Below are 59,416 nucleotides of genomic sequence, written 5' to 3' on the forward strand. Positions count from 1 at the left end.
ATTTTTAGGGAAGAAGTTCCAATATGTCTCAGATGATATGTGATATGTGGGAGTTAAAATAAATCTAATGTTAATGTCTTTTTTCTTAATTTATTTTGCAGTACCTTGATGAGAACAAATAGTTGATTCTGGCAATATTGGATAATCAAAAACTTGGAAAACTTGCTGAGTGTGCCTAGTAAGTCCTCTCTCTCTTTTATGTGTTTGTATTGTTTCTAATCTTGATTATGAGTCATCTTACGTGGACACTGAAATCTGCCTTTATGAGTATTTTTGTCTTGGATATAAGAGGCAATGATTTTGTAAATTTGTAAATCTGTCTACTTTGGTGTTCTTAGACCTTATTAAGTATCCAATGCTCCTAACTCTTCATACTTGTTGTGTTTGTAACAACCTTTCATTGGTGATGAATTTACTTTTCCATTTTTGGTATAATATTTTGTATAAGTTTCATCTTGATGTTCTTTTAATTTTATGACTATCAGTGTAATGGTTCATTTCTATGTTTTCTGTTTTGGACTTCAGAAAACAATACTCTTGATTTTGACTCCTAAAAGCATTGTGAACTTTAAACTTGGACTATGGTGGCTTTTGCTGTCTGAATTGGCCTTATGCTTGCCATGTGTTTATTGTGATGTCCGTCTTTTTACTTTGTTTTAGTACATAGTAGAGAGATGTCAAACAAGGACCTTGAAAATGATTTTGATGATAAAGCTTATTGGCCAAAGCCCATTGAAGACCATTTTATTCATCTACTGTATGAAGAGGCAAAAAAAGGCTTGCAAACCAATAATTTAGATAAGACTGAGTGGGCTAGTATAGAAAAGCAGTTGTTTGACAAGTTTGGGAAGAGATACAATCGTGACAAATTGAGGCAGAAATATAACCGATTGCGCAAGATTCACCGGGAGTTTACAAAGCTCATATCTCATACCGGGATGGGTTGGGACCCAAACACGAACACCGTTCAAGCATCTGAAGAAGTTTGGGCATCCTATCTCAAGGTATGCATCTTCTTGCATAATTTGTCTTGTTTTGGTATCTTACAATAAATGTGCATTTTTTAATTTGTCTTGTATTAATTTTACAGAAAAACAAGTTTGCAAGCCGTTTCCGTAGCAAAGGATGTCCTCACTATGATTTGCTTGGTTTGATTTTCAACTACACCACTGCCACTGGACATATGCAATGCGCATCTACTCATTCTCCTCTAGATTCTGATGATGAAAGAGAGCTAGAAAATGATTTTCCTACCAATGGTCCACGCGTAGGTCTTAATACAGAAAGTGGTTCAAGAGGTTTTAGTGAGGGAGATGAAGGAACTAGCAACAAGAACAAGCGTGCTGCTCTATTCCCCCAGAGTGATCTTCCCTCAAGGTTAAAGTCATCTAAATCAACCAAAATTGATGAAACCATTGAAGCTTGGGCAAAGTCTCTTAATAGCAAGATTGAAATTTCATTGGCAAAGCTTACGCGTAAGAGTGAAAAGGAACTGGCCTTTCCATATAAAGAATTGGGCTCCATTGAGGATTGTATGGAAATATTGGAGGCCATGGAGGGAGTGAATGATGATGCTTATGTGAAAGCTTTGGATAAGTTTACTAGTTCGGATTGGAGGAGGATGTTTGTGAAGATGTCAGATTCAAGGAGAAGTGTGTGGCTCAAAAGCTTAAAGTGAATGAGATTGTGAATAATTAGTTTTAGAATTTATTTAGTTTAGAATATTTTAATTTAGTATGTATTATTTAGGACCTGAACATCAATTGAGCTTGGCGATGATTTATTTTTGGTATTAAAACATGGATGTTAAAATAGTATGTTTAATATAAGTTTAATAATTTTGATTAGTATCTTAATTTTAAAAAACATTATTGTCAAGAATTCAACCAAACAAGTTCTCAAATTTTTAATATTTTGAAACAATTTTCAAGTTGTGATGTTTTTGAATCTTAAAAAAATGATTTGAGAATTCTTTGTTTTTAAGAAAGTCAAAAGTTTTGAGTTCCCATTTGAATAGAATACCAAATGCCCGTTAGCTATCAGTTACCTCTTGTTTCAGCAACTTCAATATTTTTAAGTTAGTATTTCGTTTGATAAAGAGACATTCTAACAATAATCCAAATGTGCGAATTGCGAGAATTTGAATCAATCTACAAGTCCAACTTGGATTATTGAATACACAATTCTGCCTTTCATATATTCATGATCAAAAAGAGATGGATGAATACATCTTTTGGGAGGGCATCTTCAATCAGTAATGAATGGTAAAATATAAACCTACAGAAAAAGAAACCAAAAAATAAAAATAAAAATGGAAAAAAGATGCCCTCCCTCAAAAAAGGAAAAAAGAAGAAGAAAAAGAGAGTTCTGTATGACAGTTAACAAAGTGTTACAACGTTTCCTTCTTACTCCCCCTTGGTATTTTCAGTATCAAAAGATAGAAATTTACCTTCAAACTAACTCCATTAAGAGAGGATCACCTTCTGCCATTGTTCTTATTAGTTTTATGAAATCTTGTTCGCTTGACACATTCCACGGATGAACAGCAGGTACTTTGGCCGAATAAAGGGATGAAGAATTAGTAGAAGGTGGTTGTTCTTCATAGATCATTGTACTGAACACTGAGTCAAAATTCTGAGGTGAATCTATTGCTAGAAAGAACATTGGAATGGCAACCTTGTGATGAATTTCTAGATTTCCAACTAGATTAAAAAGGTCGGTGAAGTCAGCTACAAACCGACGAGGGATGTAGAATACCTCAGAACTACATACCGTGATGCTCTTGCCACTAGTTACAGAGTTCTTGTAACTGACTTGGAAGTGAACTGGCATCATGCTAACAACCTTCCTTACCATGCCTGCTTGCTTTGAAAACCAATCCGAGTTGTCTTTTGTGGAAACAGTAGTCCAAGACTTGGATACCTGAATCAGATTGAAATTGTAAGAGAGAAAGAGACATTACAATAATTTAAATGTCAACCAACCAGCTCTTGAAAAAGAAGGCACTACTATATTATCAATTTTGTATTTTGCTTTCCTTCTAGGTAAAGTCATTCGGAAGGTATCTATGTGTGTTTTAGCAACAATGATAACTAGTTTTAAAATGCCATAGAAACGTTAATGTTAAAGAAATGGGGTATTAGAAGTCATACCTCATTTGTAATCCACAATTTAGTTTTGTCTGCTTGTAGAAGATTCCAGTAATTAAGAATAGTATTGTCCTGAAGGAATAAAAATCCATCTGCACCGGAATATCGATCAAATATTTTGGGCAGGTACCTGCAAAGAAACATTGAAAAGCGCAATTAGAAAACTACTGATGGCCCATCTTAACTAATTCCAACATAGGCTTTCAATCAAAATGCAAGTAAAGCAGTTAGGATTTCACAAACAACCATTGTCTGCCATAATTATGAGCGATAACAATGAATGCCCAAGAAAAATTAAAATTGACAACGCAACTGCCGAAACTTGCTTTTGAAAGAAGCAATCAACAATATTCATATTCCTAGGGCTATGCATAGATTCTGTAGTCTAAAACAGACTTGGGGATTACAGGGCCTGCTTCTGAAGCTGTTCAGTTCACTCATCTCATTTAACATAAATTTCATAAACCTAACTGGCACATAATACATACCACAAGGCACCAACTCACGAAACCGAGAAAAGAAGGAAAACAACAATGCTCTTCTAAAATTAAAATCTTTTCTGACAGTCGCAGGGTATTTTGTATAACCAATACTAAACTTTAAATGCTGTGAGGAACACAATCAGGAAGATGCATGATTAAATTCTTAATTTCTAGAAACAAGCTAGCGAATATTCTAAGGGATCACTAATTGCATATATTTGCCCAGGAAAATAAATAATTGAGGCCTGAGCCTTCAAGAAAGGAACAGAGCTTGGAATGACATCTGCTCCTTGGAGACAAAAACCTCTCCTGCTAGGACTTGAATATGAGAACAGTAGCCCCAAACTTGTATCAAACCTAACTCCTCGATTAATGTTTTTAAATAAAGAAACAAGGTTTCAATTGAATATTATAGCACATCATTCCCTATCTTCTTAACCCTCCACTCAGAAGGATATAGGAAGTAGAACTAAACAATTTAACAAGATGGCAGAGCCAACAAAGTAATTGAATAAAAGAGGTACAGATTCATGAGAAAAGCGACTTACTTGTATACATAATCCAATTTGCCTTCTTCAACAGCAAGGTCAGGGTTCTTTAGCTCTGACAAAATGATCACAGTCTTAAATATCCGCCCGTAGAGCAATCTCCATTCCAGAGCAGTACGTTCCACCGGTCCACTGCAAAACAGGATAAGCACAACATTCCCAAAATTCTTCCTCCATCTAATCAAATTTCCAATTTCATAGTTCACTGTCCCTGTTTCCTCAACTCCAAGATGAACAGATGGAAACTTTTGCGGGATAAACTCTTTTGTATCCCCATGACCAATATTTGCCCGTGGCCGATCCAATTCCAATGACATTAACCTAGGCTGCTGGTACCCAACCGCAATCAAGTCCTGAAGCCAGGCAGCCGTAAACTTCAGATCCTTCTCAGTCCAAAACCCCTCTTCTGTCATAGCGAAACTTAACTCCAAAATCTTTTCAAATAGCCTATGCTTACTTGATCTCCATGAAACCAAAAATTTGATCAAACGTCCCACATTGACATGAAGATCTTTCTCTTCAGAAAATGGGTACGCCTGAATTCTATCATACCGATGAACAGTTGGGGGATAAACTACAACAAATCCACCTATTTCCCATAAAAGCCTCTGCCCCCAATATCCCCTCAATACGTCAGAAGCCATTGTGCTAACTGAAACAGGAAGCATCAAACCCCAAAACGCCGATGCATGGTAAATTGTATTGAAAGAATTAACAGGAACCATCGTACCCTGCGGCAACGCCACTTTCGGGGCATGGTCATCAAACCTTATATCAAAGGCTTCCAAACCCGATTTTCGTGTAAAATAAAACACAGAATCGACATCAGGAAGTCCATTCGATATGCCCTGTTGTACAAACTGCTTTCCACCAAAAATCTCAGTGTAGAACTCTTCATGGCCAAGTTCACCAACATTTTCCAATGGCAAACCTCTCGGCCAAACTGAGCGTTGCCCAAAATGAATATATGGGTTCACAATGGTTCTATTAGGATTCTCATGGCTATATTGCAATATAATCTCTTGCCTAGCACCCTCTCCCGTCAATTCTAAATCAAAATGTTTTCCCAAGTCATCATCAATCACCTCTCCGCGATCATCAGCGTCGAAGATCTTCTTCGCGCCATGTTGGATCGCAAACAAGTAACCCACACTCTTCCTAACATACGAATCATATGGCAAATAATCCAAAACTCTAAAACCCAATTGAGCTTGTTGTTCAAGGGACAGAAAGATAGCACCTTTGAGGCTCCAATCCGACGGCGTTTTCGAGTTCCCAATTGCCAAGACCTGCCACCCTTTGAGCTTCACAAGCTTTCTGAGCGAGTCAGTTGGGTAATTAGAGACTGAAACGACTATCCACTTCTCAGATCGGAAACTCGCGTAGGGAGACGACGTGTCGGAGATGGGCTTGATGTTCGATTCGAGCTGCGGCAATCGAATTTTCTCGAGAGCCTGGGCTTGGGTTTCGAAGCAGAGCAAAGCAGCGGTGTCTCCGATGTTTCGAAGCACGAAGAGGACGGCGACTGTGGCTATGAGAAGCACGACGGTGACGATCTTGTACAGATTCTCGGAGACCCATGTGGAGAAATCGAGATTTGGAGCGAAAGAGAGTGAGGCTCTTATCTGAGAAGAGTGAGAGTGCTTCGGTGATTTGGGTCCTGGACGGTCTTGGACCAACATTGAAGAAAATTTCAAAACCCAAATTCCCAAAATCCCAAATTTTTCTGTCTCAGTCTGAAATGCCTTGACTCAGAGTCAGAGCTGATTGTGAGTGATCAGAGGAGCTTCACTGTTGAGCTCCTTCGACAAACGAACATTCGCAGTACTTTTGCACCGTACAAGAAGAAGAAGAAGAAGTTTTGTTATGTGAGCTGCCGACTGCGTGTGATTTGAGCAAGTTGTGAGCTGCTTTGCTTTCTCTCTCAAGTGGTTGCGCTGCCGACAGTTATGGTAAAGAGAGAGTTTTGAACTTGTGATGGTTGGTGTTTCTTTCTTAGATTTCAAGTCTTGAATTATATAACTTGCTGCTGCTCTCTTGTTGCAGTCTGGTGGGGTCTCTGTCTTCTTCTTCTATTTTATTCTTCTTTTTTTTATTTCTTTATATGAAATCGATTATGTTCTGTATTCTGTACTTGTTAGTTGGTTCTTCTCGATTTGCCAGTCTGCAATTTTATGGTAAAATTGGACTGATTGAGTCTTTATTACTCTGCCTATTTCATTATTATATGATAATGACGATTTGTGCCACTTGACAGTATCATTTGAAGGCAATAATTGTAAGCTCAAAATTTCCATCTATTTATGACAACCTTGTCTCTTCAGAATACCAAAATGAACCTAATTTTTAAATCATGCTTTCGAATAAAGGTCGGAATATTGTACACGGTCCATTAATACGAAACAAATTCGTAAAAAAAATTCAATATTTAGGTCGGTTTTATTGGGTCGTATTGAAAATGGATGGACTCATTAGCTACGGGTTAAACAAATCATTTAAGTTAAAACGGGTCATGTTGTGTGATTCCTTTTTTTAAAGGGTTGTGTTCGTGTGTGATAGTTTCCATCGTTAACTTAACGGATCGTGTATGTGTCGGCTGAACACAAACACCACAAAACACAACTCATTTGTCAGGTATACTTTCGAATCTCCCATCTTTTGTTAATAAAATAACATTTACTTAACATGAATGGCTCTAGGCCTAGAACAACCCAAGAGATCATCTAAGATCGAATACATAATTGTTGGGGAGAGCAAAATCAAACCAATTACACCATAGATCTAAAGTAAAGCTAATATTCGCCTAGACTTCAAAATTGGGTCGGCTCAGCCCTAAAATTTGAGCTTAGAACAAACACAATGCAAAAGAATGAACATAGTTTTTTTTCCTCCTCAAATCTTCATGGACAACAATTTGATGCTCCATTGATCAAGAAAAACACAATGCATATTAGTTAGGGTTTGGATAATGAGAGAAGGTAATGAGTGTTGGTTTGTAGTGATTTAGAGGTTTGGGAGTAGGCTTGATTTTCGGACGAAACGGATTGGAATCAAGGGATTCCAATTCCAACAGGAAATTATTGGTCATTAAAGAATCACTTCTTCTTTTTTTGTCAGAACAAGAACAATTTTAAAGAACAACTTGTCTAAGTGTATTTGGTCATTAAATCATGTTTAGTTCAATATGAACTTGGTCATTGCGTGTAGTCTTACCACGAAACCCCAATATATTTTGAAATGCGGAATTTTCGGAATCTTGAGATACATTCTAATTTCAATCCAACTCTTTTTTGGAATTTTCGAATTTCGGAACTTTCGAATGTCAGAATTGATTTGAACTTGCCAAAATTAGAAATTTCTGAATTATAATTTTCAATCCAACTTTAACTCGTATTTGAGAGTGAGAGAAGATGATGAGTCTAAGGTAGAAATGTAAAGAGAGAACTTTTCAATGTCTATAGTACCACCCATTTTCTTGGCCCCAAAATCCACTTTTGATCTGCTCTTGAATATCTCAAACCTCCTATTGGTATGCAACAAACTTGTAGCTCAAGATGTTAAGAAAATTCACCTCTCCCCCCGAAGTGATACATTCGATTCCTCCCAAGTTTCGCTTCTATAACTGTCTATGAGGGCCTCATGCATTAGCAGTGCAAAAGTCCACAGCCCAGTTTACATTTATATGAGCCCAATGAATCGATAGCCCAATAAACAGTGGAATTAGCCAGCTGGCCCACTACCCAACGCAGCACCCGCCATTCCACGTGACCACAGCGGGTTTAAAGAAGCTATAACTAAAAATTAAAAAAGTAATAAGAATATAAAAATGAAAACGGTTTAGAGAGAGAGATTTTCAAATAATAGCCAAGGAACCGCCAGTTTTCGAAAACTGAGAGAGAGAGAGAGAGAGAGAGAGAGAGAGTAATGGCTCCGTTTCCATCTCCACTCGAACGCTTTGTTGCTTCGGCTTTGCTCGTCCTGGCCACCACACCTCCGAAGTAAACCAAAACTTCAATTTCAATTTGCATTTGCGTTTCAATAGCTTCGATCGTTCTTCAATCTTCTGACGCTTTTTTGCTTGCAGGCTCTGTTTGGACGACGATCGCGAGTTGGTGAGGGAGCAAAGCAAGATCGAGAATTGCAGAGAGAGCTCGGTTTCTGGGGATTCCAATAAGTCGTTCTCGTCGTTGATCACCACATGCGAGGTTTCTACGGAGGAGATTCGAGCTCGTAAGATCAGAATCATGGCGCTTGCTGCTCTTCGTCGTGGGATGAAGCTCAAGGTGATCGAGCTTCTCTCTCTCTCTGTTTTTCATCTATTTTTAAATGTTGCTTGCTGTTTGGTTGATTTTTACAACTCTGAATTCGAACTGTGAATTTTGAGTTCGCTTCGTCCCTTTAATCGTTTTCCAAACGGAAGATCGAGCGATGATTTTTCTCTTATTATTTTGCTTTAATCTGTTCGCTTATTAGTGAAATATTTGCTTTTCTTCAGTTTTTCTCTTCGTCATGTGATGAAGATGAAGCTCAATCGGAGCTTCTCCCTCTGTTTTTCTTCCTTTTTCTCTTTGTATTTAAGCTCTGTTTGGCTGAAATTTCTGCATAATCCGATTGAATCTTTTACAAGCTCAGAAGCAATTTGCTTGATTAATCTGGTCTGGTTCTTAACTTTTCTGTTTGGCTGAATTTATATCTTATATATCTGAATCCGAACTGTGCTTTTAATTTCCTTTTGTTACTTTAATCCTTTCCCGAAACAAAGTTCAAGCTGATATGTAATTAAGCTGAATCTGAGCTTCTCTCTCTCTGTTTCTTTTCGATTTTTGGCATTCTCACTTGCTGTTTGGCTGAGTTTGTACGATTTTCATGGAAGTTTCGGTTCATTTTTGTTGCTTTAATGTGCTTTCCAATATTAATCTAAACTAAAGCTTATAAGATCCTTCTTTCTACAATTTTTGCTTTCCAAATCGGTGGTTAAGCGATTCGATTTCATCGATCCGATTCAATTATGAGCATTTTCTTATTCTTCAAGTAATAATTTGAATTTTCTCTGAATTAGAGTGTGCGGAGAAGTCGCTCCAAGACGCAAACAAGCTGGAAGACCGTCTCTGGATCGTCGGCGACGGCGTCGTTCCGATCTGAGACCACCGCGGAGTCTTCGTGCGTGTCCACCAGCTCCAGTGCGGCTTCAAGCGCGCGAAGCCAAAGCCGAAGCCGACACGTGTCATGGGCCTGGAATTATCGTGGTGCCAGTAAGCTTTCAATGGTGAGGGAGGAGCCGAGGAAGAGGAAGCGGCTGAGCTTCTCGACTCACATGCGCCGCAAAGCCGAAGCAATTCTGAAGCTCTTGTCCGGTGGCTGCTGCTTCTCTGAAGTTAAGATTCGTCAGACCATCGGTGACAGTCCTGACACTAGCAAAGCACTCAGAATGTTAGCGCTCTCTCTCTCTCTCTCTCTTGATTTGACACGTGGCCCTTGGTTGTGTGTTATGCACGAGAAATTAGTGTGATAAGAACGTCTTAACCGTCGGATCTGAACTGTGGAAGATCATAGATGAGGATCCGACGGTTGAAATGCATCCAACCATAATGTTCTGTTATGTTTTAGTTAATTTTTAGAACAAACCCCTTTGCCTTACGTGGCAAGAATGTTCTGACGTGGCGAGATGTAAATGGCTATTGTGTGTTTCTGTGCGTGCAGGTTGTTGAAGCTTGAGAAGGTCAAAAGGTCAGGCATTGGAGGCCGTTACAACCCTTATATTTACACGGTACTATATAATATAAATATATATTTATACATTAAAGTTGCTTATAAATATATATTAAAAATGCAAAAATAACTATCTATGCTTGTGTGATCATATTCTTATTAATACTTGTTTTTCTTTAAACTCCTTATTAATCTTTTGCTTCTTCTTGACTCGCAGATAGCGTGAGAAGAGGTAAGCTAAAGGGAACCCGATTAAGCATGGCATGGGTCATCTTTACGACCCGTTTTAGCTATCTTAGATCCACTCCCTTGGTTGGGTTGGGGAAATTTTGTTATGATGGGTAGCTAAAAATTGGGATATATATACCAAAATATATATAAATATATATATATGGTCTATATAATATAGAATTAATATGGAATGATATGATATTGTAAGTGTGAATTGTATGGCATGCAGTTAATAATTACACGTATTCTTCAGTACTTTTTAGCTGCATGCAGCACTTAACTAGAAGACTAGAGGGAAAGGCGGCTTCTTTGACCTAAAATTACCGCAGAGTTTTACTTTTACTAAAGGTTAATTTGTTAGTCATAGCAATTACCAATGGAATGTTCTTTTAGGAAAGTATAAAACCCTGGCAATTTGGCATTTGTCCATTGTGATTTGTGAATGGCCAACCTCAACTTTGGCTTTTAACAAAACCTAATACGTAAGCAAAGAATCAAAGGGCGATTTAAGCAACAGTTTTTTTTTTTCTTCTTATATATAGAATAAGTTTTTAACCAACCCATTTTCTTCAAAGAACCCATCTACATAATATTAATATTCTTATGAAAATGCTATTCTTTTGGGTCCATTTGGACGAAGGTACACGTTTCATATATAAGGATTTAGATGACATAATAAAATTTCTTTCTTTTAAATATTTCCATGCAAACGAAACCTTGTTTTATTTTACTTCACAAATTGCGATTAATTATGAACATATATAAATATGGTACAAATAACATTACTACGTATATATATATTTTTCTGAACTTAAATCGTCTACAATTGGGAATAGAGACGGCCGTACATATGGTTAATCTGGGCTATAGTCCAGGTGACTTTTTCTTTTTCAACCTAACATAACATTTCCAGCCCACCACATGCTCTGTAAAGTGCTCCACTCCCAGTGAAGGTTTGTAGAGGTGTAATGTAGGAAAAAGATGAGAACACACGGCACCTATTTGACTTCTAAATTAGAAGTTTTGTTTGTTTGTTTTTTTCTCAATGAAACAGTAAGTTTAGTAAGAGGAATATTTAATACACACGGTATCATTTTGATTAAATTTATGAAATCCGACGGCATGTTTGTTGTCCAGTTGCTACGCTCTTATGTGACAAGTGGGTAATTGTGTGTGTGATTAACCACATCTACGTAGAGAAAAATAGAGTGGCTGACTGTTTAGTGAAGATGAGCTATAATTTTGATTTTGAGGTTTGTTGTGCTTGATGAGATTCCTAACTGGATTGAGGCTACCTTTAATGATGATTTATTAAGAGTTCCTAGAACTCGTACTGTCTCTGTCATTTAATTTTTATGTGTTTAAGAGTTAATCCCCCCATTTCAACAACAAAAAAATTATGAATCCCAACCCAACCAATCCTTTCGTTCTTATTAATTAATTTCCTTCTCACTACAAAGCCAAGTTCCATAAAGCAATAGCTACACACCTTTACCAAGCTTCTAGCTTGTAATAAGCTCCCTATTCTAAAATCCTGAATCTGTTGACTGGGAATAAATAAGTTCCAGGACCTTTCGCTTGGCTTAAGCGACAATTGACATTAGCATAAAGTGGCTCTGGCATTAAGGCCGGTCCTAAATTCGAGTCTTCTTGTTAAATAAAAAAAAAAAATACCATAACGACTAGAATGCGAATATTCAACGCGTAGCTGCAAAGACTGACGCAGTACTCCTTGGACTACATTGCAGCCACAAAAAAAAAAAAAAAAAAAAAAAAAACATTACAATAGGAATGAGTCAAATCATGGCCTAGAAAAGAATGCTTGCTGTACAGGGCTTGTATTATGGTATATTTTCATTTCAGTCATTCAATTCCCCTTGTATTTGAATTTGGCCTAAACTACTGAACCATACTCTTCTTATTTCTTGTCATCACATACAAATTAATTACAATAAAAAAAGACCTCAATTATTTAATGTCTAAAAACTTGCATGTGGAGCTTGTGAGTCTGAGCCCATATTAATAAAAAATAAACAAAATAAACAAAATAAACAAAAAAAAGAGAGCTTTCTAACCGGTGAATGTTGATGACAACTTTTTATTTTATTTTATTATTAAACCAAGGTTCATGGTGAAGGGTACATCTAAACTAGGTTCAATTACCTCTTAATACGTACCAAAGACCAGAAACTAAAATAAGCCAAAATCCTCAAACTAAATACACTCGGAATATGAGCTCACCAACAATATTATCAACAGATACACAAAAAATGAAATCTAAAAAGAACGCTACATGTGTCTTATGTGTCTTTTCCATCTTAGGGAAAAGGAATACAAAGAAAGTTACAAAGGTAGGAGTATTGGATTGGGGTGCTATCAATAGGACCATTAGTGAGGATCATACTCATAATAATAGTTCATTACGAAGAAATGCTTCCATGCAAAAAAAAAAACAGAAAACAAAAACATACTGTTTATTTTAAAATTTTGTGAAAATAGTAGAATTTGATTTCCTACCCCACAATTGTTGGTTGTTGAATGAGTTTGTTTTAAATTTTTTAAATATAGCACTCACTTGACCACTTGTCTTAAAGAATGAGTAAAATGTGCAATAAAAAAAGAATGAGTAAAACGATCCTTGAAGCTTTGGGTATAAAGAGAAAAAAATGAAAAACAAAAGGGTACAACAATAATTGCATAGAAAAGATAGGCCCTTAGATGTAAAAACCATAATAAATAGCAAGGCTATAAAAAGGACCGAGTGTCCCTTCCTTCCTCACAAGAAGCAAAATTCAATTTCTCAGCTTTGTATTGGGCTCTCTGATCTCTCTCCTTCCCTCCCTCTCTCTCTCTCTCTTGGGAAGAACAGAAAGCAACAGAGAGCAACATAAAGATTGAGAGAGAAATACAAAAATATATATAAAATGGGAAAGTGGGTGGAATTACTAGATACAGGGGTGAGAATAGCAGCAAGATTTCATTCTCACTGCCCACAAACTGGACGCTTGTATTACCATCCTCCATCTGGTTCTGAAGATCAACATCATCATCACTACTTTGACCAAGCCCAGAAGCCCACCAATGGCAGCCATGCTCAATTTGATGGCATCTTCACCAGTTGTGGTGTCAAGGCAGCAGCTATGGAGGGCAACACCAATGAGGCTTTTTTGTATTCTGTTTTGTGAGAAAGGAAGGAAATTACCTTAATTTGTGTTCCACATATAATGGAGATTTTTTTTTTTTTTTTTCCAATTGATTCTTAATATTTTATTTTAGGTGTGGATATCATTCCACAAATTTATAATCTTCTCATAGAATTTAGACTTGAATTGAATCCATCTAGGATTTGTGTTGAAAAGAATTCTTTTAATGGTAATTGGCTTCTCATCATCACTTGATTCTTGGTTATTTATAAAAGGATTTTTTTTTCTTCTATGACTTAGGTTTTATTTCTTTAAAAGGAGGGGATGATATGAGTTGAATTCTTGCTTGGAGAATAAAATGCTCTACCTCTAGAGCTTAAAATATAATCTATGCCTTAACGTCATTTTGACAAAATAAATACGCTGGGATTTCCAACATTTGCAACGATAAAGAACTAGTTAATACAGATATCACTCAACGTTTATGTTTACACCTTGTATTTGTTTCTATTTCTAACAAATGGAAAACTAGTTTCTGTATTAAGAAAAAGAAATGTAAACTTATATATAATCACAAAATTTAGAATAAAAAGAAAATTCATTTACAACTTAATTGTTCTACCCAAATATCAAGGGCAAGAACATCACTTGACTAATCTTAATATATGATCAGTCTGTTGCCAAAAATTTTAAACAAAAAACCCATGCCATGTTATTTATTTCAGCCTCTTCTTTCAATTGATTTATTTGGAACCATTTTTCTTTATATAGGCTATACCTTCACGATGGATTTATAAATTGTTTTAATTTTAAAATGCTTCGTAGTTAATTACATAGATTACAATGTATAGTATATGACAAACAAGTTGAACCAAATGCCTCAGAGCTGAAACCAAACCCAAAGGCTCTAAATCTCTTATTAAAATTATTTCATCAATAGACAGAATACAAAAGAGAAGTTCTCAATTCGACTACTTGCAATAGAATTATTGATAATTCATTGGTAGCTCGAAATAGAATACACAAATAAAACATTGTTTTGACAAGGACAATATATTGCACAGATAGAATTCAAGATAGCGCCCTGTGAAAAATAACATTTGATCTCATAGACTTGCTTTGCCAATGAACTTTCTTGGTGCCATTTGTTGCCGAATCTGCTATCTGCAACCTTTGGTATTCTTCTACAGAGTTGTCCAAGTTGAAATCAAGAAATTCCATTTGCAATCCAGATATCATACTCTGAATTCTCTACAACTTCACATGATTTCCCTTGAATGAACCATAAAGAGGTTGTGACCTTCTGAAGCTGAATATATCGTCGATTTTGACGGAGGAAGCTTGCGCCGGTGAACTTTTGTCAATTTTATACTCAGATGAATGTGAGTTCCCATACACTCGCACACTTAATGTCCGCTTATGAGGTGCCCCAACTTTTATATGCTCATTGAAAAAATCTATCAGCTCTTGTTGTGTAAGCTGCCTCAGTGCTGCAATCTGTTTCAACCCCATCATTAATAGAGCACGCATTTTCTTTTAAGTATATTCCAACAGTTCTTTTGTATTTTTACAATTATCAGCTTTAACATTACCTTTTTCTGCTAACAAGTTTGTAATATAACTTTACGAAATATTTTCATCTACATAGAACTATTGGACTTAAGATGACATGCCCTGATAAGGACATTTTTCTTCAGGTTCTTTCCGAATTCATTTGTACTCAAAAAGATAAAAAGTATTGAACACTTTGCATTGCAGACATGCAAATAAAGTTAAAGTGATGTTCATACCTCAGATTCTATCCTGTCAAACTTGAGGGTCCCATCAGAAATCTCCCTCCAATAAAATGATGCTTCTTCCCTTAAGTTCTTGTGCTTCTCAAGCTTCATGTCGATCAACGCATTAACATTGCTCTATGTAACAATCAGTTCAAAAGTTATTATTGGGAAAAAGAGTGATCCTTTCAAGACTCGTAAACACTCATCGAAGTTTTACGACTATTCTCAAAATCATATATGACATGTCACATTGCAGATCGTACAATCTCCCCTTATATATATATATATATATATAGGTTAACATATAACTTTATCTAGAAGTGAAGAACACTGACATTGAAACACATCTACCATCCATACACGAGGATACAAAACATCACAAGAAAGACCAATGGAAGGCGAAAGAAGATACTGGTGGATATTTTGAGGATGCGCAATGTTTTCTTTGCAGGAAAAATCAATGAAAAGGGGTTTCATGCAAACAATCTAAAACATCAGGGGGTGTTCGTGTAATTTCCCAAACCTGAGGGGGTGAAAAAGCTAAAACCTGAGGGGGTGTTAGTGTAAATAACTCCAATAAAATTTATATAGAAGTGATTGAACATTAGCACTGAAAGACTACCATCTATATGTGAGGATGATAAACAAGAAAGACTAATGCAAGGTCACTGAAAGTTTTAACTCTGATGATTTTCCATACAAAAGAGATTATAGAAGCATAAAAGACGTAGTCAACCCTAGCAAGCTGGAATTAAGGATAGAGCCTAGTTGATCTCACCTTGAATTCTTCATTTGTCATCTCATAAAGTTTACTCTCGAACACCTTGAGGAATTCCTCTGCTCTCAAATCAATATTTGCTGGATCCTGTAGATCAACATAACATAATTAGAATATGTAGATAATGCAACAAGGCAACAGTAGAAGCATGTAATATACCTTCACTGTGGATTGTATAATAAACTGTGCCCCACGGATACCACAATCATTCCTGCATCAGAAAATAATGGGAAGGTAATTGAGAAAAAAAATCACAACATGAGGCATGAAATTGAGGGATAAGTCATTTGAATTTGTTTCATGCCTCTGCAAGAGGGCGGTGATGTAACCAAGCTGCTCAACCGTTCTAAGCTGGTGGAAGGCAGGTTGCTTTGCAATAAGAGCAAACAGCTGAAGTTTCACATTCAGCATAAAATCATCCCGATGTACCTAAACATATTAACACAACTACGTTTAAAACAAACACAGAAACCTCTGCTGCAAATAAATGAGTGGGAGATTGGTGTGAGGTGATTTTATGCTGTTCAACAGGAAGGCCAAATATAAGTCTTATAACCAAGAGAAACATGGCCTATAAGAAGGGGATTCAGTTAACCAAAGGATCGTGGATAATCTTTGTTGTCAGAATGTCCCATTTGCAGGTAACCTGATAGAATAAAACCCTGAAAGTTCATTTCAGTGATCATACTACAGATCTGTCAAAGGTAAATACAGCTCCAATACCTTTTCAAATTTCAAGAAAGACATTTTCTGCAATTTTTTGATGAGTTAACAGAGAAGAAATTATTGGTTCGAAACACTTCAGGGGGGGATCTGACAAGGTTTGGTGAATTTTGAACTAGACCATACAGAATGAAAACTAGAAGCAATAATTATTGATTCCAGCAAGGTCATACAGACACTAAACTATCCCAATAGAATCTAGTTGATTAATACTGTAAACAAATTTAAAAACCTGGATATAGTGGATAAGGGCAGAATTTTCGTCACTTGGATTGAGACCCTCCACAGGGTAGAAATAGCTCTTGCCCTTTTCAAGCTTCAAAACTCTATTCGTCAAATGCTGGGATGGGAACAAAGGTTGGCAAATAGGGTTTGAGCCCCTAAAGAGAGCATCTTCAATATGCTGGATCATGGACTCAGCTTCATTCCTTTCAAGGTTTCCTGCAAAAGCATATAACTAGGAATGAATACGAATAGAAAAGGAAAATTAAAATGAAAATAACAGTGGGTATAACCTAAGTTGTTTGAGGTAAGAAAATATGGTAACCTGCTGTGTAACACTCTAAAAAGGCCCTTGAGAGCATCATGGGAACAAACTTAGCAAGATCTTCAACTTCAAGATGAGGAAGAACATCAAGTTCTTCCATCCATGGCCAAGTATGATCCTGTAGAATTAATGAGCAGTAGTACATAGCCTGCTCATAAGGCTGCTGAAATTTGTAATTTTGGTACTCCTTTGTGACCATTTCCTGATATGGCCAAAAGGGCAGATAACACAAGTAAGATATCATTCAAGATATACACCACTCTAGATATAAGATTGACTTCCCAAATTTCATAAGCTAAAATACATTGACCCTTTTTCCTTCCCAAAAATAAGATACTTTAAAAATTACCATAAGGATAAAGGTGTTCAGCAAAGGGGCAACAAAATAAAGAAGCTATAAAAATAAAGTCCCAGAGTAACAGAAACAGGTTGAAAGGAAGAAGAAAATGCTCGTGACGAAGACAGATAATTGATAAAATAAAAAATTAGGTATTTCTTTGGAGAAAATTAATGATAAAAAATGATGATGACAATGAAATCTAGGAAAGTCCTTTGATTCTAAAGATGGTTAGCATCTTTAACTGGGGCATGGACCAGTCAGAACTTTCACAATATGTGTGTAATTGAATACTTTTTATGTTGAGCCAGCATCAAATTGAATATTTCGTATAGAAGAAGAAACAAGATTACTTGATCACCAACCCAAAACCAAATGGCCAAGGGTGCATAGGCCTAGAACATTATATATTGTAAAGCAAGGCTTTACATTCCCCATGTGGGATATACTCTGAACACGACCCCTCATGTGTAGCATGACTTGAGCAAAGACATGGACAACTTATATTGGGTGACGTGAAAGCACGTATGACCGTTGGGCCTAACACGTTGGTTGCCTTCTTCGATAACATGATAGAATTAAAGCATCCGGTCAAAACCAATTGGCCATTAATGGAGAGGACCAGGATATTAGGGCCCATCTGGTAACGTTTTCGGAGAATGTTTTCTGAGAATATTTTCAGAGAATGAAAACAAGAAAACGAATTTGCATTTTCAGGAAATGAAAATGCATCTGGTAGATTAATTAGAAAACATCTTCAGAAAACAAAAACAATGAAAATGTGTCTGGTAGTACAATTTGAAATAATAATATGTGAGTTATTTTTATGAAAACGTTTTCCACGAGAATGAAAACAACTTTTTTCTGTTTTCTACAAGTACACATGAACTTGTTTTCATTTTATGAAAACATTCTCAGTGTTTTCTGTTGTGGGGCCACCACACGTGTTTTTGCCTCATTTTTGTTCTCTGAAAATGAAAACAACCTCTTAAAACGTTACCGAACGGGCCCTTATACGTCGTAAGACAAGACTTCATATTCTATTTTTTTTAACAGGACAAGACTTTATATTCTTGATGTGAGACCAACAAAGAATGTCTGTTATGCCAAAACTAGAAAATCCCATGCATGGAAAAATCTAATCCCAGTTTGAGAGAGCACAAGAAGAATCGTGGAGATCCTAAAATACTTAAATAAGGAGAATGTCCCAAAATGTTACGTTTATTTAAAAGAAACGAAAGAAATGTAACAGAATATAGGCAGATATGATTCAGTATCTTTTCAAAATTCTTATTAGCGCTGCATAACATAAGATATGCAAAATTATTAATCCAGTTACTGTACCACTAGTGATAGAGCTTATCAAAATCCTCATCCATAAAAATGACTAGGAGCATTTAAAGTCAATATTTTTATGCAGGAGCCTTGAAGTTTACCTTTATAACAGAGAACCTGTCAGCTTTCACTTCAAAGCTTGTGATCTTTTCAACTATAGTCTCCAGTAAAATCCTTAATTTGTGATTATAGCCAACCAGAATCACCTGCACAGGAAAACATAAGGTAAAATCCATGGATAGTTATGATCAATAAAAGGTACAACCAAATTTGGAATAATGCCACGCCTCAAGATCTTCTAACTAAACATAGTTAAGTTCACTGTTTCTAACCCCCTTAAAAACATTATAATACCAACTGGATGAGTTACAGACACTTCCTAATCAAGACCATATCCCCAGGACAATAACAATCAAGAATTTCTTGATTTGGAATTCAAAGGTCCACAATGGGTGTCCAAAAAGTGATCCAAGGACCATTACTACATTCAGTATTCAAAGCCTTCATGTTTCATATTTCACGCTATACTGAAATACCATTTACCCTATGTAGACCACCTTTATTATTATTATTTTTGAGTTTGCTACATAAGGTATTATGAAATGAAAATGCAACTTTGAGAGAATAAATCGATTCAAGGAGTAGCTGAGACAACACAGACTAAAATTTTACAGAAACACAACAAAAATTAAAAAAGAACCATCTAGCAAGTTTCATATTGATACCTGAAATCCACACTCTGTGGCGCTTATTCCATAATTCAGTCCAGCAACCTCAGCATAGTAAGCTGACAAAGAAAGAATTAAATATTTGAATAAGCTATTCAAGAAAATAACATGTTGTGTATGCAACACCACCAATGAAACCAAGTAATTAACTGTAACTACATATCTTACCAAATTCATTCAAGTAATCCATCAACAACTGAGTAAAGATATTAGTTAAGACTTCTGCTTCAGGGGAGTCACTTGCGTGGGGACAAGTGAAAACAATCTTAACATAAGCTTTAGGAGTAAAGAACATTGTATCAGGCTTGTGCCATAGTGTTGAATATGGCGACTTTCTTAAAAGAACTGGATATTTGGCCTGATAAAAAGTCAATCATATCAGAAGAAATTAAGTGCCGTGTTAACTTCCAGTTAAATTTTATCATTCATCACACCTTCTCATGATCGTTCTTAAGTGACAAGTCGGTGGGGATGAATACGTTAGGTGCTGGTAGGTGCAGATTCTCATTTGGCGAAGATACTATCCATTCCTGCACTCAATTGAAAAACTTTCAGGATCAAAAGTGTTTTCCTCTCCTCCCCTTAAAATATTCCTAATACCTCTAAACTGATGCAAACAAAAAAGCAGCAAACAAAAAAGCAGCATATTACTATCACTCTAAAAAAGACAAAATTAGAGGAAAAAAGAAAAGAAAACTGGCTAATGCTATTGTGTTCATCAATATATAAAACTCGATATACATATAGAACCTGTAACCAACCTGTATCATGGAGGCCGTAATTCTCTCGATGGAATAAGCAGTTCCATACCATGGCTCAACCATGTTAGTTTGACCTTCAAATTTCTTTGATTCCCAGAAAATTCTGTAGAGCAAAGGACCTATTAGGAAACTTATTACTATGTACTGTCATTATGTTTCTTATATCGCTTAGAAAAGAAAAAGTAGACAATAGGAGAATTATGAGAAACACTAAAAACGTTCTTAATTGCTGAGATCAAACTTTTAGACAGCATCAAGAAGTACTATGCCATGGATAGAAAGATCAAATTCCCACATAATTAATACACTATTTCGCTACTTAAAGGGGACAGCCTCAGGAAATGAGGATAAGTGATTAATGAGTTATAGTGCTGTGAATCACTATGAGAAACCAAGACTAAATAAGTTTCAATCAACACAAGTACATTCAAAAAATTGCAATCAGAACTTGATTGTGATACTGCAGTCTTTCGGTCACTTCTTTAGAAGTGAATGCAGGTGGGCCAAACATTCCTGAACATAACAGATAACGGGGTTCTTCTATTATAATATCACTAAGTTTTGCTTATACGTAGGCAAACCAAGTGATAGGCCTTCTTTCGATAAAAAAACAAAACTTTTATTACAATTAAATAAAGGTACCAAGAAATAAAGGGAGGGTCAGTAGTCCAAATTTTCTGATTGTATTGACATATTCCATTTCCAAAACACTCAAGGTTGCAATGAGTTGACATCATTTGCTTGACAATGCAAGTAGATATGAGTTAACAGTCCAAGGCAAGAACTACATTAACCAAACTTTTATAAAAACATGCTTTGAATCTCTCCTCTTAGGATGGTAAGTGGATTTACAGGCCTTAGGACAAATTTACCCAAAAAGAAGCAAACACAGTACGATTCCATGAAATTGTTGTCTTCCTTCCACCACCAAAAGACACAATATTTTTCACAAAGAATGTTTGAATGTGACTGAGGAATAACCCAATAAACCCCTGCCTCCCTGACTAACCGCCACCACAGCCTCAATGCATGACAATAACCCAAGCAACCCAAAAGATCCATTAATCCTTACCTTTCTCCCTTCCACCAGAAACACAATATTTTCCTGAATTGTGATGAAATGCTACCTTTCCGTCATTCAGATTTCAGAAAAAATGAAAACCCCAAGTAGTTAAGACAGTTTCTGGAGAAAGACACTAAAAGGTCATGGAGACAACCCTTCTACTATTATAGAAATGATAAAGCATAAAAATTTCAAGCATTAAATGAACATAACTTCTTTAATAAGAAAAAGGAGCATCACTCCAGGACAGATCTTCCCAAAATCTAATGTTTAAACCAATAAAAAGAACCAAGCTAAACAAAGTCATGATATCCTTGGAAGATAGCCTGCTACCTTACCAACCCGTAAAGAACCCAAACTAAGTGATAGACTTACCTGACATTGTTTGGAGACAACTTGTTCAGCACCATTTGGATAATATCTGTACTGAAGTTAGAAGGCAAGGATGATCTCACTAGCCAATCTTTTGGGGGATATTTCTGTGTAAAGACACAAACATGTCATGTGAGTAAGAAGCAAGTCAAACAACTGAATAGAAGCACGGTTAAAAAAAAAAAGCCAGAATACCTGCATATTTGGCGAAATGCTGACCACATAATTAATTGGCTGAATTTTGTCCTGATAATGAAACTTTGTCTCGCAAACAGCAGAAAGCTACAGTAAACCGATGGTATATCAGAGTCTCTAAGAAAGATCTGAAAGACAATTTCCATACCAAATTTTGAATATGAAAATTAACATAACTCAAAAATTTATTCCTCAATTCAAACCACAGTGTGATTAAAACTGTTTAGATACAAAGAAAATCAAGAGAAAATGGTGATGAATCATATGTAAAGTCAGCCTCACAATTGTCATATTCATATATAAAGTCAGCATTGCATTCACATTCATCTTTCTATTTTTTGGTGATTAGTATTACATTATTTTTTTCAGGGACAATTTTTATTTAAATGTAAAAGAACAGGAAATAAAAAATATGAAGCTTTTTCCTCCAACTTTCCCCAGAAAATAGGTAAGGCTTGGCGAGAAAGTTGACTCATAGAAACAAAAACTAACAGAGTTATAATTTCCCTCTGTATTTTCCTGCCAATTGTTCAATGTAGTAAAACTCAAGAAAATAGCATAACTTTCTTTTCTTTTCTCATCTTTTGTTGTTCATTGTCTAAAGTGAGATAAATATAGGGTAATTTTTGACATATTAGAGACATATTACTGCATGCTTCAAATGCATATTAAATCAAATTTATATTAAATGATTGATATAAGATCATACAAATACCTTTCATTGTCAGGGGTGTTTAGATGTTCCAAAAAAAGTGCATCTCATGGCATTATTCAAGAAATATAAGCATTCAACCTCTCTAATTGGAAGGATCGAAACCATCTGAAACTATCACTACTTTGAATGCCATAGGTCCGATATAGGAAATTGGCATGACAATATGTGGTCGAGCCATATAGGCTGTGTCAATGCATGATATACAAGAAAGACAGGCATGATGTTAGCAGCTGGACTCCTATTGAGGGGTTCACACGGTTTTCCTTGTGGTAAGAGAACCAGAAAAAGTGGGCTAAGTTTTCCACTTAATCAGTTCTTAAGATTGGGTGTGGATGGAGAAGTTAGTAGTGCATGAAACACGACATGGAATTTATTCCTCTGGAAACGCTTTCTATTAATCCCTTAGGGTTAGCCCCAAGTGATAAAGGTGGGTGGGGAAATGGGTTATGATTAGGTTAGGTCCAGGGTACAATTCCCTCCATTATAACCATGAAATAAAAGGCTATCTATCACTGTCTAATATAGCAGCAGTAGAAGAATACAAAATATTTATACCTCATCGAAAATCCATTTGCAGATGCCCGACTGCTGTAAGAGGGAAATGTATTTGAAAAGCAAGCCTATGATGTCTTGCATGTGCTCTGCAATATAGTCAAAAGGTTTAACATATTCTAGAAAACTAAAATCCCAGTAAAAGAATGCCACCCTACAAAAAGAATATGTTAGATAAGTATTTCAAGCTGTCTTAGGACTTGTGAAAAATGTTCATCCAAAATGAAATGAAGCCTAAATGGGGGCAGGGGTTGGGAGAAATAAGAATACCTAAAAATGAAAAAAACAGAAGATAAACTAACCATGACCCGCGTCAGTGAGAACAATATCTACTCTAAAGAAAGAAAAGTCCAAACTCGAATCTCCTTCACCAGCAGACAAACCTGTTGCCCATCCTGCAATTTATTTTAGAACGAACAAAAAAGTGAAGTTAGCTTTTACCCAAGTAAATTAACTTCATGCATCCTATAATCAGGACAGAAGGTAACCATATCAACGAATTTTCATCTTTACGTGTCAATCTCTAAGTTCAAAATTTGGCCATATTCTTAGTGATGTCTTCCAGACCAAATCAGACATCAGACTCACATCTTCCTTAAAATGATGTCCTTTTTCCAGTACATGTTGAACCACAAGTACATCAACTAGCTGGGGCAACATTAAGTTTCTGCCAAAATTGCTAGAACCTAATTCATCTCTCCTGTAAGTTTACTACACTATAATGTAATCTGAGGTACACAAATATTACATTCAAATTTGTACTAGATCCGATCATCTACTATAATAAGTATTCTTATGCACAAACATTTCTAGTATAGCTTATCAACTCTAACTTTCCTGGTAATCAGACTCCTCAATCTCTCTGTTTTAATGAGAACAGAGCCAGATTTAAAGATTTGAAGCATAACATTCTTGAGCTTTGTTCACTTTGAAGTTACATTTCACTTATTATGACAATTAATAAAATATAAATTCAAAAAAAAAAAAATCGAAGAAGGATGACCACGTATACAAGAAAACAGGACGTCTATGGAGAACCTAAATCTTCAGTGCTAAGATCATGAAATGACTGATTAAATACTTCTGCATCCCATGCTTCTGTAGCCCATTGCATAACATGATGCTCCTTAACAAATTTCTGAGGAGATTAGTCCTTCGAGGAGTTCTGTATGTAGCAAAATCATATATGACAAGATAACATGGCACAATGAAATGAAACATTAAGGGCCCGTTTGATAACCATTTCAATTTTAGTTTTTAGTTTTCATTTTTTGTGCTAGAGTACAAAGGAAAACGAGGGAGAATGGAAGTGAGAATAAGAGTGAAGATGGGATTGAGAGGAGGGAGGAAGGAGTAACAAAAGTGAAAACAAAAACTAAAAACTGAAATCAATTTGAAATTGTTTTCACTTTCAAGTTTTTGTTTTCACTTTTGTTATTCTTCCCTCCCATCCTCTCCTCTCATCCTCTCTCTCAATCTCATCCTCACTCTCATTCTCACTCTCATTTTCCTCTATGCTCTACTATAAAAAATGAAAAATGAAAACTAAAAACTAAAATTGAAATGGTTATCAAACATGCCCTAAGTGTTTCGATCTAGCATTATCTGATTGGGTCAGTAATAGGTTGACATGATAATGACACATTTATTAACTGGTCAGGTGAGCGTCCATTCGTTTAACACGATAGTGCCATGTTATCTTTAGGAAACATACTTTTTTTTTTTCTTCTGAAAAATATTTTAACCTATAAATTCGATATTATTTATAACTTTTTACATTTTTTTGACCCAAAAGAAAAGGATAACAGAGAAAATGGATAAACACAACACATCATGCTAAATTTGCGAATGGGTTTGAGTTTGTTAATTTGGACGCAATAAGTTAACTACTCGGACTTGGGTTTAGGATCACTTCACACAAAATGAACATGGTAAAACACAATAAGTTGCCAGGGCTAACTATATGTATCATCTAAACAATATTAGGGGGTAGAGAGAGAGACAGAGAGAGACAGAGAGAGACAGACAGACAGACAGACAGACAGACAGACAGACAGACAGACAGACAGACAGACAGACAGACAGACAGAGCCCAGACCACTTAAAAGAATCTGAGAAACAGATTAAGGAGAGGTTTTGAAGGACATGAGTGAACAAAAAGAAAAAAGGAACACTCAGTACAAACGAGTCAAATTCTGTGTGCATGCACACATATTCACCAAATGATGCAAAAATGAGGTCAAAGGACAAGTAAAATTCTGTAGAAACCAACTAAGCGCGTGCCATGAAACTTATTTTCTTTATAAGTTCAGGTCAATTCTACAGATAAAGTTTGAGTTACAAGGGGATCTGCATCTTAATAACTAATAGATCCTTTTATATATGTAAATCAAGATGCAAGCTGTTTATGTAGGATAAGAAGGAAACATTCTACGTGCACATAAATTGCATGATAATTATACATTATAGATAAGGCTCGAGTACAATGTCAATCTTCACATTTGAAATAAAAACAAGTTATAGGGCAATGCTAATTCCACTCCCAGTTTGTCATACTGTACTCTTTCTGCGAGGGTTATAAAAAAAAAAAAAAACATTGAGTTTGAAATGTAGGATGGCAAACTGGGGGTGTGAAAAGCAACTGCCAGCCTGCCAAAGTGCAAATCATCTAAACACAAAGAGGAAGTCTATGGAGGCATTGAAATGAAAATTATGAGAACACTGGCTTCAAAGTTCCAATACAAATAACATCTGCTGGAAAACTCATTATGTGAAGCAGGAAACAGATAGTGCAAATCTCACCCAAAGTTTTCAAGATGGAATACAAAGATCCTTCTCCTTCATGGCCAATGAGATGACTAAGATACCTACATGGCCCTTCCTTGTAGTGGTGAATTTCTGGAGTTATTGGCCACACAACTCTCAGTGCATGACCCTCTTTGATTGGGACAGCTCTGACAAGAATCTGACAAAAACACAGAAGGGAAAGGCAGCAAGAATTATCCATCTAAATATACGACCTTCTGTATGTTTTTTTTCCTAATCAGCAAAATCTGCAAGTCCGAAAGAAAGTAACTCGGCATAAAAATTTCATCAGAACCATGTGTACCTGTAAATGTTCTGATGTGCAAGGCTCACCAGCAAAACGAAGGCAGTTGCGGTCAATGTTTCTAATTTCCTTAAACTTGTCCTCTACAAGGCCTTGAATTTTATCAAGGTTTTCTGAAAACATCCATAGTGATAATTATTTAATTTACCACAAGGCCATTGAACCTGATTGTTAAATATAAATGTAGCTACAAACCTTTTCCGTATATGACAAGATGCATGACGTTAGCGGAATAATATTCTTCATAGAATTTAATAAGCTCACTTCTGGTATCCAGTCCTTTCGCTTTCGGTCGAACCTCCAAAGTATCCCAATTCCCTGCAAGAGTGAACAAAGTAGGCACAATGGAAAAACATGGTAGACATTCTGAACACCAACCAGAGTATAGACAGTGGCATTCTTGTAAGAATAGTCTGTATAAAATTTCCATCCCAAAAAGCAGGAAAAGAAATTGAAAATCAGCAGCTGCCATTTAAAAGAAACAAATCACAAAGAGATAGGTCACTTATTTCTTCCTATTTTAACTCATAGAGTAGCTCTCCAGGGAGCCTAAATAGCTCAAACTGTCCTAAATATGAGTGATTGGAGGCAGTTTATAATAAGAGGACTGTTTGGGCACATGAACCTCATAATTTTTTCACTTATCAGGATAATTAAATTTGTGATATGAAATTTGCAATAATTTTTTACCATCCCATATTCATTATAGGATTTTCCAAGTTGTTAATCTATGATTATACTATTACAACTGAGTTACTAAGGTGAAGCTTGATATTAAACTCAACATCAACATTGGATATGACTGAAATACCATGAAATAAGTAATATACTAAAAAAAACGAGTGATAGTCTCCACATCATCACTAGGAAGCAAGGGCAATGGATCACTTCTTGTTGCACTGTCCAGTGGCTTATTTTTTGCGGTTTCAGTTACGAGAGAGGTTTATGCTGGTACATCCCAGTGTCGCATAATGCGGTATTATGTGAGAAGTTTAACTATTTTGGTGGAAAGAAAGGGGGTGTAGTTCTGGGGAGAAGTTCTAGTGCCAATTTTCTGGGTTCTATGGGTTGAAAGGAACATAAGGTTTTTGACAGTGAAGAGGTGCAGTGATTATGGGATAGGATGCATTTTTGGACGTCTTTTGGGGCATCTGTAGCTTCAGAGTTGAGTCCATAGGAAGCACTGCATATTCACATCGTCCCAATATTCCTCTCCCCCAAATACTCCACTCCAAACAACAAGGGACTAATCCCCAAGCCACAACAATCCTCTCAACCAGAAACCATACGCCCAACATACCATCAGTTACAGAGAAATATTTGCAGGACCTAAAAACACCTTATAGTAGTTGCTTTTAAACAAAAGAACAGGCTTAATTTCTGATGCAATACATAATGCAAAGCACTGAAATAAGGAACCATTGCTCCCTTGTTGAAGAATAAATTTTTCAAGGTAACTACTGGCACCAAGAACCCTTCATATAATTAAAGAAAATATACCCAATACAAACCTCAAAGTACATGTTACCAGTGAAATTCTAAACCTCTCAACTCTCAACACACTGACCAACTAAGCATTTAAAACGTTAGTCAAACTTCAGCCTCCCCTCCGTTCTTCATACATCAGATAGACCATCCTGTCTTAAAACAGTTTCTCAATAGTGCAAATCTACAACCACTGGCATAAGAGAGTCCTTTTTAGAGACATCAACTCATCCCCATCAAACCTTGTTTCCCAAGTTAATGAATAAACACCGTTTCATTTAGCCATATGAGACTTAACTCCACCCATCCAACCGGATAAAGTTTGAATGCAAACAAAAACCAAGCATACAATTGCCTCCTATCAATACTTCATATTTATAAGGAAAAGATAACTAACGCCATAGCATAAGCAATTTTCCACCACACTAAATTAATTTCAATTCAGAAGGAGTGAAACAAGAAGAACCATTATGATTTACACATGGGTTACCATAACCAAAGACTAAATCCGATTAGCAACATAAAGCTCAGATGTAAAAATAGCCTGCTTCCTCTTTTTTATGAACATTGAGTCAAAGAATTTTTATTATAATCAAGAGTCAATTCCTGACCTGTACTAAATTTATGGTACGGATGGTCCGCCGCACTTAGATGTTTCTGAAGCTGTACATAGACATTCATGCATAAAAAAGGTTAGACACCAGTTGGAGACATAAATAAAAACACTGCTACAATATGTGAAAAGCAGCATGCTCTAATTCACTTCAAGAACATATCATATGCTTACAAGGAAATTACTAAGGAATCTATAAGAATAAGATAATTATCAGACTTTAGTTAAAAGAAACTTAAGGGTACTTGGTTAGCTACTTTGTTTCACAAACTCACTAAGACGCCCATGTCTACTATTTATGGGGAGAGAGAGAGAGAGAGAGAGAGAGAGAGATTGAGATTTAGGGTGTTTTTCTTATTCTTAAAGTTCAGTGCAGGACCTGACTCACAAGGGTTCTTCGTATGGGGGTTAAAGCTCATCATTCTTCTAATAAGTCTCACAAGGGTTCAACTATCAATAGATGCAAACAAACTTACATTAATTGAAACCTCAATGCATATAGATAATGTAAAAAACAATAGCAAAAAAAAAAAACTGATGTTTGGAAAGACAGTAGCTACACATGCATATGTATCTAAACTATGCACTACTCATATGATAATTGGACCATAATACCATAATAGTTCTTTGAACTCTTTCGAATATATACTTTTCTTTAACAAAACTAAATGCAGTCTGAATGTCAACAATAGCATTTCAAATTAGTAAGATTCAGCATTTGCAGTCATATAAAGACTATAATCCAGAGGCAAGTTCTACCTGATTCATCCTCCAGCCATCAGACAACAGGTTTTTCTGATTCTCTATAACGCCAAACGCACAGTAGAAGTTAACAGTAATTAAATTGACAACTTGAGTATAGAAAAAAATATCAGAACAGAGCTGCTACCAGAATCAACAGCTTTAATTTCCCTCATTGTAGCATCAGCTGACATCAATGGGTTAATAAAGAACTGAGCAAATCTGAACAATAAACCACACATCAACACAATGTTCAATTTTGAGAATTGTAATGATGAAAATAACAGCCAATAGAAGGAAAAGCAGCATCTACCTGTCCAGAGCCTCTTCAAAGGCATCAGCATTAATGTCAAAATAATAGTTGGTGTGCTCAGATGATGTATAAGCATTTGTTCTTCCTCCATGCTGTGCACCAAGAAAATAAACCAAATATAGGTTGAAGAAAAAAAGCATAAGTAAGCAATCATAGGGGCCCTTATCAAGAGAATATGTTAAACATTATCTTTGTTATTCTGTATTTCCACCACACCACCAAAACATTTTATAATAAACCTGTCTCCGACAAAGGGCCACTCTCGAATTAGAGAGTCCCTGAGGGACAGGTTGGCAAAAAAGCATTGGAACAAAACATATCTTACGGAATTTGGACAGATATACCAAAGAACAGGGGAAGAGCTAGCTAGTCCATCCAAAACTCCTATTTGATTCATCAAACATCAATAAATGGTATAATAATGGGAAGTGTGGCCCATAAATGAGATTGGATTAAGGAAATGATGGCGCACAACACAATCACAATTCTATAAACCAATTGAAAAAGGAACAGTGGTCTCAGAATTTCCATTGTGATCTCAAAAAACATAAAACAGTAATAAGAACACCTGTCAGAAATCTCAAAGAAGATGCACATTAGAAATTATCTTCAAACAAAGTTTGACTGTATGCCAGTATGCTAGCAAGAATGTCTTAGTCTATGCTGTGTTATTTGCTTTTGTATCATTTTTAACTTCCACTACATTCAACAAAGTTTGACAATAAGTAACAGAAAGCGGAGGAGCATGGAAAAGAATAAAAATCCATTCATAATTTATTTGATTGAAAGCATTCAAAAGGACCCAGTGTAGCTGTGAAGTCTGGCAATAAGTACCTCGATGATGTACTTTGAGTAACTATCCTCCAAGGGGTACTTTTCACTAGCATAAAACAGCATATGCTCTGCAATAAAACACATGCAATATTCAGAAAAGAATGTCATGAAACATCTTATTCTTTTTCAACCCCATTCTCATGAAAGCTTACGAACAATAAGTCATGAAAATATATAATGAACTCATCTTCTAGTTCACCACTAAAAAAACCCCTCCAGTGATCAATTTAACCAACCCGATTTTTGTTTGACAATAAGAAATATTAACCTCTGTAAGTGTTACAGAGACTACCATGTACCATAGAAAGAACACGAACTGCTAACCCAAATGGCAACAGAATCAAACTGGAAGTGCTATTCTTTAGCATTGATTTTTAATGGAAATCCAATATCCAAATATATACCAAATATAGCATCCAATATCCATATACCAGAACAAGATAAAATAGTATTAAACATTAAAGAAATTAAAGTTACCAAGGAAATGGGCAAGGCCCTCCAGGCCATCAGGGTCGCTGAAAGCACCAACACTGACATCCATGGAAGCAGCACACTGAGAAACAGATAACTTAAACAAATAAATACAAATATATATATATATATATATATATATATATATATATACACACACAAGACCAAGATTGTGAATTTGTGAATAATAAACGTATTGAATTGAGAAATTAAAAATTAAGAGACAAAAGAGGCCACGAGAAATGAGTATCGGAGAGGCCGTTTGCCTTGTCAGTATCAGGATCGCTGATGAGGAGGACTTCAAGGGAGTTTGGGAGGACGATCCTCCTGTACTCCCTCTTGTCCGTACGGGCTTTCACTATTTCTTCGACCTCTTCCTTCCCAACTGCCATTTGAAATTTCCTTTCTTTTTTCTCTCTCTCTCTCTCTTCTACCAAACAAACACCGCGACAGAGAGACTCAGAGAAAGACTTTGGTAGTCTTGGTCTCTAGTTCTACGTCAAATAGCGAAAGTTCATGTTTTGGTGTACAAAGTGTGAGAGTTTCCCCATCCCTTCCCCAAAAGAAAACAAAAAGGGCTGATTCTATTTGAACCCATTAATCTTCTCTTTTGACCCCACACTAATTTTAGACATAAATAACATATTTTATCCTTAAAGACAAATTTTTTTTTAATAAAAATTAAATTTGCTCGCTAGACTCAACATACTTTCCTGCAACCTTAGAGCATGTCTAATGCAATGGCAATAAATGGTACTATTCACAAAATCTAACCTCTCAAATTTTTTGTAATTCTAGTGGTGGTGGAGGGGTTTGAGGCTAAGGGCTAAAATTCAAATTTTGTTATGTTAGTTTATTATATTTTATTTGTGACAAAAAATCAAAGCATAAGAAAAGCAACACAAAAAATTTATTTTTGGAAACAATTTTGAGCCATAAGTTGGAACAATAATTTTGAGCATAAAGGAAAAAAGACAAACACTTTTTTTTTCATTTTCATTTAATTTTTATAGTTACTAGGACAACATATATATGTGTCTGTGGTACACATGCTCAACTATATCATTTCATAGACTATCATGAACATAATAAGACCTAATTTGTGCATAACGATCCATAAAGCCGCCAAAATTTTGTCTGTCTCTACCCACTAGCTCGAATTCTTCATCATTTGGTCCCTCATATATTCTTGCTATCCTTAGGTTCATTGGGTCAACTTCTTCTACATCTAAATCTTCTTCGTCTTCGGCACGCTCATCCTCCATAATCATGTTTTGCAGGATTACGCAAGCTATCATGATGGTAAGAAGGGTAGCCCTATTCCATATTTGAGCAGCCCCCCGAATGATGACAAATCGAGCTTGCAATATGCCAAAACATCATTCAACATCTTTACCGTATGCCTCTTGGTACTTGGAAAACATTTTTTTCCTCTCATTTTTGGGCTTTGGAAATGTTTTCACAAAAGTACCCCACTTTGGATAAATACTTCCGCCAAATAGTAGCCCATGTTGTAGTCGTGTTCGTTAACATTGTATACCACCTGAGGTGCTTGACCTGCCATGCGTTCATTGAACACCGGTGATTGTCCGAGCATGTTGATTTCATTTTAGGACTCAAGAGTTTCAAAATAGGCATGCCAAACCGATGTATCGAATGAGGCGACAACCTCTATAATTATCCTGGGGTTTTTTATGACCGTTAAAAGCTCCAACCTATCCTATTGGGTCGTTTTTCCACTTCTAATGCATACAATCGATGGTACCTAACATACCTAGAAAATCTCGTTACTCAACTTTATTCAAAAGCCTATGCAAGTCCGTCGATGTTAGAGAGCGAAGGTAGTCCGACATGTAGATTGCTTTAATTGCACTGCAAAATTGTGTCATAGACTCGATTGTTGTTTGGCCCCCCATTCTACATATCTCATCGCACTGATTCGCAGATGAGCCATAAGCAAGCATTCTAAGTGACACAGTACGCTTCTGATGGGGCGACAAACCAAGTTTGCCAAGGGCATCCGGCTTTTGTTGGAAGTCATTGTCATGACCAACAACATCATGAAGTATGCGGTTGAAGAGGTGAAGCATCATTATGTAACGCCTTCGAAACCAAGTGGATGAGTATACCGATCTTGGCACAAAATAATCCATCCTGAGCATCTTGTCATGGTCTTACCTATATCAGTTGATGTATTCTCGACCGTTTTGAGAACTTGGTTTGGTGGGCGGATTGGAAGAGGAGCTTTGAAATTCTTCCATGGTGCCAAGGATAAGAGCGTTTTCTGACATCTACTCTCATCATCTTCTTCACGATCCCAGCTCATCTTCTTGAACAATCTCTTCATTATGAAATGATAAAAAAAGATATCCAAGTGTTGGATTTGAAATATAGAGATAAGTTTATGTGAGAAAAAAATGAAGATGAAAGTCTATTTATTAAGGTTTGAATGTAGAAATATAAAAAGAATAAATAAGTAAAAAGGTTTGGAGTATATAAATTTTTTTTTTAAAAGGGAAATTTGCATCAATACCACCTGAACTTTTAGGCACGTGCGCCATTACCACATGAACTTTTAATTTTTATTTTTAACCACCTAAACTTTGTAAAGTATTGCAATTCACCACCTATGTTTAACTCCGTTAAAGTTTCCGTTATGTTTAAAGCATTTCTGTCAATTCACTATAACTAAAACAATTATAAAAAAACAGAATTAAAAAAGAAAAAAAGAAAAAAAAAAGGTTAACCTAACTACACTACACCTTCTCCTACCCCTAACCTTTTCCAACGCCAATTCTCCGCCCACCCTCATAGAATCCAAATAATCCAAACATACTTGTTCTTCCTCACCACATTAGCCGGATTGATCATAGAAATGAAGGCATAGGTCGTAGCGGAAGGCAAAAGCCTCCCCTGCTTCAGGGTCTATCTTTGGTGAGTCGTCATGCTCATGAAGAGCTTGCCATCAAAATCATGGTGTCCCGGAGTTTGGATAAACGTAGAGAATAAAGGAGATCAGATTCGCCAAGGGTATAAAGTTGATTGCCAAAGAAAGCCAAACTTGTGTTTTCAAGACCAATGCCATTAGCAGGATTGTATTGGCATGTCCCTGGTGTAGTGTAATTAGGTTAATTTTTATTTTTATTTATGTTTTTTATAATTATTTTTAGTTATAGTGAATTAACGAAAATGCCTTAAACTTAACTGAAACTTTAACAAAGTTATACATAGGTGGTGGATTGCAACACTTTACAAAGTTCATGTGGTTAAAAATAAAAATTAAAAGTTTAGGTGTTAATGGCTCACATACCTAAAAATTCACGTGGCATTTATGCAAATTTCCCTAACGGGTAAAAACAAGGCTCAACGGCTATAAAAAATAAAAAAAACCCAACAACTAGCTGTTGAAAAAGCAACTTTTGAAACGCCACGTGGCAAATCCTCCTAAGTCAAAGCATTTCGAAAAGCAGCTTTTTCTGTGCCACTTTTTTTTTTTTTCCCAAAAACTGACCATGAGGCCCACTCTTGCCCAGGCCAAACTGGACTGGGCAAACACATGTATTAGAAAGTGTGTTTTTTCATTTGAGGCCAGATCACTCCTATCAGACATGCTCTTAATTAGACTTATGGCCAAAAGTCACTTGGCACTTTCACCACATTTGATCTTGTAATTTCAATTCTATCAAATTTGACCATGTAGTTTTGTATTTGTAGCAATTTAAGGACAAGTTAGTATTCCCATCAATTTCTTTGATTGCGCAAGGCGCAATTGCATCAACCCACTAAATTTCTTTCCAAACAAAAAGTCAACTTTTAGACCATTAAATATTCCCGGAGTAAAATTGTCTTTTTTCTGAATAATTTAATATTTAATTATTAAATTAGGACCAGGTTGTTACAATACATGTAGGCATAAATAAATTGGTAGTTGTCATACGGTTTTGTTGTGTCCCTTGAAAGCTTTCTCAATAGTGGTTATCTTTCTATTTTATGTAACACCCACCAATACCACTCCCCAGTAGTGAGAGAAAGCGAGCAATAATAAATAGAAGAATTCAACACTAATTTTATATTGAACCTACGAATCTTGGACAATGACTTTGGTGTCTATAGATGAATGCACATTGATACAATCTATAAAAAAAAATTAAAAAAAAGAGTTATTAGTTCTATTAGTCCTTGAACTTTGACCGGATTTGCATTTTTATCCCTTAATTCGTTCCTGTAGTCCTTTTACTTCACTTCGTTAGGACAAATGGTCATGCCATCAATTTTGTTATATTTTCTGTTAAATGTAGGCAATGGCGGATCCACCATGGGGTCAATGGGGTCAGACGACCCCATGACAGCCTTGGAAATGGCTTAGAGGTTCTTGGTTTCTATTGGCAGCCATGGGAGATGACCCCATAGAGAAGAAGATGCAAGCTGCTAAGGAGGAGAAATAGGAACTAAGAAGAAAGAGAGAGAAAGGGGGAGGAAGAAGAAGACAGTGGTTGAGAGGGAGAAGAAAATAGAGAGAGAGAGAGAGAGAGAGAGAGAGAGAGAGAGAGAGAGAAAAGGGGGGGGGGGGGGGAGGAGGAGGAAGAAGAAGACTAAGAGGGAGAAGAAGATGCCGACATAATTTTTTTTTTAAAGGAAGATATTTGTTAGTTTTAAAATATTATTTTAATTCTGTTGAGTAAACCTATAAATACTAAAAGTATCCATGGTGGTTTTTGAATTGAAATGGACCTTAAGGTCAATGGTTCAATACTCACTATGTTCATTAATTTTTATTTTTTTAATATTCAAGGTATTTTATTATTTGGGTTATTTTTGGGTGACTTTATTTATTATTTGGGTTGGTATTATTATTTTGATGAAATTTATGACTTATATAATACATATATGAGCTTGATTTATTGAATGATGTTTTTGTTAGTTGGAATAAGTTTGGTGTGTTTTTAAATTATTAGTTTTTGCATTGTTTCATTTTAAAAAGAAAATTGGAACTTTAACATTATGACCCTATAGAGTAAAAATCATGGATCTGCCACTGAATGCAGGGGCAAAATGGTATTTTTGTATTAAATTGATTAAATTAAAAATTAAAAATTAAAAATAAACTCTCTATCGATTTCTACTCCCCTCCAAACTTGATTTTTCTTTCTCTTTTTTGTGTTGGTTTTTTATTTTATTTTATTCTATTTTATTGTTATTTTAAAGATATAATTATTTAATTATTTTTTTGGTTTTAATACAAAAATACCATTTTGCTCCTACATTTAACAAAAGGGAAATTCTATATGAACCCCATTATTTGCTCTTTGCACCCCATATTTTCTTTGAACCCCACTGAATTTTAATAAAATTTTAAATTACTCAATATACCCCATTTTTCTTCCTAAATTGCCCTCATAAACCTCATTCCCTAACAAATTGTGTAAACCCCATCCCATATCAAACACCACCCATTGAAAACCCCCTTCTCTTTCAGACACACCCCATCTCATATCAAACCCCACCCCATCGAAAATTCTCTCCTCTTGTAGACACACTCAATCGCACACCCCATCATATTTCAACAATCTCCATCGCACACCCAATTCAATTTGAAACAGAGCCATCGCAGTAAACCCCAACCCCATCGCAGCAAGCTCCAATCCCATCATAAAACCCCATTGCAGCAAACTCCAATCAAATCACAAGGTTTGACTTCAATTTTGATTTCTATATTTACATTTCTGAGTGTTGATTAAGCCTAGGTTTGATTTCACTTTTGAAAAGCCAAAGTGTGATTTTAAATTTTGATTTCAACTTTGTGGGTGTATGGTTCGAACCTGATTTTAAGAAACTGCATTTTACTTTCAGTGGGTTACCACCTAAATGGTTATATTGTTTCAGTGGTAGTCCACCGAAATTGAACCAAGTCTGTATGAAAATTAATTTTACTTTCGGTGGGTTGCCACCGAAATCGTTACCTTGTTTTGGTGGTGATCCACAGAATTTGATTATATTTTTTAGTAGATGTCTACCACATATTTTTTCGTGTTTCAGTGGTACTCCACCGAATATGTTTCCGTTTTTCAGTGATTGTCTACCGAATTTGTTTTCGTTTTTCAGTAATAATCTACCGAATCCATTACTGAGTTTGTACTTAATATTGTTTTTTAGATATGAAGAGGACTCACAGAGGTACTACTGAGGCTTCAGGCTTCATCATCTCGACCTGATAGATAGCGTCCCACAGTCTCAACGAGGAGACAGAGGTCGGCTCCCCAAGATCCGTTTGAGGATACTACAGAGGTTGAAGATGTAGCTCCTACTCATGATAGTAATGTTAACGCAGAGGTTAAAAATGTAGTTGCTACTCATGATAGTAATGTTGAGGTACCTGCCGAGCCTACTGAGCCATCTCGAGTAGGTCCCATTGATCCATCTTTACTTATGAGTTTTAAAACTCACATAGCAGCTGCAATTTGGAATAACCAGGTAAGTCGTTTTATTGTAACAATAGAAGGCATAATATAAGTTTGGTTCATGGTAATTAACCTTTTTTTTTTCTTTTTTTCTTTTTTGTATTTGACTAGGAACGTGAGCCCCTTAGGTGCATGTCGAAAACATCTACCCTTCGTGAGTGGAATTGGTGGGGTAATCCAAATAATGGTATATTCAAACAGTACATTCAGATGTCTGGATTATAGCAACTTATTAGGTGTTCTTATCGGAATGCAGATAAGATTGTGATATCTACATTCGTTGAGAGGTGGCATCCCGAAACGAACACCTTTCATATGCCTTTTGGGAGATAACCATCACATTGGATGATGTGTCATCTATTTGAGGCATTCCTATGTCTGGTGCAGCGGTTGCTCCGCTTAAAGATGATAATGACACAAATTTCGAGTTGTTAGTTAATTACTTAGGAGTGACTGATGAAGAGGCTATTGAACAATTGCACCAATACAGAGATGAGTATGTGAGTTTCCCTTGTGCACGAGCCCATCTAAGTAATGCATCTCTATCATTGAATATCTACACATAAAACTCATGTTATTTAAAGTTAAAATTTTAAACATTAATGCCACGTTAATGATACTAAAAATGATTTCAGACAAAAAAAAAAACCCAAAATAATTACCGAATAAGTTGTGGATTGATCACTATAGTCCATTACACATTATGTTCCCACATTGTTGCCTTTAGAAGGGGCGTCACCTTGTTTTTGTTCCTTCAATGGGAGTAAGGTCAAAATAACTTGCATTAAATTTATGGTCGACAATAAGTTACTGAAAAATTAAATATATTTCGATTCGTTGCCACAGAACTGCAGGTAAAATTTCGGTAATACACCACTAAACACTGTTCCATTTTACGGTGGATCTCCACCGAATATCAAGTTAACGGCCGATCAAACACAACCGAAATAGATGCAATGTTTCAGTGGCATCCCACTGAATATATCTGTCGCGTTCGATATTGATGTGATGAACGCAATCAACGACCATTATGAAATCCTAAACTTGAAAAACGCCAAAAAATAAACTCATACCTCATTCGAAGCCTTTCTAACTTCAATCTCACCTTTAATGAATAAATACAATATATTTTTTCACCAATATAAACGTATAAATCTCGTTAGGGTTGTAGGAACATGATGATTTGAGAAAAAAGTCTAACTCGGGTTGCAGGAACATGTGTGGGGTGTAGTGAGCAATTTTAATTTTAATTTAAAATGTTTTTTTGTCCTTAATAGTAATTATGTACAAGGGTAAAATAGGTTATTTATATTTAAAATTAGTATGGGGTGCAAAGAGCAAATAATGGGGTGCCAATAAAATCACCCCACCTTGTATTGGGATATCTTTTCCTATTTCCCACGTTCCTCTTTTATCGAGATATCTTTTCCTATTTCCCTCTTGTATTTGGATTTTTAATTACATGCACATTGCACTATAAAAAGATACCAAAATCTCAATTAATGTACATATAAACAGTGCCATGTTTCCTACGTATTTTGACAACTTTATACACATTTGACCCAATTTCAAAACCCGCAGCATTATGCGGGCACCTTTGCTAGTCTCGATTGATATCCAAAATCTTTGAGGAGAGGAGCCTCGCTTAAAAAAGATACTCTTGCAAAATGATGGACAATACACCCTGAAGTTTTTGGCAGTGAAGGATCTCGAATGGTTACCCCGCTTTGCTGACCCATGATGAAGTATCAAATAAGACAAAAATGACAAATAGGGAAAGGAGAAAATGGAGAGGCAAGGTTTGTAATCAATCATGACTCAAGATACAAACTACAATTACGAAGAACATACTTCATCAAAAATTGATTAGTACTTTTACAGGTTAAGATTATTTGAGGGAGAGGCAACTCACATATGCTTCTAGAAAGGTAATTTGTGCATAAACTTCATCTGTTTTAGGTTCAGCCTACACTCAGGGTTAAGTACAAATCGTACAACTAGAAGGTTGAGGCAACAACTGATGCACACAATATGCAAAAAACGATGTCTCATTACTCCTTCAACAAAAATGTACAACTCTATTAACTTGTTAGATGTCTCACTCATCCAACAACCAAAATGCACTCTAAAAGATATTTAGTCAAACCACCATTTTCACACCTAAACAAAACCAGAGTGCAATACAGAAATTACGCATAATTCGATTACAAGAATATTGGGAACACCTAAGATACGATATAGACTCATTGGCCTTTGAGTTGTACAAGTTGAATATCACCATGGTTTATACACTCTCTGATTATATGAAAAGTTACAAAGCTAAAGAAAAACCCTCACAAATAATTGATAAATCTTTGATATTGAGAGATACCTTTAAGAACAAGGAATCTAATTCTAGTTTCAGTTATAAAAATAGAATGATGAGGCATATGGTTTTACTTCCAGATATATGATGCATGTGCATATGGAAATTTCTTTTTTGAGATATGCAAGTGAAAGTTATAACAAGAAGATACCATTTGGTAACCATTGGCTAGTGAAAACATATGGGGGCAAATGTATGAAACTTCATTCAACCATAAAATCTAAGTTAAAAACACCAAAGAAAAAAAAAAAAAAATTAAAAAAAAAAATATATATATATATACAGTCCCCTTCAGTTGAGGGATCCCTCAAATAGTGTTATTTGAGGGATGGGGCGCTCAGTCGTTGGATCTCTTTTAATGAGATCTTGCGACTGTGGTTGTTTTAAATGTTTTAACTCGTTTTCTCTACCCGCAAATACAATCGCCCGAGAAAAGCTAAGGCACACACGTAGAAAAGAACGACAGAAGGGGAAGAGCCCACCCTTCCACCATTGCGAGCTGAAGAGCAGACCCGTCGTTGCGAGCTCAGCTTGCGAGATCCCTATAGCAATCAAGTATGAGTGTTGATGGCTATGGTTTTTTTCTTTTTTGGTTCTCTTTCTTTTCTCCTGTTTGTGCCTGATAAATCTCGGCCATGAGCTGGCCGAAGGAGCCCTTTCTGTCGGCCCTGGCACTTGTTCGCAGAGGCTGAAACGCAGCGTTTCGCCAGGGCATTTCGCTTTCTTTAAAATTAAAAGAGGAAATGCCAAGGCATAATCATCTCGGCCTCAAGCTTAGGCCGAGGCCGAGGTCGAACAAAATTGCGGCCAAGGCTTTAAAGGCAAATCATCACGTGACAGCAGGGTCCCAGGCTGCATTTAATGAAGTAGTGCCTGTTTAATGCAGCAAAACCCATTGGCCACAAAGTAGCATTTAATGCATGAGGGAAGGTGGGAAGTGACTGAAGTCAGGATTTGGTGATGAAGATCAGTTATAAAAATAGAATGATGAGGCATATGGTTTTACTTCCAGATATATGATGCATGTGCATATGGAAATTTCTTTTTTGAGATATGCAAGTGAAAGTTATAACAAGAAGATACCATTTGGTAACCATTGGCTAGTGAAAACATATGGGGGCAAATGTATGAAACTTCATTCAACCATAAAATCTAAGTTAAAAACACCAAAGAAAAAAAAAAAAAAAAAAAAAAATATATATATATATATATATATATATACAGTCCCCTTCAGTTGAGGGATCCCTCAAATAGTGTTATTTGAGGGATGGGGCGCTCAGTCGTTGGATCTCTTTTAATGAGATCTTGCGACTGTGGTTGTTTTAAATGTTTTAACTCGTTTTCTCTACCCGCAAATACAATCGCCCGAGAAAAGCTAAGGCACACACGTAGAAAAGAACGACAGAAGGGGAAGAGCCCACCCTTCCACCATTGCGAGCTGAAGAGCAGACCCGTCGTTGCGAGCTCAGCTTGCGAGATCGCTATAGCAATCAAGTATGAGTGTTGATGGCTATGGTTTTTTTCTTTTTTGGTTCTCTTTCTTTTCTCCTGTTTGTGCCTGATAAATCTCGGCCATGAGCTGGCCGAAGGAGCCCTTTCTGTCGGCCCTGGCACTTGTTCGCAGAGGCTGAAACGCAGCGTTTCGCCAGGGCATTTCGCTTTCTTTAAAATTAAAAGAGGAAATGCCAAGGCATAATCATCTCGGCCTCAAGCTTAGGCCGAGGCCGAGGTCGAACAAAATTGCGGCCAAGGCTTTAAAGGCAAATCATCACGTGACAGCAGGGTCCCAGGCTGCATTTAATGAAGTAGTGCCTGTTTAATGCAGCAAAACCCATTGGCCACAAAGTAGCATTTAATGCATGAGGGAAGGTGGGAAGTGACTGAAGTCAGGATTTGGTGATGAAGATCAGAGTGATTAGACGTGGACATTCTCACAAGGATTCTGACAGCTTGAGATGTTGGTTCACCAGCTATCCAGGCAATAAATGCGTCTCCAAACCCACGATTGAGCGCGGCGGCCGAGATTCACCAGGATTTCTGGGGTCTCATCACCATACTTCACAATCCCAAATGTCGATTGGATTGCCCACTTGCGCTAATCAGACTCCACTATGCGCAAATTCAGCCTCGATTACTCATCCAGGGACTCTTCCTATAAATACAAGACTCAAGCTACATTCAAAGGGTTCAAACACCAAAACAAGCCTCCCACGGAGCAACTTATTTTTTCTGTAATGCACTTTCAATATCTTTACTTGCTTTCCTAGGAGTAGTGTTAGATTGTAAGCAGAATCCATTCATCAATATATCATACGACCCTTGATTTTCAAGGCGCCGGAGCACCATCCTTGTTGTTCGTTCACTCACCCCATATATCACACGACCGTCGCTCCCTGAGCAGCGCGCCGGACCACCGCCCAAAATCCACCACCAACACCATCACTCGACGGCCTTGTAGTTCAGGCCGTGAACCTAACAGCCGAGACCAGTTCCTCTCTCGGCTACAATCGTTTGACTAGAAAGACAGATCAAACAGGCGCACCATTCATCCATCCAAAACTCATCGAAACATCAACGCACGGTAAACCGTGCTGGCACGCCCGCGCACAACCGCACCGCACCCAAAAGCAGGAAACCCCGTGTTAACGCATATCCCCTCGGCCCGGAACTCCAGGCCGTGAGATTTGCGCGGCAGACATCTCCATCTGGGTTGCGGTTTTTGATTTGGGGTTCTGAGATAGGTTTCTAATCTGGTTTGAAGATTTCTGAGCAAGCGGTTGAGATTAAACCTAATTTCTTGTGGGTTTGTTGATTTCGAGTATCATGCATATCTGATTTTTGAGAGGGTTGTAATGGATATGAGAAAACAGAAAACCATTTGATCTTCTTGATTATTCGAATAAACTTTGATTTTTGAATTTCTTTTCACGTTCATGACAGCTTTATCTACTTTCTGTTGATTTTTATTGAGTTTCATTCATGCTTCTCATTTGGGACTTCGGTTGTAAGTAGTTTGTCACTAAGAATGCCATTGTAAATCAAGGTGCTTTATGCGAAACATCTGTCAAGTCTAAAGGATGATTGTGATTTCAGTACCTAGAGTGTATCTTGTTTCCAGATGCTTATAGTGTTTGAGTTATATGAAATATTTCTAATTGCAGGAAGAAAATATGATAATGAAAGGTATTTATCAGTTTCTTTTGTTTTTGTTTCCTTGCAGGCTCTATGGCCAAAACCAACCAGATGATTATTTTTGCACTGGAATGTTAAGTTTGGCTTTAGTAGATGAAGGTCCTGGCTCACAGAGTTTCTATGATATTATGATCATTTATGTTTAGCGATACTTGTTCTTTTAAGCGTGTGTATACAATAGATACATCAATGCCTTCAATTAGATAACCTGATGTAAATTTAAAGTAAGTTTGTAGTATCAAGGTAATGTCACTTGGGCCTTATAATTATCAACGTTTGATTGTGGGAAAAAAGGTTCATGGCAATTTAGAGCTATTTATTTGTTAGCTTTACAACTTCAAATTTCTACATAATTATACATTCCTCGCACAAAAGCCACACATGCTAATTTTCCTGAGTTGAATTGAAAGTTGCATGACAAATCATCACCGTCCGCATATAAATTATTCATATTTTCCGCATAAAAACTCATTTCATCAACCAGAAAGTTCTGATCATTATTATTTCCACACTGAATATAGGTAGCATTTTCAACAACCCCCAACAACTACTCGTCTTAACAGAAGAGAAGTTTACACACAACCTCAAAAGTATTACAAACATTGCAATGAAAAAAACTAAATAATGCTTGATGCCTCCTTCAAAGCTCTTCCTTAACAGAAATTTGACACAACCATATGCGCATTTCAAATCAAACCCATTTCGATTCATATCTGAGAGAGACCCTTATCTCCATAAAATTTCTGCCCGAACTTCATTGCTACTATTAGACTTTTTATCTAGCAAAAAACAATTTCAAATGCATATTAACAATTCATAAGCAATCTCATAAGCAAGTACAAAAACAATTTCAAATGTGTATTATCAACAACTAATATATTTTTGTAACACCTTAATCAGCTAAATAGAACTCAACAGAGGTATCCTACTTGTGGTCACAATGCAAGTAATCATTTAACTATTGAAAGCATCACCACTATAGGTTGAAATTGTAAACAAAATATGAGACAGAAACTGGAAAAAGGATGGCTAACAAAGTATGTACTTGTTTTTTATGGAAGCAATAGCTCCAATACTTCCCATGTGATCTATGCCTAGACAAAGGCAACATCTGCTTTATATCATCTATAAACACACAGGCTGCATACAGAGACAAGGAGACACAACAAACATAGATTCTTAGTGTGTTATATAGTGCTTGCAATCTATATGAATTAAGGTGATCAAGTTTCTATCAGCAGTGGAGAAGGGGAAAAACAAGCTCACGACTGCCTTATGGACAAATAGAGAAAATGAAACTTACAATGTTGCCCTTGCTTCCAGTTAATATAAATGTTCTTTCACAACTTGATACACAGGTGTCAAGGCATAGAACAAATTAGTATGACCTGCCATGATATTACCTTCATTAATACTAATCCTGTTTTTTTTCTTTCATCAAATATGATGTAGGACCATATAAAAACCTATGCCCCAATCAGATCAATAAGTTCTTGAAACCCGTTAAAACCCATATCAAAACTCAGTCCAAAACCCCCAAATCAAAGAACCATGGCCAAGATACTGAAACAACCATAACCCAGGATACCATACCTATTTATCACTGAACAAATTCAAACAAATTTAGGCCATTTTTCTGCATTCCATAACCAATTCAAACAGTTATATCTGTTACCTTAACAACAATAAGTAAACCACCTAAATTTTTACAAACCCATTCTCTCTATTATTGCAGATTAGTGAGTCCTTGAACTAACCCACTGCCATTCATTTTTCTTTATATAAAAAAAACAAAAACAAATGAGAAGCATGAATGAAACTCAATAAAAATCAACAGAAAGTAGAGAAAGCTGTCATGAACGTGAAAAGAAATTCAAAAATCAAAGTTTATTCGAATAATCCAGAAGATTAAATGGTTTTCTGTTTTCTCATATCCATTACAACCCTCTCAGAAATCAGATATGCATGATACTCGAAATCAATAAACCCACAAGAAATCAGGTGTAATCTCAACCGCTTGCTTAGAAATCTTCAAACCAGATTAGAAACCTATCTCAGAACCCCAAATCGAAAACCGCAACCCAGATGGAGAAAAGAGAGAGAACAAAAAAACAATCATAGCCATCGATACTCATACCTGATTGCTATAGGGATCTCGCAAGCTGAGCTCGCAATGACGGGTCTGCTCTTCAGCTCGCGATGGTGGAAGGGTGGGCTCTTCCCCTTCTGTTGTTCTTTTCTGCGTGTGTGCCTTAGCTTTTCTCGGGCGATTGTATTTGCGGGTCATAAGAGAGAAAACGAGTTAAAACATTTAAAACAACCACAGCCGCAAGATCTCATTAAAAGAGATCCAACGACTGAGCGCCCCATCCCTCAAATAACACTATTTGAGGGATCCCTCAACTTAAGGGGACTGTATATATATATAACGTGGACTTTATGTACATCTCAGATGTGCAACATCTTCAGAGGAGATGTTGCACATCGAGATCTACATATACTGCTACTACCAATTAATCATGTGCTTCATTGAAGTCTTCTGTCTCTTCCTTCGGTTGAAAGGATGGTCGAAGGCTACAAAAACAAGAAAAAAATAAAACGATGGAAAGATTCTAAAAAAAGCATGGCAATAACAAAGTATTAAAGAAGAAAGAGAACTAAGCTTTTAGACATCAACATGAGCCTACAGAACCAAAACTTGCACACAATCGAGTAAAAGGATGGAAAATACTATTAACTTGATGAAAAAGACTCAACTTGGGATTTCCACTCACCTAGTACTGAAAGATCTTGGGATAAAACATGAGGCAGTATTGATGAGGACTCATCCGACTTCATTTTATCCTTCCTATGGTTCTTAATCATATAACTAGAGCCAACCCTCTGGGATCTCTTTTGTTGATTTGAACTCCTCTGCCTCTTTCTTTGGTTGAGGGGGTGGTTGTTGGCTGTAAAATCAAGAAGAAAATAAAACGATGGAAAGATTCTAAAAAAGGTATGGTGATAACAAAGTATTAAAGGAGAAAGAGAACTAAGCTTCTGGACATCAACATGAGCCTACATAACCAAACTTGCACGCAATCGAGTAAAAAGGCGGAAAATACTATTAACTTGATGAAAAAGACTCAACTTGGGATTTTCACTCACCTAGTATTGAAAGATCTTAGGATAAAACATGAGGCAGTGTTGATGAGGCTTCATCTAACTTCATTTTATCATTCCTATGGTTCTTAATCACATAACTAGAGCCAACGCTCCGAGACCTCTTTTCTTGATTTGAAGACCTTTGCCTCTTCCTTCGGTTGAGGGGGTGGTTGGAGGCTGCAAAACCAAGATGAAAATAAAACGATGGTAAGATCATAAAAGACTGCATGGTGATAGCAAAGTATTAAAAAAGAAAAAGAACTAAGCTTTTACACATAAATATGAGCATACATAACCAAAACTTGCACCAAATCAAGTAAAAGGGAGGAAAATACTATTAACTTGATGAAAAAGACTCAAACGTGGGATGTCCACTCACCTAGTACTGAAAGATCTTCGGATAAAATAGGAGGCAGTGTTGATAAGGGCTTAAGCAGTGTTGATGAGAGCTCATTCGACTTCATTCTATCATTCTTATTGTTCTTAATCACTGAATTAGATTCAACCCTCCTAGACCTTTTGTGTTGATTTGAAGCCTTCTAGGCTTCCCAGTCTAAGGTTGTGGTGGGTTTTCGATCAGGCTTTGTCTCAGGTTTAGTCTTTGTCTCAGGTTCAATATTTAGTTGAATTATCTAGTTTAGGGCCTGGAATTAGACAAATCAACAACAAAAAAACATTTTTAAAACCTTAATTGAAATATATAAAAAAACACAATTTATAAACCCTAATTCTAAGGGAAATTTAAAAAATATATATATCACATGAACTTCAGTCTCGGCTTCAATTTGAGCACTTTGTGTCTGGTGCTTTAGGGTAGCATTCCCCTACAAATGAAAGAAACAAAATCAAACCCAAGAATGAAAAAAATAATCAAATTAGAAATTAAGGAAAAGAAGAAAAACCTACCACATCTGGAATAAGAAGTGTCTGCTTATAAGTACCTATTCGCTCACTCACAGTCTGAAAACGGGTTCTGCACATTTCTTTGTGCATTTCTGAGTTTTCCATTGCAGCATGTGCAAGTTCATTATTCCATTCAGCTGTGTATAGCCGTTGGGAATTTTGAGACTATTTCCACATTTTTAAAAAAAAAATTGGGACTTTCTCCACCATTAATCATGTGCTTCATTGAAGTCTTCTGCCTGCCAATGGGTTTCCACCACAGTGGTGGTGGATTCCCCCTTTCCCCCATGGCACCCAGGATCGAACCCCAGTAGGGTTTCTTTCCTCCAATGTAACCAAAAAAAAAAAAAAAGTCTTCTGCCTCTTCCTTCGGTTGAAAAGGTGGTTGGAGGCTGCAAAACCAAGAAGAAAATAAAACGATGGAAAGATTCTAAAAAAGGCATGGCGATAACAAAGTATTAAAGAAGAAAGAGAACTAAGCTTCTAGATATCAACATGAGCCCACATAACCATAACTTGCACTCAATCAAGTAAAAGGGCTGAAAATACTATTAACTTGATGAAAAAGACTCAAATTGGGATTTCCACTCACCTAGTATTGAAAGATCTTGGGATAAAACATGAGGCAGTGTTGATGAGGGCTCATCTAACTTCATTTTATCCTTCATATGGTTCTTAATCACATAACTAGAGCAAACCCTTCGGGACCTCTTTTGTTGATTTAAACTCCTCTGCCTCTTTCTTTGGTTGATGGGGTGGTTAGAAGCTGCAAAACCAAGAAGAAAATAAAACGATGGAAAGATTCTAAAAAAGATATGGTAATAACAAAGTATTAAAGGAGAAAGAGAACTAAGCTTCTAGACATCAACATGAGCCTACATAACCAAAACTTGCACGCAATCGAGTAAAAGGGCGGAAAATACTATTTGCTTGTTGAAAAAGACTCAACTTGGGATTTTCACTCACATAGTATTGAAAGATCTTGGGATAAAACTTGAGGCAGTGTTGATGAGGGCTCATCCGACTTTTGAAAAGCCTAGGTTTGATTTCACTTTTGAAAAGCCAAAGTCTAATTTTGATTTTTGATTTCAACGTTGTGGGTGTATGGTTCGAACCTGGTTTTACGAAACTAGATTTTAGTTTCGGTGGATTACCACCGAAATGGTTACATTGCTTCAGTGGTAGTCCACTGAATTTGAACCTGATTTGTACTTTTACGTTACCACCGAAATCGTTACCTTGTTTCGGTGGTAGTCCACCGAATTTGTTTATATTTTCCAGGAGATGGAAACCGAATGTATTTCGGTTTTTCAGTGGTACTCCACCGAATATGTTTTCTTTTCTCATTGATAATCCACTGAATTTGTTTCCGTTTTTCAGTGATCATCTACCAAATCCGTTACTAAGTGTGTACTTAATATTTTTTTTTAGATATGAAAAGGACTCGCAAAGGTACTACTGAGGCTTCATCATCTCGACCTGATAGACAGCGTCCCACAACCTCAACGAGGAGACAGAGAGCGGCTCCCCAAGATCACTTTGAGGATACTATAGAGGTTGAAGATGTAGCTCCTACTCATGATAGTAATGTGGAGGTACATGCTGAGCCTACTGAGCCATCTCGAGTAGGTCCCATTGATCCATCTTTACTTACAAGTTTTAAAACTAACATAACAGCTGCAATTTGGAATAACCAAGTAAGTTGTTTTACTGTGACAATAGAAGATAGAATATGAGTCTGGTTCATGGTAATTAACCTAAATTGTTATTTTTGTATTTAACTAGGAACGTGAGCCCCTTAGATGCATGTCAAAGACATCTACCCTTCGTAAGTTGAATTGGTGGGGTAATCCAAATAATGGTATATTCAAAGGGTACATTCAGAGGTCTGGATTAGAGCAACTTATTAGGTGTTCTTATCGGAATGCATATAAGATTGTGGTATCTACATTCATTGGGAGGTGGCATCCCGAAACGAACACCTTTCACATGCCTTTTGGTGAGATGACCATCACATTGGATGATATGTCATCTATTTTAGGCATTTCTGTGTCTGGTGCAGCAGTTTTTTTTTTTTTTTTTGTGTCTGGTGCAGCAGTTGCTCCCCTTGAAAATGATAATGACACGAATTTCGAGTTGTTAGTTAATTAGGAGTGACTGATGAAGAGACTATTAAACAATTGCACCAATACAGTGATGAGTATGTGAGTTTGTCATGGTTACAGGCGCGATTCTCCAATATTTCGACACACATTATGTTCCTACATTGTTGCCTTCAGTAGGGGTGTCACTTTGTTTTTGTTCATTCAATGGAAGTATGATCAAAATAACTTGCATTAAATTTGTGGTCGACAATAAGTTACTGAAAAAATAAATAAATTTCGGTTTGTTGCCACTAAAACACAAGTAAAATTTGGGTAATAAACCACTGAACAACATTCCATATTACGGTGGATCTCCACCGAATATTAAGTTCATGACCTGTCAAATACAACCGAATAGGTGCAATGTTTCGGTGGCATCTCACCGAATTTACCTATCGCGTTCGGTACTGATATGCTAAATGCAACCAGTGACCATCATGAAATACTAAACTTGCAAAACGTCAAAAAAATAAACTCATACCTCATTTGAAGCCTCTTTAACTTCAATCCCACCATTCATGAATAAATACAAGATATTTTTTTTCACCAATATGAACGTATAAATCTTGTTAGAGTTGTAGGAACATGATGGTTTGAGAAAAAAGTCAAACTAGGGTTGCAGGAATATATGTGGGGTGTAGTGAACAATTTAATTTTTAATTTTTAATTTTTTTGTCCTTAACGGTAATTATGTACAAGGGTAAAATAGGTTATTTATGTTTAAAATTAGTATGGGGTGCAAAGAGCAAATAATGGGGTGTCAATAAAATCTCCCTTAACAAAAAAAAGTTAACAAAATTGACGACATGACCATTTGTCCTAACAAAAGTGAAGTTAAAGGATCAGGGGAACGATTTTGGAAATTGAGGGCCCAAAATGCAAATCGGGTCAAAATTTAGAGACTAATAGAACTAATAACCCAAAAAAAATATCTTTTTGAGCAATAAGTTTACTATCTAGGTGCCATAGTTGTGGTGACTTCAGCTTGTATTGACACTATAAAACATTTTCAGAATATGAAAATTTGTCGTGAACAATTATAATTTGTAATGTTGTTTTTTTCATAAATTATAAATGATTAAAAAAAATCATGAGTCAACATCTTGAAGAAAAATTCATGGATATGCCTGACACTTTTGGCATTCATTACTTGTGAGTGAAACTTTTGGCATTGATGGGGGAAAAAGAAAGCAAGGTTTTGGAAAGGGTAAAGGGTCTAAAACCCCCTTGGACTATTTGGCATGTCGAAATGTCCACCCTGAATTTTTTTTCCAGCCAATTTAGCCTTCGTATTAAATTTAATCACCAATTTCACCCCCGCCGTTAGGTTTTCCCCAATTCCATCCAAATGCCCGTCTAAAAAGAATAAAATAATCTTTTTAAAACACAAGTTGAATAAAATATTAATAAAAACCAACAAAAACTTTTCTTTTTCTCTCTCTAGAACCTCTGTTTCCCTTCTTCCCGATCAAACCCAATCCCCTCCTCTCTCTTCCATAACCACCATTACCAGCCACACTCACCATCATCACAGCACAAACGATGTATATATGGAGCACCGCATCATCCCCAGACCCAGCGGCGACTCCACAACCTCACCACAATCTCTCTCGGGATCATGTTCTCATGCTCCTCCCCGATGCCCACTACCACCCCAGCCAGATCCCATCCGCCCTCTTTCTCTCTCTCTAACCGGATACAACATTAGGCACAAAGAGAAACATGCTCCTCCCCGATGCCCACTGATCGGTTCATAATTGTATATTATTTCTTACCCTTCTAGCTTATGATTTGGTTATGTTTTTGAGTTAAACTTGTGCTTTTAATCCTTTTTGTGTTTATCTTTCAGTTAATTGAGCTTTAGGTAACAATGATGGCTTTGGAGAACATAATTCATGCAATTCAAGCATGTTAAGGCCTAATTTGGATGAATTGATGAAGAGCTTAAAGACAAATTCATTATGGCTACAGCCCCCTGCCAGTCCAGTTCCGTAGGTCATATTGTAAGCTTTGTTTCAGCAACCTACATAGCTCGGATGAGGCCACATTCTTCATGAAAGTTGCTCCAATTGGTGTGTACTATAACATATCCAAAATTCAGCCCCATTGGATAAATCTGGAGTCCGTTACCTAGCAAACACAGAACCATGCTCAGGATGGATCTTATCAGCGCGGAAAATGAGTTAGCAATTTGTTTCGGCCTTAACTTCTTCCTCCGACCTTGGATTGGCCCAAATAACATATGGATGGAAAGAAGACATTCTGAACTTCAATTTAGAGTGCTTAAAGTCCTAATTTGATTAAGAGAAGCCCAAGTTGTAAGCCCTTGAAGTTTCTGGTCATGCTGACCTCAGCATGTGCTGGTTGGATGCTTGGTCATGGTGAGCTAGGTATGAGCTATCATTTCTGGTTGGAAGCTTGGTCATGGTGACATGAAGATGAGCTAGGGCTGCTGGTGGGATTTAGTGGTGAAGTGCATCAACCAATTCAAGATTTTCTAATACAAGTGCATCACCCATTTCAGATTTTCTAATACAAGTGCATCAACCATTTCAGATTTTATAATTCAAGTGTTGTATGCATTAGTCTTATTGAATTCTGATTTTCACTTCCCCTAGGCCTATAAATAGGGAAGTTCTCTAAGCTTGTAAGAACACCCCAAGGGGGGGAGCTCTCAAGCACTTCTCTAGAGCTCCCTTCCCTTTTCTCCCTCAAATTCTCTTAGTTTCCCTTTGTAGTTCTCAATTGTTGTAATGAGATCATTCTACTAAATTTTCTTTCTTCTAAATTCTCAAACACTTCTCCCATCCTTCATCAAATTCTCTAAACTACTCAAACACTTTCTCCTCCCTTCTCCAAATTTCCCAAACACATTTCCCTTCTCTTCCAAACATCTCCATGTCTCAAACACTTCACAAACACCTTTCTTTCCGTTCCAAAGTTCTCAAACATTCTCCAATTTTCCAAACACTTTCTCTTCCAAAATCCACAAAGTTCCCAAACACCACTTTCCTTACTCTTCCAATATTCTCTTCTTCAAGTCTCCATGTTCTTCAAACACTTCTCCACATTCCTTCATCAAATTCTCCAAATTTCTCAAACACATCTCTCTTCTCTTCTTCTAATCCTCAAAGCTCTCAAACACTTTCTTCTCCCTTCTCTTCTTCTAAATTCTCCAAACACTTCTCTATTCTCCTTCAAAGTTCTCCATGCTCTCAAACATGTCCCAAACACTTTCTCTTCCAAATTCCCAATGTTCTCAAACCTTCTCTTCCAAAATCCTCCAAGTTTCCAAACACTTTCTTCATCAAATTCTCCAAACACTTTCTCAAACAATTCTCTACTTCTACTTTCTTCTCCAAAAAGCCTCCATGTCCTTAACCACTTTTCCCAAACACTTCTCCTTTCTTCCTCAAATGCTCTCTTTAATGTTCTCCAAGTTGTAATTTATTTTTCTTAATGTACATTCTTTCTTCTTGTTTTGTTTCTTTTGTTTTCATTTATGTTTTGTAGGAAAACTGAGTTGGATCATTCAATCACCAATCCCTGTGGAATCGACCTCGCACTTACATATGCTAAACTACCAACGGCTCGTGCACTTGCGAGTATCACAAGTTGAGGATGCAACTGAATCCACTTTGGTGCAGCTGTATCTACGCAACAAGTTTTTGGCGCCGTTGCCGGGGATCGGTAACATTGTTTGATTCTATTTGGTTTTCCTACTTTTTATTTATTTTTATCTTTTTCTTAACTGGACAGTTTCATGTTTTAAAGTTAATGATGTTAATTGATAAGTTGTGTTTGTAGTCCAACGGACAAGGACAATTGCCTGACAAGCAAGAGAACTGGGTTTGAGTCCCAGCTTACACAACACAAAAAAAAGGTTCAAGTAGCATGTTGATTATTTCTAGTTTATGGTTTCATTCACTTGCTCTTAATTAAATATCTTGTTCAAGTTTACATAAACACCATATGACTCTTGGACTGATTAGTGAATGAATGGGTAGATATTGAAGACAAACACCATGTTTAAATTCTACTTGGTTCTCTATTGTTCTTCTTGTTCTTAATGGGTTCGGAATTTGTGTTTAGACTAAACACCATAGCTAAATGCTTTTTCTGAATACTTGATTAAAACCACACACCATATGGATAATCATATTCGAGAAAGAACGAACTTCATAAGCTAGTTTGTTTACTTTGCTACTTGTTACTTTGAAGCATGAAATTGGACGTGTGTTGATTTTCCTTTCAATTTTAGTTTTTATTTCCTAATCCTTTAATTCTGTTTCAAGTTTTCTGTGTTTGTTTTAGCAAGTAATGTCAGCTTAATAAAAATGGAGAGAGATGGTAACTTCAATCATAAAGATAGGGAGTGTGGAGTAGTGGGAGAAGTCGCGACCTCCAAATGCATCATGCTCGACCTAATCGCTTCAAGGGGGAGTATTCCAATCCTTTCTCTTTAGTTGTTTTGTTATTACTTCAGTAATTTTAATTTTCTATTTCTTTTATTAAAAAAAATTTAAAAAGATTTTTTATATTAGCTGACTCGTGGTAACTCCAGTGAGCGTCTCCGTCAATACAGTGTCTAGGAGTTCTTTAGGCGACACCTTCGGTGTCTAAGAAGTTTGGGTTTTAAGTGGGACCTTTGTGACCCCTCCAACCTTCCCGGATCCCCTGGCTGTGTTTTCTGAGGCCCTTAACTGGTCATCCATGAGTTGCTTGTATATTTGTGTGTTTTTTTTCAAAAATAAAAAACAAAAATAAAAAAATAAAAAAATAAAAAAATTAAAAATTAAAAAATTAAAAAGTTTTAAAAAAAATTGAAATTTGAGTTTTTATTTAATTTTCCTTGTAAATTGCAATTTGGAACTTCTTTGTTGTTTTTTTTTTCTTTGTGTGGTCAGTTAGTTGTAAATAATAATAAATTAAAAAAAAAAAATCAATTTGGAAGTTCTTTGTTTTCTTTTATGTTCTTTTTTTTGTTTTGTTAGGTTAGTTTATTTATTTACGTGGTGTGGTTAGTTAGTTTATTTCTGAGTGTTAAAAACACATTTTTATTTCATTTCAAACATTACAAACAAAGAAAAAAAAAAGTAAAACAAAAAAAAAACAAAAAAAACATTCAAGTAAATTAAAAATAAAAACAACTTCTTCATCTTCATCTTCATCTTCATCTTCATGGCATGCCTCTATTGTCTCTTACTTGCAGAATCTGCAGCAGCTCCACATGGTCCTCATTTTTTCTCTGCAGTGCTTCCACGTGCTGATTGGCACAGTAGAGCCGCTTCTGCAAGTCCGCCACCATAGCCTTCAAGGAAGTTATTTCCTCGCTCATCGCGGCACACTCCCGTGTTCTCGCCAGCAATCGCATACCCAAATTGGTAGCCGAGACCGCATGGAGAACAGTTAAATTATTGGACTCCTCCACCGCTGCTTTGTCAGACCTCTGTGCCACATGCAGATGATCTGTCGGTGTGAGCTTGCTGCCAATCATGCCTCCAAGCAGCGCTGCTCTGTTCGGCATTGCTTCAGAAAAGTTCGGTATTACCTCAGCAAAGTTTGAGGCCGTACCGTGATGATATGTGGAGTTTGGGAAGACATGGTTTTGAGGAGCCCTTATCTGCGCATTCGGTGGTGCAAGGGACAGTTCAAGGCTAAGATCATCAAGGTGAGTGCATGAGGATGCCATTGTTTTGTTTTTGGATTTTTTGATGTTTTCTCTAAATTTGCAGGAAGAAATGCGGGGTGCTCTTCTACTTCACCGAGATGAGTTTAAATAGACTTATGCAGATGAGGGAGCCGAAAGCACTTCGGATCTCGAGGGTGCTATCCTGTGCTCTTTTCTCTCGGATCCCTTCATTTCTGGCGCAAATTGCGAGCACGTTTTTTTTTTAAAAGGGAGCATGTCTACACTTTCACTTACTTTTGCCTCCCTGTTTTCTGATGTTTGTGTTTTTGCTTTTTCAGTTTTTATTTTATTTTATTTTATTTTATTTTATTTTCAATTATTTTCTTCTTGTTTGACTGGTTTCTTAATAATGTAGTTGGAAGAAGAGACAAAATTAAAGATGCGTCTTGGACACCTGGTGCAAGAATCCCAACTCTTCTTTTAAATTATTGTTTGAATTGCGTGTTTATTTCAGTTTATTTATTTATTTATTTATTTTGTTTTTTATTTAATTAGGTAGTATAATTTAAAACTCATAGGATATTCTTTGAAGGAGCTAAATTTTTGGTAACTCCAGTGAGCAACCGCAGTCTATACAGTGTCTAGGAGTTCTTTAAGGCGACACCTTCGGTGTCTAAGAAGTTAGGGTTTTAAGCGGGACCATTGTGACCCCTCCAACCTTCCCGGAACCCCTGGCTGTGTTTTCTGAGGCCCTTAACTGGTCATCCTTAAGTTTTTCTCTTAAAAGAAGAAGCAGTTATTTGTGTATTTACTTAACTAAAAATAAAAAATAAAAAATAAAAAAAATCTTGTTTGGGTCTTCGTGTTTTTGTTTGATTGTCGTTCTTTACATTTAGGGTCAATCGTTTCTTTGAGATAGCTAACGTTTTTATTTCCCAATTAAAGAAAAAAAAAAACACACATACACTTTAAAATTAAATAATAAATAAAAACTGAAATCATTTCTTCTTGGCGCTCGGTGTCTCGACCATAGGAGCTTTGAGTTTGGCCCTCTGGCTGTCCTCTTCCGGGGCTTCACGCACAGCCTCTTGGGGCTCATCACTTGAGCTCCCAAAGATCGCAATCTTAGCTTGAGCGTAACTACTCTCGCGATCCGCTTGCTTGCGTTTACCCGGTCGGTCTAGGTCCTCCAGTTGCTTTCTCATGTCGCGAGAGTACAACTCTACCATCTTTGATAGATTTTTATTCTCGTCTCGCAATACTTCTAGCTGGTGTCGATTCACCTCCACAATCCTTGACCTCTCCCTTTTCAAGCTTTTTATAGCACTCTGACAGTCTTCAACCAAACTTCGCTCCGCCGCCAACTGAGCTTTAAGCACCTCTACCTCATGGGACTTCGCAAGTAGGCGATGACCCAAACTTGCGACACATGCTGTACTCTGCACGCTCAGTGCCAGGGCATCACTCGTGACCCGGTTGTCATCCCTTGTCCCGAACACACGTATATCTTTGGGAGTCACTAAATTTCTGCAAACTCCAATGGCAACATCGTTGTCCAGGAGTATTGAGTCATTGACAGTCACAGGCCCCCGTGCGGAGGCAAAGTAGGGCATCCATACTGGTGCTACTGCTTGGCCTCGTGTCTGAGTCGGTGGAGCTAGGTTGAGATCTAACGAAAAGGGGTAGGAAGAAGCCATTTGATTTCTCACTTTTTTTTTCTTTTTCTTGCTTCTTTTCTCTTTTGTGTTTCTGAGTTTGTGTGTTTTTTTGTTTTTTGTTTTTTTCTCTTCTTTTTCCTTCTTATAGATGTAGTCTTTGACAAACAAACCCTAGCCGTTGCAGCGTCTAAGCGTTTTCTGAATATCCAGCGTTCCTCGAGTCCCACAACCTTCTCACTTTCCAACCGTTTCCAACTCATTTGTCACGACTTGCTTTGTCTGAACGGACGCGTTCAGCAAAGTCGTCGCGCCTTTCCATGAGCCCGTAATTTTCGCTTGTGGATCTGCGGCGCCTCTATGCGTCGACACGTGGCTCCTGCTTTCTGCCCGTGACTATCCATGAAACGACATCAGGGACCACATTCCCTCTTTTTAGAAATCCCGCTTTGCGCTCATAATTCACGTTTTATCTTTTTAAGAAAAAAAATTAAATTTAAACGTGTGGGCTTCAGATTTCATGTTGGGTCGGGTTTTACCGTTGTTGGGTTAATTTCATTTTGGGTTGGGCTTTCAATTGTTTGGGTTTCAGTTTGTGTAAGACTATCTGTTAGGGCTTACTGTTTTGAGTGTTTTATTGTTTCGTGTTTTTTTATTTATTTATTTAATTTTATTTTATTTGATTGTTTGTTTTGTAATTTTTATTTTGTAATTGTTTTATTTTATTTTTGTATGTTTTGTGATTTTTATTTGCTTTAATACCCTTCATTTGTTGTTATGACATTGGTTGTGGCTAATTTTTAAACATTGAGGACAATGTTCATTTCTAGGTTTGGGGGTATTGGAGTTTAGCAAGTAAATTTGGTTTTTCTTAAAATTAAAAAAAATAATAATTGAAAAAAAAAATTATTTATTTTTTTGCTTGTTTTTATTTTAAGTATTGTTTTGTTTTGTTTTTGTTTTGAGTCACTTTCCGAACACTTATGATGAGATAGTGATAAATGTTTGCATGACTTAAATAAAAATTGGATTTCATTTTATTTTAGTGTTTTTTTTTTTCTTTATTAAAAAATAAAAAAAAATTTGGCATTGTTCTAGCATGATATGTTTGAAACCTTCTTTACACTTGCCATTTGTTTCATAATTTTCCAATTAAAGGATTTGCATGACCCAAAGAATTGTATCAAGCACAAATTAGACTTATATAACCATATAAAGTGAGCTTTTGAGCCTTGTACTTCAATTCATGAGTGTTATATACATACTCTTATTTTCTTGTCATCAAAGTTGTTGTTTGATCTCATTATTTATTGATTTGGTTGAACACTTAAAAGTCATTCATTCTTATGCAATTTGACTTCACGACATTTAAGAAGTGATATTAAGGCCCTCTTTGGATCGTTTGTGCCTTTCAAGCTAACCTTATGCATGCTTAAGCATGATTTTCCATTGTTAACCATTTTGAGCCTACATGTAAACCTTTTCTTTCATTTAACCAATTATATTTCCTCGCCTTAGCCTGAAAAACAAATATTTACCTTTCTAAGGAACTCATGAGCTTTAATTGGGATGTGTTTTTCATACTAAGTTTGGGAATTTCGAAGAAAAAAAAAATCACACAATTGGTGAAAGAAAAGAGAAAAGTTGTGATTAAGTGGTGGTTGAATGAAATTTCATTTTTGGGCCTTCAAAATAAATTGGTGGTTGTTCAGGAAAGGAGTGAATCAATGTAAATGAAGGGTATAAGGAGTTTTGATCAGGTAAAAGAAAAAAATCTAATCGTGATGATTCGAAGTCTTGTAAACAATTATTTTATGCTCTTGCATTGCGAGTTCCTTGGACTTTGTATTATCCATATCCTTCATTTCTTACTCACCTTGCACCCTTGGCCCCATTACAACCCATGTTAAAGACCTAAATTGATCTTAAATGTCATGTGGTTGAATTGCATTCATTTTTCTACTTTTAAGTGTTTGACATCCTTCTTGAGATCATATTAATGCAAGTTCTTCATATTTCTATTGCGAGTTAAGTCCCTTATGGTTTAACTCTATTCTCATGTTTATAACTGAGTGTGCATTATAGCCCTCTTCTGAGTGATTCATTTGTGAGAGGACAACTTTGGTGAGATTTGAAGTTGAACTTATGCTTTGTATGATTTTTGAAATTGTGTGAAAACTAAGATTGGGGAATTTGTTGCATTTGGCTATCACACTACTACACTTTGAGCATATTGTGTTTAGAACTTTGCCGCTTTGTAAATAATGTCTAAAAACTGAGCTTTTATTGTTAAAACGTTTAAGTCATGTGCATGAGTCATTTCTCTTCAGAAAATGTTCGGAAAAATTATTTTAAGTTCTTTGTGTTTTTGTGTTTGTTTTTGTTTTTGGTTTTGCTTAAGGACTAACAATCTTTAAGTTTTCTAATTACTTTGTTTTACAGAGTCAGTAAAACGTTTGTGGGTATCGTATCTGTTAAACCCTCAGGAGACACAACTCCTCCTACTAGGGATGCCTAGAGGTTTAAAGGCTTGTTGCATATGCTAAATGCAATCGAGTTACCTACGAAAGTGGTTTAGTTAACTTCTAGTTTTGTTTTTAACTTTGTTTTGTGTTGTTTTGCTCGAGGACTAGCAAAATCTAGGTTTGGGGGTATTTGATCGGTTCATAATTGTATATTATTTCTTACCCTTCTAGCTTATGATTTGGTTATGTTTTTGAGTTAAACTTGTGCTTTTAATCCTTTTTGTGTTTATCTTTCAGTTAATTGAGCTTTAGGTAACAATGATGGCTTTGGAGAACATAATTCATGCAATTCAAGCATGTTAAGGCCTAATTTGGATGAATTGATGAAGAGCTTAAAGACAAATTCATTATGGCTACAGCCCCCTGCCAGTCCAGTTCCGTAGGTCATATTGCAAGCTTTGTTTCAGCAACCTACATAGCTCGGATGAGGCCACATTCTTCATGAAAGTTGCTCCAATTGGTGTGTACTATAACATATCCAAACTTCAGCCCCATTGGATAAATCTGGAGTCCGTTACCTAGCAAACACAGAACCATGCTCAGGATGGATCTTATCAGCGCGGAAAATGAGTTAGCAATTTGTTTCGGCCTTAACTTCTTCCTCCGACCTTGGATTGGCCCAAATAACATATGGATGGAAAGAAGACATTCTGAACTTCAATTTAGAGTGCTTAAAGTCCTAATTT

At 36.4% G+C, this 59,416-nt stretch overlaps 4 protein-coding genes across 6 annotated transcripts in view; 2 read left to right on the forward strand and 2 right to left on the reverse strand.

Annotated features, from left to right (window-relative positions):
* Positions 1–1,847, forward strand: part of LOC110773384 (L10-interacting MYB domain-containing protein-like) — a 3,509-nt gene extending 1,662 nt beyond the window's left edge. Inside the window, exons 2-4 of one of the 3 annotated variants that reach the window (XM_021977897.2) lie at positions 102–178; positions 668–1,004; positions 1,091–1,847. In XM_021977897.2, coding sequence (XP_021833589.2) covers positions 675–1,004; positions 1,091–1,678 — 918 coding nt within the window. In that variant the 5' untranslated portion in view covers positions 102–178; positions 668–674 and the 3' untranslated portion in view covers positions 1,679–1,847. Of the gene's footprint in view, positions 1–101; positions 179–660; positions 1,005–1,090 lie in introns of all 3 variants that reach the window. The other 2 variants (XM_088255932.1, XM_021977894.2) reach the window with 2 other exon arrangements.
* A 321-nt stretch (positions 1,848–2,168) lies between these two features.
* Positions 2,169–6,338, reverse strand: LOC110773388 (transmembrane protein, putative (DUF288)). Its single transcript, XM_021977901.2, has 3 exons — positions 4,180–6,338; positions 3,153–3,279; positions 2,169–2,922 (listed from the first exon to the last, which is right to left on the reverse strand). The coding sequence occupies exons 1-3, from the start codon at positions 5,859–5,861 to the stop codon at positions 2,452–2,454; spliced, it is 2,280 nt and encodes a 759-aa protein (XP_021833593.1). The 5' UTR covers positions 5,862–6,338; the 3' UTR covers positions 2,169–2,451.
* Positions 6,339–8,058: 1,720 nt separating this feature from the next.
* On the forward strand, positions 8,059–10,114 carry LOC110773386 (uncharacterized). Its single transcript, XM_088244626.1, has 5 exons — positions 8,059–8,177; positions 8,264–8,462; positions 9,239–9,609; positions 9,880–9,946; positions 10,106–10,114. Exons 1-5 carry the CDS (start codon positions 8,104–8,106, stop codon positions 10,112–10,114), a joined length of 720 nt encoding a protein of 239 aa, XP_088100752.1. The 5' UTR covers positions 8,059–8,103.
* Positions 10,115–14,128: 4,014 nt separating this feature from the next.
* On the reverse strand, positions 14,129–31,270 carry LOC110773385 (Insulinase (Peptidase family M16) family protein). The gene is made up of 26 exons (XM_088256152.1): positions 30,979–31,270; positions 30,719–30,794; positions 30,242–30,309; positions 29,408–29,499; positions 29,243–29,316; positions 29,113–29,156; positions 28,352–28,403; positions 26,451–26,573; positions 26,256–26,368; positions 25,949–26,111; positions 23,449–23,541; positions 23,150–23,235; positions 21,880–21,966; positions 21,688–21,791; positions 20,250–20,352; positions 19,923–20,018; positions 19,657–19,846; positions 19,486–19,547; positions 18,862–18,966; positions 17,089–17,290; positions 16,774–16,982; positions 16,123–16,247; positions 15,978–16,029; positions 15,819–15,905; positions 15,053–15,175; positions 14,129–14,759 (listed from the first exon to the last, which is right to left on the reverse strand). The coding sequence occupies exons 1-26, from the start codon at positions 31,102–31,104 to the stop codon at positions 14,514–14,516; spliced, it is 2,901 nt and encodes a 966-aa protein (XP_088112278.1). The 5' UTR covers positions 31,105–31,270; the 3' UTR covers positions 14,129–14,513.
* Between the last annotated feature and the right edge of the window lie 28,146 nt (positions 31,271–59,416).

This window comes from Prunus avium, chromosome 7, assembly GCF_965620075.1.
Source record: "Prunus avium chromosome 7, drPruAviu1.hap1.1, whole genome shotgun sequence".
Classification (NCBI taxonomy): domain Eukaryota; kingdom Viridiplantae; phylum Streptophyta; class Magnoliopsida; order Rosales; family Rosaceae; genus Prunus; species Prunus avium.

Excerpts from the sequence above, each read along its gene's own strand:
- LOC110773388 (XM_021977901.2), bottom strand. The coding sequence starts at position 5,861 with ATGTTGGTCCAAGACCGTCCAGGACCCAAATCACCGAAGCACTCTCAC. Across the intron at positions 3,280-4,179 it reads AAATTGGATTATGTATACAA|GTACCTGCCCAAAATATTTG; the intron begins GTAAGTCGCTTT and ends GTTTCTTTGCAG. Across the intron at positions 2,923-3,152 it reads AATTGTGGATTACAAATGAG|GTATCCAAGTCTTGGACTAC; the intron begins GTATGACTTCTA and ends AATCTGATTCAG.
- LOC110773386 (XM_088244626.1), top strand. The coding sequence starts at position 8,104 with ATGGCTCCGTTTCCATCTCCACTCGAACGCTTTGTTGCTTCGGCTTTG. Across the intron at positions 8,178-8,263 it reads CTGGCCACCACACCTCCGAA|GCTCTGTTTGGACGACGATC; the intron begins GTAAACCAAAAC and ends TTTTGCTTGCAG. Across the intron at positions 8,463-9,238 it reads GTCGTGGGATGAAGCTCAAG|AGTGTGCGGAGAAGTCGCTC; the intron begins GTGATCGAGCTT and ends TCTCTGAATTAG.
- LOC110773385 (XM_088256152.1), bottom strand. The coding sequence starts at position 31,104 with ATGGCAGTTGGGAAGGAAGAGGTCGAAGAAATAGTGAAAGCCCGTACG. Across the intron at positions 21,792-21,879 it reads GCATTTCGCCAAATATGCAG|AAATATCCCCCAAAAGATTG; the intron begins GTATTCTGGCTT and ends GTCTTTACACAG. Across the intron at positions 16,030-16,122 it reads ATCACCGCCCTCTTGCAGAG|GAATGATTGTGGTATCCGTG; the intron begins GCATGAAACAAA and ends TTTCTGATGCAG.